Raw genomic sequence first — 71,621 nt, forward strand, 5'->3', positions numbered from 1 at the left:
ATTAATGCCTACAATACTATAATAAATTCCAGGCAACATTGATTTTGGGGAGAGGGATTACATCTCTCTGTTAGTGGTCAGATCAGCTGCATTGTGGTTGTTTGTGATAGTTGTCAGTTTTTGTCCTGTTGTGCCCTTGGAGTTCCTAAAGTTGCAGTCAGACATAGAGATCCACAGTGTGTACAGCCATGAGCTGAACATTAACTTTTTATCTCTTTTCTGCATTTACAGGTGCAAGGGTTTGTACTGAATTCTGACCAAATTAACAACAACAAAAAAATCAATCATTTTCATTTTCTTAAATAGAGGCTTTTTATTTCATAAATGCCAAGAAGTTGAGATGCATAATATCATCAGCCATTTTTGACCATTTAAGCAGAAATACACTTGCAGATGTTGTCCTATTAAAAGTGACTGAAGTTAAACAGTCCATTTAGGTAAATATTAGAAAGATACACGTAGGGAGCAACTCGATGGTTCCTGTCTTTCCATGCACTGGAAATTGTGAAGGACCAGGAATCAGAATGGGGAAAATCTCAGAAGTGGAAAAAGATGTACAGCAATTGAACCCGGCCTGTTCACCTCCCTGCTCCTCTGTTTCTCTGCCGATTGGCTGGAGAAGCTGCAGAGAGGGGACAGCCTCCATTCGCCCCTTCTCCCCCCGGTTTCTCCCACGTTCCTCCCTCTTTTGCCCGTGTCCCTATCCTGGTTTGTCCACCCGCTTGTCTGTCTCATGCTCCGCCCTATGTTCTGGCCCTTTCCCGTCCCGAGCTGATAAAAGACCGGGTGCACGTGTGAATAAAGCATTCTACCTGCATCCCACCCTCGTGTCCTGAGTTCGTGCTGTGCCACGATCCACCCCCCCACCCCCCCTTTTTCGGAGCGCGGCAGGAAATGTCAGGCTCGGCTAACTCCACTCAGGGCATGGCTCTCTGGAACAAGGCTTCATTTTTTCTCAGTGCACCAGTACATAGTATGTAACCAGTCCTCATTACTGTAAGAAACGACATGAGCAGACAAAGCCCTGCAGAGGAATAGGTGAGCCCTGGAAGTCTTTAAATCACTATTTCACGTGAAGGAAATGAATGCAGAACAGTATTGACACAGGAAACTTGCCTGAATGGCTTTGAAGTGATGCAGTATGCCATCAGATCCTGCTCCAGTGAGAGTCACTAAACCCTGTCTAATTCATCAAACTTCACTGCAAGATTCATGTTGGTGTGTCTGACAACAAAATCTCATGGCCATCCGAAATCAGTAAAATCCCTGCAGCCAGTGTGTGAGCAGTGCCTGGTTTTGAGCTTCTGATGTCAAGCCTCTGTGCCCTCCTCACAAGACATGAACTCGTGGCCCTTGGGATTTGCTTACTGGTTTTGTTAATGTTTGCACAAATTTCTCTATGGCCAAAAAAAGTTCAAACATAGAATAAAACAGCCAACTTGGAATAAGACAGCCATGCAGTGTAATAAACTGTAACTTCGTAATACTCTCTGGGATACTTTTTGAACCTAGCATTTGATTAATCAATTTTATTTATTCACTTATTATATGGAATTAGACTATAATGGGAATCATGACAAAGCATAAATCAGTCAATTATCATGTTTTGTGAGAGCGAAAGATGAATTATCTTTCTGAAGCAAAATGGATATCAACACAATGTTCATTTCTACAGAGTGTGCAGCACTAACACACAGTCAGTTTTCTTTTCAAATGTCATGTACCTTATAACATACAGCTAGATTAATTTTCCTTGGATTCATTCAGGTGTGGCTGTATGGCATAACCAGTCTTTTTGTATTTCTCATTTCTAGATGAGAATTAGGGCTTGGTCATACAGGGAGTGTACTCTGAAAAAACACACTTTGAAATTAAGACAAATTAAGTTGAACAGGATTATTTAAGACTGAGACAAAAAACTACAGTGAGTCTTTATTGAATATCAATTGCTTCATATTGGCGCAAACTTGCCTTCACAGCATTTTTGTAAGTTGAATAAAAGACCTCTCCTCTATCATGATCTGGGTGAACTCATCTAGTTTCAACAACCTTTATCCTAAAAATCTTCCTTCTTTTCACAGCTACGTAGCCAGAACGTATCCTTCTGAAAGCTGCTGTAAACAAGGATTTGAACAGAAACCCTGCCTCTGAGGAGCCCCTAGGAGGCTATGCCTTTATGTTGCCATGTTGCTATAGATAATAACAACCAAAAGGACTACATACCCTTGTCATCTCCACCTTCTGAGAAAGCAACAGACTTCCCCAATACCCCTTGAAACATCTCCATTTCAGTCTCTGGACCCAGACCCACGGGACTGTTAGGGTCCTGTTGCTGTGGGACACTCCTGGGGGTTGGTTTTCTTGTCAGGAAAGCCAGTTCCCATGTTCAGAGATCACTTCGTGTCATGAGTGGAGATGATCTAGATTTTCTACAGGAACGTCTTTCCAACCAAAACATCATTCCTGTGTCCATGGCTTGCAAAAATAACAAGTGAAATCCAGAACACTGGCATCAGAAGAAACCAAAGGCCCTTTTGTAGGAAGTAAGAGGAGCAAGGCTTTGGGAAGCTGAGTCTGGAAGAGGACACAATGCATGGAATCACAGACTCACTAGGCTGCCACTGTCAGGTTTTAAGCATTTTGTGCTCATTCCTTTCAAAAGTAGGTGTGTACTGACATTTTTATCATCTACCAAATGTATCCTGCTCTGCTCAGAGCATTCTGACTTTACTGTAATCTGCTCTTCTATGTTTCTGACTTTGCAGCTGTAGTTCATAGCCAACTCCTTGGCAGTGGTTTTACACCACTGCAGTAACAACGCACATGTTGGGTCTCTGCATGTCTATCTCCACTCCCCTATGCAGTCATGGCCTTACAATCATGTGTATCAGTTATGACCTGCCCTGCCAGGCAGGAGTAACTTTTGTTTTATTAATAAATCCCTTGGTGTGAATTAAAATAAATCGGTACTAGATGATCAGTATTTATATACATATGTATATACATATATATATATATGTGGTTTATGTTAGAACAATTTGGTTGCAAAAGAAAACAAGTATGTAGCCCTTTTGGTTGTTATTATCTATAGTAACATGGCAGTATAAAGGCATAAAGGTATTTTAAGGGAAAACAGGTATTTAGCCATTTTGGTTGTAATATAGCACCCAAGAAAATGTGTAAGGGAAAGGGGAGAGAGAGAGAGAGAGAAAAAGAGAGAAAGAGAGAGAGAGAGAGAAGAAGAGAGAGAAAGAGAGGGGAGTAGTGGGGGAGAAAAGCCCATGAAACCCAGTGTGATGGGTTTATACACCCTGAGAAACCCTCCTAGTGCTTCCCTATGTGTGTGTTGGTGGGGGGAGGCTGGTTTTGCAGAGGCTGTAAGTGCTGGTTTTTGCAAAGTCGCTTAGGCTCTGGAGGGGGTGCCTAAGGCACCCCTGCCAAGAGGCCTTCTCCGGGGTAGTGGTGGGTGTGTGCATGCAGGGCCCTTTTTGACACAGCCTGGCTCACAGAGATGAGCATCACATGCCCAGAGAGTGCCACTGGTCTCCTTTAGATAAACAGAACTCACCTAGAGAAGCATCACACACCCGAAAAGTCATCCCAGGTCTACACAGACTACGTATTCCTCCTTCAACCTTTATCTTTACTCTACTGGCAGGAGGCTTGCACACCTCACTGCAGTAACAATGTTTTAAGGCATTTAAAAAAAGTCTAGTTCTTTGCAGTATCCCTGCTCATTCACTTTTCCCTCTGAAATATAGGAATTGTAACATGTTTGGAGAATGTAAAAACATTATTTCCAAATTTTTTTGATAGTGGTGAATTAATTCATGAGAAGCACCCCTTAAGAGTGCATTAAATTATCAACAAGATCACTTTCTTGATTAACTGCCTTGTTACCTTATCTATTTTTGCACAGATCAAATAATGCTAATGAAGTTAGAAAGAAAAGACAGAATTTAAATAACTAAATACTTCCCAGTAATATTAACACTATTTTCAGCACAAATCCAAAATATAGTTCCATAATAGGTACTATGAAGAAAATTAACTCTATCCCAGCCCAAACCAGCACACATACGGAACTAGATTCTGTCCCAACATTCATAACCTGGAGATGAAGCATTGCCCTGGATTTTGCATCTGCCTTGCAGGAATTTCTGTTTCACATAACTCATCTGTTGTTTGCATCAGAAATTGAAAAATAAATTAATTAATAATGACACTAATGGTACTGTGTTCTCAGTCTGTGATGATTTCTGTTTGGTAGTAAACTACTGTGAGAAAATTGTTGTACCAGAAGGCAAGTTTAAAGAAAGGTCCTCCTGAACCCCTTCATTCGTGCTGAAGTTCTTAGCATGGGTCAGGAGCGGCAGATGCATCATTCTCTCTCCTGACAAAGACAGTGGTCTGATGTCACGGGGCCAACGGGAGACTGGCTGCATTCATCTCATCTTCATTCAGATATTTAAAACAGGACTAAAGCAAGACAAAGGTCTCAGGAATAGATCTCCCAATTCACTAGCATGAAAAGTGGTTTGATGATTTATGGAGAGATGACAGATGAAGACTAAAGTTTAGACATAAGAAATACTTGTACCTTAAAAAAATTGGGCAAACTGTAAGTGCAAAACTGTAGAAAGGCTTAACAATATGGGGGTAAAAAGGGAGAAAATGTGTTTGCCTGTGTATTTAAGATATTATCACATCTTCATTAAATCTGTTTGCTTATATGTTCACTAGACAGTAATCACATTCAAATTTTAAAGTAAAATCTACCTTGTACTGTGAGACCAAAGTTTCTATTTGATCTGATGAAATGTGGCCTGAGACACCCATGCCAAAGTGCCAAAATTGTGTGGTTGAAGGGAAAAACAGTATGAAATATCTAAGTCAGTTTTTAACCATCTGTGTTGTGACTTCAGTAATTGCTGTCTTCCAAAGACAATGGTAATGTAATGAAAGGATGCTCTGCTTATCTGGACAGCTTTGGATGCCTGATTAGATACATTTGTTTTGATATTCTTCTTTTGTTCTGACTTAAATTAACCAATTAGTGCACGGAAATTTGATAAACAAAAGTGATTGAACTCTCAATCACTTAAGTAAACATTAAATCCAGCTCATGGTGGTGAATTATGTTTAAAATAAAGACTGAAGCTAAAATCCAATTCCCAGCACTTTAGATTAATTCATTTCAGGAGTGAGAAGCTGGAAAAGTTAATTACTGGTGAGCATTGCATTTTATTCAGCACAGGGTATGTTTTCTGCTCTTCTTGCTGAGCTGCAGTAGGAACCTCTGCATGAATGTGACATGTGGCAATAACCTGGGTGTGTTGGTCACAGGAGCACCAGGAGCTTGTTTAGAGTAGTCTGTCTTGAAATCTTTGCTTAGTTTCAGTTAGAATCAAATCTTGTTTTTTTCATTAAGGGGCCTCTTCTGAGTTCAGTGTGACTGTAGATGAGAATAACAATAACAGGCCTCAGCCTCCTGCTTGGCTTTGTCCTGTGGTGCAGAGGGAGACATTGCTTTGCTCACAGTGTCATCCCTCATACATCTGGGGTTCGATTCACAAGCAACTTAATTTAAGCTGAATTTCTGAATTTCTGATTTCAGTGGTGATATGCTTCCTACTGTGAATTAAGCCAATTATATTCAGTTCTGTAGGCACTTTATCTCTCTTTTTTTTTCAGCCCTTACAGAACAGAGAACTCAGAATGTGTAAATGCAGGTTGGTTTTAAGGATGATGACAAGACAAGAAGCGTCAAGAGCTATATAAGATGAGACTACTAGTGTGGTTCAAATAATTTTTCAGGCAGAAGGGTAGCTACTCTTCCAGCCTCTCTTGTTGGAATCCTGAGCCTAAAGTTCACTGTTTCTGCTGCTCCTCCTGAACAAGAGGCAGGATGATGTCCAAAGACGTTTCTTCATATATCTTCCAGCTCCGTGTAAGGCTTTATTTTAGGGAAGGTATCACGGTTCTGCCTCTTGACACATTTTAATCAGTGACCTTGTTCCTCACAAAGAGTGTAATGCAGTTATGATAGATTGCTTAAAAATATTCACATTCTTTTCCATTCTTTCCAAACAGACTCCTGAAAGTGGTCTTTTTCCAGAGCTAACTTTTCACATCTTACCCCACAACTACAGTCAGGACTGGAGAATATTTGTTGGAGTAAACCAGAGTCAGTGTTTCCAGCTGTAAGTATTTGATGTATGTTGACCAAGCATTTGCTATCCCCTATATTGGAATCGTCATGGCCAGTCTTCACGAACGAAGATTTGGGAAAGGTCTCTACCAACATTTGTTACAAGCGCGCTGGTGATACAGGGCTTTGCAAATGCGGGTAAGGCCTTCGAGCCTGCGCAATGGATTTTTTAGGTGAGACACGGTGTGTGCTGAACTGAGCCCACCCTATAATCTTAAGGTTCAACTGCCGGGGCCGAGCGAGCTTGGACGGTGGCAGCGAGGTCCTCAGGATGCAGGTTTGTTAAGAGTGACCTTCTCTTAGATGGATGGCCTTACAGGGCTGAACGAGCTCCATCTGCCCGGGTTTAGAGTTGTCCTTCTCTTCTGTGTGTTCTGGGGCTCCCCTCTCATCTCCCACGATGGCACTGTCCACACAGGCAAAGTTTGAATTCTCTCACACGCGTTCTGGGGCCCTAAAACTTGTAGTACACACCTGAAAGGGCTGCCCTGGGCTGGTACAACCCAGAGCTCGATTTTGTACCTGCCCACAACAGCTGCAGAACCAGGACACAGCCGGCGACACCCCCCACGATTTTGGAGCATGATGCTCTGTCCCTGTCTGGAGTTTAGAGGAAAACACTAATTTTGCTCAGTAAAAGCATGCCTAAAGCACAAAATGTTGGGGAGCTGGGGGTTGCTTTTTACCCACTTATCTTTGCGTTCCTGCTGCTATTTCAAGTTTAAAATGTGTGAGTAGCCGCAGGAACAGCACGCTGGAAGTCTCACTCTGGCAGCTTCACCCCAGCAGCAGACCGGCGCTGACCCAAGATGCACTCCGCTCCGCCCCCCAAAGGGCTGTCATTGGGGAGGACCTGAGAGTCACCTGGACCTGCGGAACACCTTCGGGAGCCAGGAGCAGTCCTAGCTCCGGAGCGAATCCCACCACCACTTCCTGCCCCGACATCCCTGGACAGGAGCCGGGCAGAGCTTTCCATATTGGAATAACTGGCTTAAAATGATATGATTTTGCTCTATTTTTTAGTAGAATTTTCTTGCTATAATTTCTATTTTTATTTTTCCATCATGTTAAATTATTTTGTTGTATGGCACAGTGTCACCTCATTTGAAGAATGTATTTTTTCACCCATTATTCTCTTGACAGGTTCAAACTCTCAAAGGAGATGGGAGATTACTTGCTAAATACTACTCATACCTGCTGTTAATTTGTAGAAATAAGGTCAGCTCCTGAACACTCTAGGTAGATAACACTGTTGAAAAACTTTTTTGACCCTGTGCTTCACCTGTCTTGTTTTATTTTCTCTTTCCTTCTAAATGTGTAATATATTTCTCAGGTCTGGAGCTCCTGTGACATAGGAAGCTGGAATTATTGCTATTTTTTCCCCTCTTCATCTCTCTCTTGTATTTCTTTAGCTACTATAATTATTTTCAGCCTTTCTGTGACAGGCTTTTTCTAAATTTTATGAAAAATTGCTTCCTGAATTGTTTGGATGGCCATGGATTACATCTTTATGTGCTTCCCTAACTTTTTGCTTACGCCTACAGGTGTATGATGCATATATCTGTGTATGCATGTAGAATGGGTTATCAACAAACACAGCTGTTTACAAAATTCACATAGCTAAGCTGTAAGAAAAACTTATAAAAAGACTTAAAAAACTGACCACAAAAGCTTTGCCTCCTGAGGCTCAGAGGAAGGCAATTCTTAGAGTGTAATGGGTTCCCCTCCTCACAACCCCACCACACTCACACACTCAACTCTACATATTTCAAGGTGTGAAGTTCCATTTTCTGAAATTCTTGGGTGTGCTGACTCCTGTTTGTTTCTTTGGTTTGCTGTAAAACACAGTGAAACCTGACAGCACTTCTTTGGACCCGGATGGGCAGGAGCTCCAGTTTGGAGACATGAACCAGATATTGTGGAAAATAAAACCAGAGAAATATTGCAACACCGTGGATGGACAGGTTGCAAAGATTCCATAAAAGTATTCTGAATGTATGTAACCGTACCTTAAAAATAAGCAGGTGCTTTTACACAGGGCTCAGAAAAAGCTGTTTTTCTTCCAGTGCCACCAGCTTCCTTTGTGCTCCTTTTCCCTCCCCTATGCAAGATGGCATTTATGATACAGCAAGTAACCTCTGTGATACAGCAGAATTCTTCCCTATGAAACTGTCTGCCCTGCAAATTTCCTTAAATTTGCAAATGAAGATAATGCTTTCTGTTTCAAATACTTCTGGGTCAGGTCATTTGGGAGCTATGCCTGGTTGTGGGCCTCTGAGACTCTCTGCAGACTGAAGATCAGCCTCCAGAACCCACAAGGGGCCGCTCACCTGTTCACTTGCACTTGTTAAACCCCTGTACCTGTGAGTGAGGACATCAAGCTAAGGGAGAATCTCAGTGAATTCCTTCATCCCCTGTGTCTACTTAATTTACCTTTTTTTCTGTGTTCAATTCTTACCTCTGGCACTTAGAATGTAAGGCTTTTTTGTTGTTGTTGTTTGGTTTTGTTTTTTGTTTGTTTGTGTGTTTTGGTTTGTTGTTTTTTTAAAAAATTTTTATTTTCCTTGCACCATTTGTCAGATCTTAATTCAGTGACTTGCATATCAGGCTGCTATTAATCTCTGGCTTTTGGCTTTGTGTGTCTGTTTTACATGTTTTATACGTGTACATTCAGTCTAAATGTCAGTCTGAGCTTCTAAAACCCCAGAGGCAAAGTTTTACTCCATGGTGGTGTGTAGATATATGATGGTTAAACAAGGTACAAAGCAAATTCTCAGGAAATTGGCACTTCCCCATGCTGAATGTACACAAAGGAAATTAATTGTATCTGCTAAGGGAATCAGTACAGGGAGTTTTCAGACATTTATAGTTTCATTTATAAATTACCACACACAATTTGCATAGGTTTCTAAGCTAGACATATTCTGAAGTATTTTTCTGGCCTACTGACCTTTAAATATAATTTGTAAAGGCAGGAGATATTTGATATGGTTATTTTCCTCCTAGAAATATACCAAACTTCTTTTCTCAGTTGCCATGACTGCACTTTACTTGGAGGACTAAATGTGAGTTTCAGTGCTCAGTTTAACACAAAAACAACCTTCAGAGGTACTTGTACTTTGGAATAATTTTTCCAGGAGTCAGGAAGTGCATCACAACATGAATATATCATGTTATATATATATATATGTACATGTTTGATCTGTTAAAGACAGATTACCCCGTTTTTGTTTTGCACCCAAAGTGGAAATTTTGCCTCTCTTGAAACTAAAGTATAATAAATAAAACATTACATGTGTCAAAAAAAAAAAAAAAAAAGCTCCACATTTCTGCCTAAATATTTTCCTAGTTGAAATTTCTTCTATGGAGAGCAGATCTTCCCACCCATTTTTATGGAAAAGTAACATACAAGTACTTAACAGAGAACATTTCCTATATGAGTAAAATCCACCACAAGTGGCAAAATTGGAAAGGGTCTTGGATTTGAATAGAAAACATTGCTTTTATAGTATTTAACCATCTTTGCTATTCTAAGAGAAGCATACGGAATCTGCTATTTATTTATAATTGCAGACATGGTGTAAGAAACGTCTAAACGTATTTATTAGATGGCTTTTCATAAATTGTATAATTATTTGTTCTTTTTAATCCTGAAAATTATAAAGTATGTACCTCTCTAGAGTGCTCATGACACATAGAAATGGTGCATTAGGCTTAAGAGTTGAGCACATTAATTACGATATTACAAATATCATAATAAATGACAAATCTTGAAAATAAAATTTTTATTGAATTTCTCTGAGAGTTTCAACATCTCCCTTCATAAAGAATTGTAAACCAGTCTTTTTTCTACTGAATTTTGCAAACTTTTCTATTTCTATTCCCAGCAGATGCTTCAGATTTCCCTGGGATAAAGAAAACATTGTCTTTTTTTGGTTGTTTTTTGCAGTCTTCAAATAAATTTTCAAAATATTTCTATTGAGATTGAAGACTGTGTTTCCATTTCTATCACAAAGGAAACAAAACAACTCAGCATGCATGGAGCACTTTACTTGAATTTAAATATTCCATTTTTCAGGATAATAACAAACTAGATTCATTTTTAAGAGATGTAGAAATGAGCAGATTGGTTTTGGACATCATTTCTAAAAGCAATTGGGCAACAGAAGGGGAAAGAGGAAGAATATCCACTTTGGACATTGCAAATCCATTATTCGTACTATTATTTCCTGTCCCTGGAGACACTTTACACCAGATCCTTTTGGGTGGCTCAGAACATCATGTTTAGTCTATTTTAATGAGGTTCAAGAATTAAAGGCACATTTGAGTTGTAAAGGATTGATTGCCTCAGGTTTGGCGTTGCTCATGCTCTTCAGTCAGAGTTGGTGCAGCATTTGAATGCAACAGCAAGTTATTGTGAGAAAGATCTAAAAATTGAGCAGCTCTGCAGATTGGCAGCTTCTGTGTAACTCAGTCTTCTCCTTTTGGCCTATTGAACATAAAATGCATGCACAGAACAGTGGATTTCCATTGCCTTTTCTCTTGATGTTGCTGAACTGTTCCTGCACCCCTGAAGAAGAGGGTGATTTTATTGACAAGATGCCTGACATATTTGCTGGGCCAGCGAGCTCAGCCTGTGCTGCCTTCTGCTTTCAAGATAAAGAACCCCGTGAACCCTATGAGAAGGATATTTTAGAGGTCCCAGTTGCTTAATCTTATGCATAAACTGCTTTTATTTTTCTTTTCTTCTTCTTCATGCTTAATGCAACATTACTGGAATACACTCCCCATGCCACAAAGACTACACATGATCACAGCTGCTCCTTTCAGTGTGTGCCAGCTCTGAGTGAAAGATTAGCAGATTTTGTACACATTTTAGTTAAATCAGCATGTTAGGTGGCTTTGAAATGTGTTTGATGCTGGATTTGCTATACCTCTGGGTTTTACCAACCAAAGCCTGGCTGAGACCTGTGTTGTCAGGCTTCCTGAGAGTGATGGTTTGGTGGCATTCGGAAGTTCTTGGTCTCTGAATACAGTCACAATCACAAAGAAATTTACAGATATTTCAAAGAGACAGAAAAATAGATTGGTGCATGCAGGACAAGGACAATGCTTTTACTTTTGCGATGCAGCTGTTAAAGGAATAGTCATTGCCTTCTGTAGGATCAAAAAAACATTTTAAAGAAATATGTGTTTTGCTTCTCTGGAGTAATTGGATATTCAGCAACCTGTCCAGATACAGCCATGGACACAAACCCAGTAGTTCTGAGCCATGGGAACCATGCTTGTATCTCTAACTTGGGGCAAATATGAAGCAGTTTGGCTGTATGATGGGCAGTGGGTGACGGGAAGAGACAGCTCTTTCATCCTTACCTGGCTTATGCCTTGGTTTCCTCCTGCAGCACGTGATTTGGCCTTCAAAAAAAGGGTTAGGCTTTACAAACATGCTGGGATGCCTCCTTCCTAGGGAAAACATTTGAATAATCTTTTAATGAGCTGTAATGGATTCCTGCTTGAACTGCCCTGTTACTGGAGTTTTGTTTGTTGCTTAATTCCTCTTTTATAAAGAATGAAACTTACACCAGTTGACTGCTGATGTTGCACACATCTTGCTTTGGCAGTGTGTTTGCTACTGCAGTTTGTTTGACCACATGGCTTCACTGAGGACTTCTCTGGTTTTGTTTTGGGTGGCATCTCTTCTTTTCTGCACAGCCTGGAGCAGGCCTCCTTGTTTCACTCCTCAAAAGAAAGGCAATTTTTTTTCCTTAACAGAATTAATGCTGACTTATTTTTATCAGGCCATGATGGCATTAAGCATTAAGCAGGCTCCTGAAGCATTTCTACAGGGACTTATAGGGCAGTGATTCATTTTCTGCATCTGCTAAGGCTGTCAGCAGCAGGATCACCTGTGGTTTTGCATTGACTTTTCTTCTCACAGCACTTCTGATCTCATTAAGTGTGATAAGACATAAATATAATTTGTCATGTTGATTTACCATGAATATCACTCTTTCTGGATTTAAAAAAACAAAACAAAACAAAACAAAGCAAACCCCAACCATTTTCTTGTACCTTTTCAGAAGATTTTACCGCTCAGTTTTCATTAACTGTGCCCTTTCTGGGAGAATTAAAAACATCTCTCTCTCTCTTTTTTTTTTTTTTGTTGTTAAATTTCCCTTTCAGTCACATTAAGACCTTTCTTAATCATTTTCAGACCTGAGGGAAATCTTGTCTGTCCATAAACTCATTTATTTCCCTACACAGCCATCAAAGTCAAAATGCTACTTGGGCAGAGAAAGGTGACTGAGAGACTCTAAGACAGTTTATTACTGAAAAGCTTCTGAAAAAGTATTATGGTTAATATAGGATAATAATATCTGTGGCTTTTAATTAAATCTTTGCATCCTGAACAAGGTACCTTTTACATTTATATATTCTCCTTTGTGTATAGCTTTACTGTGTGAGCAGCCTATAGTGCTGTAGTGTCTCTTTGCTATCATCTAATAGTTTTAATTATATCCCATTTTAATTATACTGGCATGTGCTTTACAACTATATGGCTTTTGTGTTTCAGTTGTAATAGGTGTGCAAATCACCCTCTGTGTCAGGCAGACAGACAGATCATCGTTTCCTTTATCTGGAAGAAGCAGTAAAACATGTAGACTGCACAGAAACACAACCCCACCTGCCTCTTCCCTTTGATTCCAGCCAAAAGGCTGAAGCATGGTTCAATGCTCAGACAAATAATTGAAAACCAGCAAATACAATGTCTCTGTACACATTTTTTTAGCTATACTGTGTGAGGGGAGAGAGACAGGTGAGATTATTGCTGCAAGCTCCTATCCAAATGTCCCCAAATTTAAGGAAGATTTATGTCTATAGGTTTTGGATTTGTGACCAAATCAAGTCCTATACAAGTTACTGTGGACTGCTAAAATTACTCTGAGGGTGGTTCAAAACCAATTGGTAGGAAAAGAAGTTTATATTCTTTCCTTCCTTTTATGATTCGTAACTCTTGCCTCTGAGGAAAAGGGGAATAGCAGAAAAGATGCTACTGCAACTCCCCTGAAGTGTCCAGGACACTGCAAGGAGTAGTTACTCTGACCTGTAAGGGGTTCAGTGGTACAAGCACCTCACCTTTCATAGATATTGACACGTAAACTAACGCGTAGGACATCTCATTTGGTTCATATGAATTTAAGCTCATCTTTTAAGGGGACTTCACGCACCTAAGTGCCCTAGGTTTATTGTCTTTTCAATCATAGGAGGGCTTAGCAGTACAGAAGTCTGAGACTTTCAGATGTACTCTATTCAATGGGGTTTTTTGAGGCAAAAAAGGAGGTTTTTTTGACTAGACCAGTGTTAAGAAGCTGACTGCCAGTGTGCTCTGCTGGAAGTATTTCTGGTTGGTTTATTGGTTTGCTCAACCTTACACTGTGGGCAATGAATGATCTCTTCCTATTTCACATCTGCTGTGTGCTGTTTGCCATATTGTGTCTATACTGACAACTACATTCATGTCACTGGTGCTGCTGAGAAGCTCCTTCCAGTCCTTCCAGTCCCTTTCCTCCTGCAGGAGATAGATACCTTTTGGAAAGTACAGGAATGTGATTAGCAGCAGAAAGAATAATCTGGGTACAATTAATTTTCAAGACAATTTTATTTTAAGAACCCTTACACCTAGGTCTGTGAGGAGAGTAATAAATGTGACTCTTATGTCAGAAACTAAAGGTTCATGTGTTTTTCTCACCTAATCTGACACTTAGGAATTCCCATCATTAAGTGTTGATAATCTCAACTTTGGGTCTCACCAGTCATCCTGTGAAATTGCTCCTGCTGCCAGCAGGCACTGTCCACTCAGTCAACTGCACGGAAAACAAGACAATGTTCTCATCACTTTCCAAGGACAGAAGGTATCATCTCAATGAAATGGACAGATCTTGTGCTGGTGAAACCTCCAGAGTGACTTTAAGAGCCTTGCTCGAGATGGCACCAGTGTGTGCACATGAACCATCTGGCAGAGGAGCTGCAGCTACTGAGTGACCCATATAATTATGACCCACTGATCTGGTGATGTGAAACATGCCTGTCTGAATCCATATCTTGGCTCTGGTGCAGCAGGGGATTTAATCAGACTCCAAATACTTCACAAGGTGCGTGCATCTGTGTCAAGTGATGCAAATGCTAATTCCTCAGCCTAGAAGAGACTCAATTTGCCTTCTAGTAAAATAAAGTAATTTCCAGTTTTTCAGGAAAAGAGAAGCTGTTCTGCTAGTCAGGAAATCTCTTCAAAATCATCTGAAAGCACAAGGCAAACTGAAGCCAGAGTCTTTGAAAACAAGTTCTTACAGTATATCACTTAAAAAGCATCAAATATTGGAGTTTGACCTTGACTCTTCCCATCTCCCTGCTGTATCCAGCTTCATGCCCAGCACAGACGTTGGGCACAGGTGGCTCAGCCTGCAAAATGTTATTTGAGGTGGGAATCTGAGATATTTTTAGGCGGGCAAAGGAAGACATTTACAAATATTACCTTATTCCCCAGTCCCATCTGGAGGGATAAAGCCTGAGATATCTCTAAACATCTGTCTGCTGCATCCAAAGCACAAGAGAGCACTATTATGAGTTGGGCATTTAAACCAGCCCCAGTGGGGCTCCCTGTGCCTTTCATGAGACCAGGGTCACAAAGTGCTGTTCTGCACAAAATACACTGAGAGGGGTTTCCATTACAGAACAACAGAACATTTATTTAGAAGCTTGAGAGGACATCTTTTCTGGAGTAAAAGTCAAGCTGAAAATGTAGCTTATTCTTTTTTTGAGAGATATTCCCTCTTCTCTCACCCCTCCTTTCTTCTCTGCATTCAGTACCTGAGAAGCTGAAGCCCACCTTGCCACAGAATGTGCGCCAGCCCATCTGCACAACCTCAAAACTTTGTCCTGATGTAAGACCCAGTCTAGAGATCAGAGAACACTCAGTGGCCAAACCACGTCTGTTGATACACTGTTGTATCCTTGCTCAACTCACTTGCATGCAAACTCCACTCCTGCTTCACTACCAAGCCAGTCATTGAACTTTTTCTACAATGCCTGGCACTGGGTTTTTAATTCCCAGCTCTGGAGTCTGAGCACATTACTGAACAATTTAAACAAAGAACTTGAAGGTGCTGTCTAAAACTGTGTGGGACTTTGTGAAACACAATAGGATTATATTCTCAGCCTCTGCTTTCCTAGCTGTCTGCCATGCCAGGACTGGAGGCAGAGGCAGGAGGAAAAGGTTTGCTGGCAGATAGCAGGAAGGACGCAGTCAGGAAAGCATGTTTTTTGTCAGGTGATCACAGTTTGTTCACACAGAACATACTTTCATACAGTTCCGCTGGAGTAAAAGCTGTTTCTGGCTCGGGTGGCATCACAACCTCTTCCTGTTTTCTGTCATTATTTGCCATATCAGCATTGGGTAAGGCACCACTACTGTGATGGTATCTCAGCTCTGAGGAGGCTGAGGCTCAGCAGTACCAAAATCACAGTGACTTATCTGCAGTACTGTAATTTCTTCCTTTTTTTCGTTGTTTGGCCTTGTCTTGGTCCATCTAGCTCTGTAACATCCTTATACCTGCTCCTCTTTCCCGGAGCAATATTATGTAATCTTCTAAATTATATCCACTTCCATGGAAACGGGATTTACAAAGATATATATAAACATGTGTGCTTGTTTTACAGAAAAGAAATATCTTTGGTATTTGTACTGTGGAATTTGTAGGCAGAAAATAATTGCAGAGGTAACTAACTCTACAAGGCTGGAGGCAGATTTACTCCTGAGCCCTTTCACTCCTGAAAAGGAACTTGTCTGCTTAGTTCAAATAAAAAGTTCCCCAGTGGGGAGGGGGAGAAAAGATTCTCTATGGCTCAGTAATCTTCATTGATTTTGCTTGAAGAAACTTTCTGAAAGAAGAGCAATTGCCTTGTGCTATGGCATAAGCTTACAATCAGGAGGTACCTGCTTCTGCTGGGCCTCTTCTCTCCCCCAGCACATGGGGGCTGTGTGGACCATTCAAATACACAAGATCACTGAAAAATTGAAACCCCAGACAAACACCATGGATCTCAGAGCAAAACACATACCTATGATGCATTAGAAATCCAATAGTTAGGGTATAATATGTGGATGCCCCACAGAGATCCCTTTCAGGGAGGAAAGGGCCCAGGAGTAACAGATAGGCAAGTAAAATCTGGGATTCAGTTCATTAGGAACTGTAGTGATATGACAAGAAGTAATGGGTTTAAATTGAAAGAGGGGAAATTTAGGTTAGGTATACAGAAGAAATTCTTCCCTGTGAGGGTGGTAAGGTTCTGGCACAGGTTGCCCAGAGAAGCTGTAGCTACCCCATCCCTGGAAGTGTTCAAAGCCAGGTTTGATGGGCCTTGGAGCAACCTAGTCTAGTGAAAGATGTCCCTGCCCTTGTCAGGGGGCTGAAACAGGATGAGTTTTAAGGTCTCTTCCAACCCAAACCATTCCATGACTATGATTCTATGTGCCATGTCCTGCACCCTCCCGTTGCTGTCACCACCATATCCTTTGTAAAAAACAAATAAAACCAACAATGAGATTCACACCCTTTGCTTTGTATTTCTGTGACCAAAACTGTACTTCTGCTTTCACACAAGACTCTCAGTGGAAACTTAGCATGGCCTGGCAACCAAACCTAGTGTATGGTCTTGAAAACAAGAATTAAAATGTTGGCACCTACAGCCAAAAGTAAAAAACAAAAAACCCAAAAAAAACCCCAACCCAAACAACAAAACAAAACAAGAATTTTTGTTTGTTTTAATTGAAAGTATTTCCTCAGACTGCTGATTCTGAGAAAGAACTGCATTGTGTTTTTGATGTGTAGAAACAACTGGCTTCATATTTGAGATGAAGAGGTTTTCCCCCTGGAAAACTGCTGATGGGTATTTGGATTGAACAGGTAGCAAAACACCACATGGAATATGCATATGCTACTCAGTTTTGGTTTTAGGGAATTTTCTTCTTCTTTTTTTTTTTTTTTTAAATAAGGATTTTAATTTATTCTCCTAATGCTTTTAATTCCCCAAGAGACTTGGGCATCTCTTGTGACCATGTGATGAAAATACTACTTGAAACAGAATAAATTATCTAAGAGTTAGCGACCAACCCCTGTGTGTCGGTGGAGCTTTTCTCCATTAAAACACAAAAAAGGATTAAACACATTCATTTCAGAGGAAAACATGAAATATTGATCAACCTTTGATTTATTGCAATTGATCTCTTACAACACAACAGCCTAAAAATACTTCTGAGACATCCTTTCCATTCAAAGTTTTCCAGGGCTATTTACCATGGTAAATAGGCGAATGAAAATCTTTAAATACTTAAAAAAATTAGGGGAGGGAAAAAAAAAAAAGAAATCAGACCACTAGCATGTTTTCAGGATAAAAACCCGTTCACATATAGAGCTCACAGTGACGCTGACCAGAACTCTCATTGCAAAATGTGACCATGTTAATTCTTGTCTTAAAAGATAAATTAAAAAGCCTTTTTTAGTTGTTGTGTCTAAAAAGATCAAACAAGAAACCAACACAACAATAATGATTGAATATTCCTTGAATATAGAAATATTTTAGTAGCTTAAATAATATTTGAAACATGTCAGCTGAGTTTTCTCTCCCTCTCTGTCCCTCCGCAAGCCCTTCTCCCACTTTGGGTCAGCCCAAAACCCCACAAACCACTCCCTTGCCTTAGGGCACCCTGTTATAGGTTATAAATCTGAGAGGTGAATTTTTCTTTCCCTGCTTCACTGTAAGAAAAACGGAGTTGGAATGGGAAGGGGGAAGGGGAGGTTGTTAGCTTTACAGAGGGGATAGCCAGTCAAGCTGCATTCCTAGCTAATGGCCCATTGGAAGGCTGGAGTTTGAGATTTTGGGGGTAGCTGGCTACTCTTAGGGAGGAGAGCTCAGACGGCTAAGGTCTCTCGCCGAGATGGAGACAGGGACTGTGTCTGGGCATTTCTGGAGGAAAAACCTGGGAGCCAGTCTTTCTGGTTCTTTCTTCCTGGTGAGGCCTGACCACCAGCCTTGCGCTGCCACTGCCTTGTGACTCCAGCTGGGATCTACTGGGTTTTTCATTGGAGAGGTCTGTGCTTGCTGGGAGAGAAGGGAAGAGCCTTGGAACACCGTCATCTCAGAACAACAAGCCCCTCCTCGCATGGTGACCGCCAGAGCGCCCCCTGCAAGCAACGACAGAGAACTGCAGGTTCTGCACCTCCAGCGACCCAACAGAACCCCCTGCAGGCCACGATTAGGACTGCGCTAAAGGACAGGGAAGTATTAATTCAGACTTTTTTTTGTTTTGTTTTTTTTTCCTTTGGTTTGAAGGGGACTTTTGGGTACAGGACTACTGTCTAGGTTTTTTTTGTGTTCTGTTACTGTTTTTGCCAACATACATTTATCTTTTAATAAAGAGTTGTTATTTCTTATGTTTTTTTCCACACTTCCTCAATTAAAACCCCTTAATTTTGAATTTACAATTACTGAGAGAGAGAAGTTTGGTCTACCTCACAACTCATCCTCTTTAGCAAACATTTCAGTCCCTTCAGACTGAGACACCCCCCAATCCTCCCCCCTCCGCGAAACCCCTCCCCAGCCCTGTGAACCCATCCTTGAAAACGATTCTCACACCAGCTTTTCCACTTTTGCCCCAAAAAATGGATCCACCACCCACAAAATTCAAGATTTTGAGGTAAAAAAAAAAAAAAGGCAAAAAATGGTTAAAAATCAGCTTCTTGCGGCACTTTTTTTTTCCGGAGAATTCCAAGTTCTCTTGGCAAGACCCAAATTGTTGCAGAAATACCTGGGAATGTCGCCAGGTCCTCCTGGATTTCTGGGAATTTTGGATCACACTGCCAAGGTTTTAGTATTTGTCATTATTTTTGAGGTGAGAATGAGGAAACCTGAGAACTTCCAAGGCGGGGTGGGAGACGTCTGATATCCCGCTCCCATGGAGGTAAATGAGAGGGAATTGGGGGTCCCCACCCCACAGTCTGAGTGGCCAAGAATCCAGGTGGGAATAGAGCAGGAATGGGGAAAAATGGGGTAAGAGGAAGAGGGGTGATTCAGCACTGAGAGGGCAGATGGGGGCGCAGGGGTTGGTGTGGGGTGTGGTGCCCCACACTTTAGTGTCATAGTGCCCCAAACTTTGGGGTCAAAATACCCCACATTCTGGGGTCAAAACATCCCACAGTTGGGGGTCACAACGCACCACACTTGGGGGTTGCAGTGCCCCACATTTGTAGGTCACATTGCCCCATATGTGAAGGGCATGGTGCCCCACAATTGTGGGTTGCATTGCCCTACACTTGGAGGTCACAGTGCCCCACAGTTGTGGGTCAAAAGGACCAAAACTTGGAGTGTCACGATGTCCCACACTTGGAGGTCAGTGCCCAGTACTTTGGGGTAAGACCCCCCCACTCTTTGGGTTGCAGTGTCCCATATGGGGATTGCAGTGGTCCACACTTAGGGTTATATGGATTACATTGTCCCTTACATAGGAGTTACATTGTCCCACATTTTGGAGTCATGGTGCCCCCCTACTTTCGAGTCAAAATGCCCCACATTTGGGAGTCACATTGCCTCTCTCTTTGGAGATTCATTGCCCCACACTTAAGGATCACATTGCCACACATTTTGGGGTCACAATGTCCCTCACTTGGGGGTTACAGTGCCCTACATTTTGGGATCAAAATATCCCAACCTTCAGGGTCATAGTGCCTCACACTTGGGGTCACGATGCCTCGTGCTTGGGTTAATGGTGCTGCACACTTTGGGGCCACAGCACCACACACTTCGGGTCACATTGTCCCACTTTGATGTCAAGTCGCCCTGCACCTGGTGGTCATATGTGCACACTTTGAGGGTCAAATATCCCAGATTTGGTGTCACAATGACCCACATTTTGGGGTCTCAATATCGCACACTTAGGGGTCACAGTGCCCCACATTTTGGATTTGCAATGCCCCACACTTTGGCCTAAAAACACCCCGCACTTTGTGAGTCACAGTGCTCTATACCTTGGTGCCGCGGTCCGAATGGGGGATAGGACCATGGCACCGCATAGGTCTGGGACACGAGGAAGGATGCAAGTAGAATCCTTTATTAACGCATGCATGTGGTCTTTTATCAGCTCAGGAGGGGAAAGGGCCAGAACATAGGGCGGAGCATGAGACAGACAAGCCGGAGGACAAACCAGGATAGGAACACGGGCAAAAGGGGGAGGAGTGGAGGAAGCAGGCAGCAGGCAAACTCATGGCAAGCCTGGGCATGTCCAGGCTGTGCACTGTGTAGTGTGAATACAATGAAACCACATAATAACAGTAAAGTCCATATAATAACTGTAAGGTCCATATAATAAAATCCTGTCAATTACTGTATGTTTTTCTCCACGCCTAGAACTGTTCCCATCACACCTTGGGGTCAGAATGCCCCAGACTTTGGGGTTGCAATTTGAATCACATGAGGATCACAATGCCCAACACTTGGGGTCACAGTCCTCCCCCCCTCATTGAGAATAACATTGCCCCACAATGGGGGGTCAGCAAAGTGCCTCATGCTTGGGAGTTGTACTCCCACACACTTTGGAATCGTTACCTCCCACTTTTCAAAATTAACAAATAAACCTCAAATCCACCCTCAAAAAAACCCTTTAAAAGCATTTATTGATTGTTGTCCAATGGAAGTATAATTTTTATAGGAGAAAAAGCAGGGGGATTCAGGTCTTTTTGACCTGAATTTGGTATTTTTTGAAGGTTCCAGAGGTCAGATGGGACACTGTGGCATCTGGATCCACACGGAGATGATCCTTTTGGGGAAAATCCAGGAAAATTTCATGGATTTGAGGCAAAATCCAAAATTTTCCTAAATCTGGGGCAATTAGAGCTGGATCTGCCTATGGGACAGGATAGATGGGAGCATCAACTTCCTGACGGATCTGGTGGGAGATGTGGCTGGAACAGAGAGAAAACTGCATCATTTTGGGCAGAAAAAAATCGTTGGCAAAAACGGGAATTATTATGCAAAATGGAATATTAATATATAAATAATAAGTAATTACTATGCAGAAGTGGGTCAATATTATGCAAAATGGCTTGATTTGGGGAAAAATGACTCATTCTTGGGCAAAAATGGCTCATTTGGGGGCAGAAATGGTAATTATTGTGCAACATGGCTCATTGTCAGGAAAAATATCTCATTATTGGGGAAAAAGAGGCCCATTATTATGAAAAATGGCTCATTTTTGGGCAAAAAGTTTGCTTACCAGGCTCGTTCCTGCAGGATCCCTCCTCAGTCGCTGCGGATGAAACCAGAGAAACTGGAAAATTTCTTCCAGAATCTGCCCATCCCCTCCCTCATCAACATTATTCCCAAATATCTGGATGAAAAAAACATGGATCTGGGGGTAAAAAAATTAGGACTTACTCACCATCCAGCAAAATCCCGGGATTTCCACATGTCCACCACCTCGCCAACACTTTGGGCATCACGTCCATCTGGAAGCTTCAGATCATCTCTAGGATTTCCATTGAAATTGCCACAGGGGGCACACAGACGGGCAGCCAGGTTCGAAGCCACGGTGATGGTTGCCTCTCCATCACGAGTGACCGTGACAGACATCCCTGAACGATGGGTGACTGTGACATTCCCAGGGGATGAGGTCACAGAGACGGAGTTGGAGATAGTGGCGGGGGGGTGGGTGAAGAGGCCATTGACCTGGAAAATTCCAGACAATCCCAAAAAACATGGTAAACCCCTAGTTTTTCTTGGGCAAAAGGGCTTTAAATTGGGCAAAATCACTCCATATTATCCATAATCACCCTTTTTGTTTGCGAAAATGGTTAATTATTGAGCATAACCACATTATTTTGGGTGAAGTAGTTCAGTAAGAGGCAAAATCTAATAAGATTTTTGCCCAGATCTCTCTAGAATGACCCAAACCACCCCGACATGCTTGCCCCTTGCCTCGCCCACTCACCCACACCTCCATGTTGCCATTGATGCTGACAACGCCCTCGCGGACAAAGACGATGGCAGCCGTGGCCGCTGGGACATTCATGTTCTGACAGTCGCTGACCTCCACCACTACCTTGAACCAGTCAGGTGCCTCCTCATCGCAGAGGGCCGACACCTTGTAAGTGCCACTGGCCAACAGAAGCCCAGGGACGCCATCAAAGGTGGTCAGGGTGGCTCCAGGTGTGAGCTGGCAGTGACCTTCACTCTTGGCGCACACTTGTGACCCGTCATGGGTGACACACACCTGATCCAGGTGACATTGCATATCCCGGCACACCAGTCCCCGTGATGGGTGACAATGGCATTCCTTGGAGCAGTTGTTGAAGGTGACAGTCTCTCCTGCCTGAAACAGGAAATCTTGGAGGTTATGACCTATCTCCCACATTTTGGAGAGTAATTCCCAAAGTCCAAGGGGGGTAAATGTCAGAGAGTGAGAAATGCAGGTGGATTTGGTGGAGTTTGGGAAACTCAACCAGTTAATGGTAATGTTTTCCCTGTTGGTTATAATTTTTTCCTGTTGTCTTTTTTTCCCCACTAGCTGTCCATTTTCTCCATTAATTTTCTTTTTTTCTTTTCCTGGCTAATCCCCTATAATTTCTCCTTTTTTTTCACCATCAGTTACTCTTTTTTCCCCAAAATCCTCTGGATCCTCTCAGATGGGTCAGCCCAACCCCCAGATGGGTCAGCCCAACCCCCAGTCTGGCTCCCAGCAAACAAACCCCACCAATCCTCAGTCTCAATGGTCACTTGCCCCATTCACTGACCTTGAGGTAACGTCCCATGTGGAAGCAGCCACAGTGCTCAGGTGACACACAGGTGTCTCCATCGAAGACAAACCCCTCGTCGCACTGACACCCCTCAAAGCACCCCCAGGTGCAGGGGGCGGGGCCCACAAGGGCAGCACAGGTGACATCGCAGGTGCGGGTGCAGAGCTCGTAGTGGCTGTTGGGGGGGCAGGACAGGGCTGGGGAAAAGGGGGAAAAGCAACACTGTTGGCACGATTCCAAAATTGTGGTTGTTTTATTTGTCAAAATTTGTGGGTATTCAGAAAAATATCAGTTTTGTGGTTTTTGGGTTTTGTTGAGTTGTTTTTTTTTCCAGAATTAGAGGGGTCTTTCCCCAAAATTCGACCATTTCCATCAAAACTTTTTCTTTCCAGAATTGGATTTCTTTTTAAACTTGAGGGTATCATTCAAATGTGGCATTTTTACCCCATATTGGAGGGTTTTCAGTAAAATTGGATGTATTTACCAAAATTGGAGGGTTTTCTTCAAAATTTCCGTTTGGTTTTGTTTTTTCAAATTGGAGGGTTTTTTTACAAATCCAAATGTTTTTTACCAAAAATAAAAAACTTTCTGCAATATTTTTCGAAAAATTGAAGTTCATTTTTTCAAAATTGGAGGAAAAAAATTTAAGACTAGAGGGAATTTTTCAAAATTTGAGAGGCTGAGGGAGCTGGCATTGTTTAGCCTGAAGAAGAGGAGGCTCAGGGGAGACGTCATCACTCTCTACAACTACCTGAAAGGAGATTGTAGACAGGTGGAGGTTGGTGTCTTCTCCCAGGCAACCAAGAGGGCTGTACCAGGGGAGATTTAGGTTGAATATTAGGAAACAAATTTTTACAGCAAGAGTAATCAGACATTGGAATGGGCTGCCCAGGGAAGTGGTGGATTCACCATCCCTGGAGGTTTTTAGGATGAGACTGGATGTGGCACTGAGTGCCATGGTCTAGAAACCACGGCAGTGTTGGATCAAGGGTTGGACTTGATGATCTCAGAGGTCTTTTCCAACCCAGTTGATTCTATGATTCTATGATTTTTCAAGATATGTTTCAAATTATTTTTCAAAATGGGATTTGTTTTGGAATTTGAGCCTTTTTTTTATGACTGGAAAGTTTTTAACAGAATGGTGGGTGATTTTTCAAAATGAAAGGAATTTTTGGATAATGGGAGGATTTTTTTTTTCCAAAATGGAAGGTAATCTTTCTAAAATTTAAATTAGTTCTTTCAAAAATGGAGGACTCATTTTGAAATTTGATTTCTTCAAATTTTTAGGATTTTTTCAGAATAGGAGGGGTTTTTTTCAAACTTTGAAGGAATGTTTGCACAATTGGAGCCTTTGTTGTTTTTTTTTAATTGAGGGGAATTTTCCCAAAATTTGAGGGAATATTTTCCAAAATGAACAAGGGAAATTTTCCAAAATTGGAGAAATTTTTTTCAAAAAAAAATTTTTTTTTTTCAAAATTGTAGGGAATTTTTCCAGAATTTGAGGAGTTTTTTTCCAAAATTTTACATTTTTTTTACAGGAGAAAATGTGGCTTTTGAGGAAAATAGGACTGAATTGGCGAAATCCCGCCTGACTTACGGCAGAACTCCTTCGTCCTCCATGGTTTAACCACAGCACCAGCAGCCTGACAGGCAGCGACATATGCCTGCAGCGCATGACACAAGGCACCACGGTCCCCTCCAGCAGCACAGAGATCGTGGACACAGTGAGTGAAATACTCCATAGGGCTGACGCGTGGGTGACATGCCTGGAATGGTCCCTCTGCATCACGGATGATTCCACAGGATCCATTCCTGCTGTAGGATGCTCTATTGGTGGCATCACACTCGCCGCACATGCCATCCTCACAGCCATCACTGCACGCTCCATCCTGCTCTGGAATCTTCCAGGAGGTGATGAATTCCTGAGTGTTTCCCGCGAGTGCCCCTGTGGGCAGCTGGAAGTCATCACTGGGGTCCCCGTCATAGTCACCGCCCAACCCACAGAGCCGACCACGATAGATGTCGGGGACAGTAATGAGCAGGAAGGTAGCAACATTGTAGAGGACACGGACTCCCGCAGTGGTATGGAGCACAATGTTATTCCCTTCTTGGCCAATGCGGAGTTTGTTGTCCTCCATCACTAGTGGGAGGGTGTAGCGCTCTGAGTCCACCTGGGTTGGGGACAGGGTGACACATTTGTGAAATGCGGTATAAGGTCACCATACCCCACTCCTCGGTGATGCTGTACCCATGGAGGGAGACCCCCATGCTCCTAACCATTCCCATGTCACCATGGGAGTCACTGGTTCCCACTCCACAGTGACAGTGTATCCAAGGATGAACACCATCACTCCATTGTCACCACGTCACTGTGGGGGTCTCCAGACCCTGCTGCACAGTAACAGTTCTCTGTCCACATGGACAACTGCTCTTTATTGCCACCTTCTTTATTGCCACCAAGTCATTGTGGGGGTCTCCAGATCCCGCTCCACAATATTGATGTACCCAGGGTTGATACCACCACCCTCTTCATAAATATGTCTCTGTGAGGGTCTTCAGACCCTGCTCCACAGTGATGGTGTACTCAAGGATGAACATCTCCACCCTCCTTATCACCACTGCATCACCATGGGTGTCGCTGGATCCCCCTCCACAGGGACAATGTACCCATGGATGGACACTATTACCCTCTTCGTTGTCACTGTGTCACCATGGGGCTCTACAAACTTACCTTCACCTCCCACCTCCGTCCCCGCTCCATAGTGACGGTGTACCCATGGATGGACACCATCACCCTCTTCATCATCACTAGGTCACCATGACTGCCTGCCTCATGCTCCACCAACACTGTGAAGTTGACCAACCGTGGTGCCGGCTTGCACAGGCGTGCCAGGATGTAGGTGCAGGATCCTGGGATATTGAAGGTTCGTCCATCGAAGGTGACATAGTGGGGGTCTCCCGATACAACCAACCGGCCGTAACCAGTGGGGTGGCACCCCAACACCCCATCTTCCACCCGACACTCTTCATGAGCACCACAATATGCTTCCTGGCAGGTCACTGCACCATCGGCTCCACAGCGGCAGCGTTCTCGGCACGAGGGGTAAAACTCTATGTCCTTCTGGTAGTAGCGACCATGGTACTCACAGCCACACTCAGAGCGGGGGACACAGTCAGAGCCACTGAGGACATAACCATGGTCACAGAAACAGCCTTCAGAGCAAGGTGAGTCGGGACAGGCAGCAGGGACGGAGGGGGTGAGGCAGGTGGGCTGGCAGGGGCTCCCACAAAGCTCATAGTGGGAGTGGGGAGGGCAGGAAAGATCTGGGGATAAAAAGAAGTACATAACCAGTGAGGAGAATATCAAGAGGGAAGAGGAGTCCCTCTAAGAAGAAAGGAAAGAAGGGAGGAAGGAGAAAGGGAGGAAAGTAGGGAGGAAGGAAGGAAGGAAGGAGGGAAGGAAGGAAGGATGGAGAGAAGGAAGGAAGGAAAGAAAGAAGGAAGGAAGGAAAGAAAAAAGGAAGGAAGGAAGGAAGGATCCTGTTTGCCCCCACCCCACCCACACTCACCGCAGAACTCTACTGTCCTCCACGTCTCCACATCCACCCCGTGACTCTGGCACGCGGTGACATAGGCGGCAACACCCTGACACACAGTGTCGCGGTGTCCCCTGTAGTGACAGGCATCGAAGGCACAGTCTTGCAGGAATGGCTTCGGGTCAATGACACCATGACACTTCCGGAAGGGCCCCCCTGCTTGGACAATCACCCCACAGTACCTGTCACCATGGTACGGCTGCACCCGTGATGTGTCACACACTGGGCACTGGTCGCCACAACCAGCTGAGCACCCAGGGACATCCCCCACCTTCCAGCTCTCACCCAACCGGGTCTCGTCGGGGGCGTGGTGGCCACCTGGGGTGACAAAGTCATCCTCGGGGTCACCGTTGGCGTTGCCGCAGAGGCCACAGACTGCGCCAGAGTAGGCTCTGGGGAGGATGGCACGAGCATAGCTGTACCAGTCAAATGTGACAGTGAGGCCGAAGTCAGTGACGACAAAGCCATGGACACCGCGGTGAAACACGGAAAAGTGGGGGTGGGTGAAGGGTAGGGACACGAAGGTGCCGTCCACCTGGAGGAAGGGGGAGGGAGACAAGGGGTGAAAGCCAAAAGGAACTGTTTTGAAATCATAGGTTTCTGATTTTATTTTATTATTGTATTTCTTATTTTAATTTTTTTTTATTTCTATATTTTTGTTTTATTTTGATTTGTAATTTTATTTGAAGGTTTATTTGTTTTAATTTTTTAAATATATTTTTCTTTTGTTGATTATTTTTATTATTAAGTTTTTATTTTGTTTAATTTTTATATTTGTGTTTATTTTTATTTTCATTTTCATTTATTTTTATATCTTAATTTTATTTTAAATAATTTATTTTTCTTTTTATTTATTTTAATTGTATTTTATCTTTTTGAGTTGTTCTTATAATTCATTTTCAATTTTCGTTCAATTTACTTTTTTATTTTCTGTTTATATCTATTTATCTATTTTTATTTTTGTCTCATTTAATTGTACAGTTTATTTTCTATTTTATTTTCTCTTCTTTTTATTTTTTACTTCTATTTTTTTATTTAATTGTTATTTTTAATTTTTATTTTATTATTTGATTGCAGTATTTTTCCTATTTATTTTTTAGACAAACTTCTAAACATATCAAAAATGTGAGGTTTAACCTCAAACTCCCTTCTCAGGGCTTCAACCTAGAGCTGCTGGGCAGAAATTAAATTTGAATTTTGGGGGATACAAAGGAGGAATTTTAGGAGGGGGAAATGGGGACTTACAGGATAAAAAAAAAAGAATTTGGAGGAAAAATTGGAAAGTTTTGGGGGGAAATGAGGAATTTGCAGTAAAAAAGGGTACTTTGGGGGGGGAAATTAGGAATTTGCAGAAAAAAAAGGGCTTTTTGGAGGGAAAAAGGTAATTAGAAGGGGAAAAAGGGGAATTAGGGGGAAAAAAAGAGAGGGAATTCAGGGGTGAAAATGATTTTTTAGTGTCCGCCCACCTTGACCTTGCGTGGGTGCTCCTGGCTCATGCTGATGATGCTTCCATAGACCTCCAGGGTGACAGTCTTGGTGAAGCTTACGGCACGGCTGCCGCGGTGGTTGTTCTCCACAGTGACATTGAAGGGGACCAGCATGGGTTTGGGGATGCAGAGGGCAGCAAACTGGTAGATGCAGGAGCCTTGGAAGTCAAACCTCTTCCCATCAAAAGTTGTGTAGTGTGGGTCACCTGTCCCGATGCAGGTGTAGTGCTGGTTGGGTTCACACTTGGAAACGCCGTTAACTGTGACACATTTCTCCTGAGATTTACACTTTCCTGGATTACATTTCACCATCCCTGTGCCCTCACACCGACACCGCTTATGGCAGCTACTGTCTTCCCAAAATTCCTCATGGAGCTTGTAGAAGCGATTGTTGTGGAAACAAGAAGAGGTGGTGCTGGAGGTGCTGGAGCTGCTGGAGGTGCTGGAGGTGTTGGAAGTGCTGGAGCTGCTGGTTGTGTTGATACCTGTAAGGGATTTAGAGTCTGTGAGACACGCAAGACGAGTGGACCTCAGGAAATCGCCAGTGTAATTCCATGTGTTATTGACATCCAGAGTCAGATCAGTGGGACTTTGGGGGGTTTTAGGGTGAAAAGACCAATGCAAACTTTCCCCATAATGGAGGTGTTGGTCACATTGACACTTAAAAGGAATTGGTGTTCATGGGACATCCCAGAGGGACACTCTCAGGAAAATCCCACCATAATTCCATCGATTTTGGGCACCTGGCCCAGATCAGGTGGGTTTTGGGGTATTTTAGGATGAAAAGACCATCACAACCCTTCCATGTGCTGAAGATGTTGATTACGTCGACACCTAGAAACACCACCATTGCTCTAGGCAGATCCCTGAAACTGAATTCCCACATACATCCTCTTCTCCCTTTCCCAAGATCCTTGGAAGCCCCACATGAACTCACCACATCCCTCTGTGTCCCATGGAGTCTCCTGGTCTCCACAGTCTTTCTGGCATGAAGGGTCTCTCCAACTTTCTGCCCAACCTTCATCACCTTCACCAGGAATACCGTTGGGAACCATGGCCTCATCCTCTGTATCCTCATTGAAGTTGCCACACAGGCCACAGGTGGCCCCAAAATAGCTGCTGGGCACTGCCACCATGATGACCTGGTCCTCATCATAGGTCACCTGCAGCCCAAAATCTGTCTGGAGAATGGTCCGACCCTCATTTTGGAAAATCCGGATTTTTCCAGCTTCCAGGGTGACTGGAAGGTCAGTCGATTTGTTGTTGACCTGGTAGAGTGGAAAGAGGGGGAGGAGGAGGAGAAGGGTTAAAACTCAGTGGATGGTTCACAAAACAGAAGGAGAAGTGACTTTCAGAATAATCAATTTTCATTAAAATCAGAATTTTTGCCCCAATTCCACAAAATCCAAACCAAGAAAAGCTTTTCTACACTTCCTGAGCTTAAGATCTTGTTTGTGTTGAGGCCATGTTTGGAAGTAATGACATCCCACCCAGAAAAATTGAGAGTTGTGTCACCTAGACTTCATTTTTGACAGATTTCTTTCTATTTCATGAATCTTATGGAGAAATCTGACCTTAATATTGGTTCATATCCTTAAAAATTTCCTTTTTTTCTGGGATTTAACCCCAACATGAAGATAGGTTGGTTGGAGAAACCTGGAGCCAGGGATGAAACACCTCTTCCTTGTTTGTGATTTGATTGGGAATGGAAAAATTCCCAAAATTCTGTGGGCTTGGTGGTTTCAAACTTTAAAATTGCCTTTTTTTTCCCCAGAATTTAACCAGAAGTGGATTTAACCTGGAGTGGGTTGGAGGCACCTCAAGCTGGGGATAAAAGACCTTCTCCTTGGTCTTTTGGGTTGTTTGGGATGGAAAACCAAAAATCAAAATTCCATGTGTTTGATAGTTGTACTTATTTTTTTAAGGCCCACATCAACACTGCAGTGATTTATACGCTTCCATTTTTTTGTGTGTTTTTCCTAATTTTTTAAGGTCAAACTCACCTGGAAAGTTTTATCCACTGAGAATAAATGGTTTTATCAGGAATGATGGATCCAACACCTTGGGAAACTCACCTGGATGGTCCTGCCCCCCCCAGCATGGATGGAGACATTGTAGGCATAGACATAGATGTTGGCCAACGGTGCCTCAGAGCGATCCTGGCTCCACCCTTCTTCCACGGAGAAGGGCTCCAGGGTGGGGTCGTCCCCGCAGTACCTGGTCAAGGTGTACCTGCAGCCTCCATGGATGGACACAGGGGCCCCGTCAAAGGTGTGGTACTGCAGGGATGGGGAGCCAGTGCAGGTGCCCAGATAATCGTGACGGCAGATGGGTGCGCCCTTGTCCAGGTGACAGGTCTCCTTGGGGCGGCACTGCACCTTTCGGCAGGGGTCTGGAGATTTATTAATGATGAGTGATTAATTGGTATTAATTAATTCTATTACTGATATGCTTAATGATCCATTTCAGAGATTTCACAGAATATTTGGAGTTCAAAGGGAACCCAAGGATCATCAAGTCCAAGGCTTAAGTGAATGGTCCTTTATTTATATATAATGCTTTATTTATTGATTGCAGTTATTTATATTTATGTTTTATTTTTTCTAAATTATTTATATATCTCTATATATTCTTTATACATTCATTTATATATTAATTATCTACTCACATTTACTTACATATTTCTATTATAGTATAGCATTATTAAAAATATCATACTTTTATATAATTCTAGTGAATTTAAAAATATACATGTATCACTGGAATGTATTTTTATTATATATACTTAATATATTGTATATTAAAATTATTAAATTTAATATTTATTATATTTATCTCTAATATTATATATTCTTTCTATATTATTTATTTACATTTAGAGACAATAATTTTTATGTATTATTTATATATTTATGTCTCTGTTGATCCTTATTTATTTAAATATATTACAAGTAGTTCTTTTACCATTATTCTTATAAAGTAATATATTAATTTGTATGTAATGAATGCTGTCATTTATATAATTGCATAATTATATATGTTTATAATTAGATTTAATTAACCATAATTGCTATAGCTGTTATTTATATCCATATAATTATAGATTATTTATTGATATCAAAGTCCCCCTCCACTCACCACTGTCACAGGCTCCCTCTGCTCCATAGCGTTTCCCCTCCCCTGTCCCGACGCTCCATGCCCCAAATGCCGCTGTCTCATGCTCCACCCGATGGATTCCAAATCCGCTTCCCAAATTTATCCCAATCCACGAATATTCTGTCCCAGGGACTGGTTCCCATGCTGTGCTCCCTAATGGCCTCTGATTCAGCAGTATTCTGGAAGTTTCCGCTGTCTTGGCTACCAGCAGGACACGGTTGTCATATCCCTCCAGCGTGACAATGCCATAGGAGTTGCAGTAACTAGTGACATCGGGAACGGTGACAAAAAATGGCATAAAGGTGACCTCACCACTATTTCTGCCATTCCCCAAAAGAAAAACCTGGATCCCGGCATCGGAAGTGAGGAACAAGCCCTTTCCTGACTGGGCACCATAGAGCACTGCGTGGTTGGGTTGTAATTCTCGTGTGGTCTCGGTGACCTCACCGTGACCCTTGACCCACGTTGGTTGTGCAGCAGAGATGTAGACTACATTGGATTGTCCCCGGAAGGGCACCGGTGGCACGATGAAGGTTGTCCCCCACTGGGTGATGGGGCGGAGCTGTTCCACCACATGATCACAACGGCTCAACCTGCCCACACACGTGTGGCCGCTGAAGATAGCAACGGGTCTCTGAGCTACAACCCGTGTTCCAGAAAGATCTGCTGCGCTCTGGATCTGTGCCGCTTGAAATGGCTCCAGCAGGATGGTGATGGTGGAACCACGTGGGTGCAGCTTGCCACGGAAGGTGACGTCGGCACTGAGGTGAACATTGACTGTGGTGGGTTGATCCCAAGCGGCCACTACGAATTGGGAATAGCGGGCGGGGCCAGGGCTGGGGGTGACCACGTGGTATTCCGTCCCCCATCTGTGGACTGGGATAATGACAGCAGAGTCAGCCGCAGAGGGTTTGTCGTTTATCATCACTGTGGTGACAGCGGCAGTGGTCTTCACCACCACAGCATTTTCAAAAAGTTGGCTTCCCACCATCTCAGCTTGGGGTGGGATCTTCACCAGGATTGGTTGGTTAGCAGCTGCCTGTACTGTCATCCGTAATCCAGGTCTTTTCATGGAAATGGTGGCGGTGGTGGATGGGGAGGGGCCAGTGAGGAGGAGGAGGCGGAAGTCGCTGCGGAGGGTGCGTTGGTCCCCATTCTGCTGGAAGGCCACCAGGAACTCCTCTCCCAGGTGAGGTGGTGACACGACAGAGGTGACATGGAAGGCATGGAGGAGAGCTGTTGGGAGGGGAGGAAGAGAAGGAATTGGATGAAGGGGAGGAAGACTAGGGGTGGTTAATTTGATAGATTATTGATTTGATGGATTATTATTTTGATGGATCATGGATTTGATGGATTATTGATTTGATGGGATTTTGGTTCAATGGATTATTAATTTGATGAACTATTGATTTGATAGGCTTGATTGATTTGATGGACTGTTGATTTGATGAACCTTTTATTGATGGAGTTTTGATTGGTTTGACGGATTGTTGATGGACTACTGATTTTATGGATCATTGATTGATGGACTATGAATTTGACAAACTATTAATTTCATAACTTGATCGATTTGGTGGATTATTGATTAATGGATTATTAGTTTGATGGGTTATTGATTTGGTTGACTTTGAATTTGATGGAGCTTTGATTTGATAGACCATTGATCTGGTGGGTCATTGATTTCATGGATTATTTATTCAGATTATTGAGCCAATGGATTTTTGGACTAGTGGATTATTAAATTGATGGATTTTTTATTGGACAGACTACTGACTGATGGGCTATTAATTTGATGGGTCATTGGCTTATTTAGTCTTTGATTTGCAGGATTATTGATTTTATGGACTGTTGATTTAATTTTATTTGATTTGATGGGATATTATTTTGGAGAAATAAAAATTTGAATCAACATTTATCTGATGACTTGATGAATTATGGATTTGATAGACTTGATTGATTTGATAGACTGTTAGATCATTGATTTTATGGACTGTTAGTCTGATGGACTACTGATTTGATGTATTACTAATTTGGTGGAATATTGATAAAATAGATTGAATATACAGTTTGCTGATTATTTATTTGACAAACTGTTAATTTGATTGATTATTAATGTAATTGACTATTAATTTGATGAAGTATTGATTTGCTAGATCATTAATTGGATGGACTTTCAATACACTGCATTTTCCAAATGAGAGAATAAACTCCATTGATCTGAACAAGTATTTAACTGATTAGATTAATCTGCTAGATCATCATTAACAGAAACAAACAATTTGGACAATTACAAATTTGACAAAACCCCAATTAATTTCTTGGGCAAACGATGGCCATTTGGAGCTAGGAAACCCTTCTTTGGGACTGGAAAACCCTGATTTTGAGGCAAATTCATTATCTGAGGAGAATCTTGCAGCTTCTGGGGCATTTCTCCACCCAGCTGGAACTTACCCCAGAACATGACAATCCAGAACCAGTGTGGTACATCTGTTTTTCCCAGGCTGCCATCCATGATGCTCTGGGTGCAAAAGGCAAGAAAACAGTCAAATTCTCAGATTTCTTGAAATCTCACTAGAATTTGCACCAAACTCACTCATATTTTGACCTAAAACTCACAAATCCCCAAAATCTGTGGTTTTCACCTTTGCACTCATCCCAAAAAGGGGTGTTCTGTTGAATGTGCCCCTAAAAATCTGATTTTGTCACTCATGTAATCCCCCAAAGCCACTATTTTTACTGCACATATTTAGACATCTACACTTTAGTGCACCTAACTCCAAAACAAGTTTTTTGGGGGACATTTCCTTATGCCCTCTCCCAGCGTTCAAGATCCCTTTGCTTCTTTTTCCCCTTTCCTCCCTTTTCATTTTGACCATTTCTAATTTTTTCCTGTTTTCCTTTTCCCCCTATTATCTTCATTCTCTTGTTTCTTTTGCTCCATTTTCCCCTTCCCCCTTTTTTCCTCAATCTCCTTTTGCACTCTAATCCCATTTTTCTGCTTCCCTCCCCTTTTTTGCTTTTCCATTTGTTTATCTTTTTTCCCTTTCCTCTCCCTTTTTCTTCTTTTCACTCATTTCCTCTGCTTTTTTTCCCTTTCCTCCACTTGTTTCCTTTCCCCCCGCTTTTTCTCTTTTCCTCCACTTTCCCTATTTCCCCCTCTTTTTCTTCACTGTTTTCCTTTTCCTCCTCCTTTTCCCTTTCCTCTCTTTTTTGTGTTACTTGCTCTTTTACGCCTTTTCCTCCCTTCTTTCCCTTGTTTCCCTTTCTGCTCTTTTTCCTTTTCTCCCTTCCCCCCCCCCCTTTTTCCCTTTCCTCCATCTTTCCTACCCTTTTTTTCCCCAAATCCCCTCACACATCTTCCAATCTCACTGTTCTAAGGACCAGAACCAGAGCTGAGGAGGGTGAGGGGAAGAGTTTCAGGAATTTCCAGGTGGATTTTCCCAATTTGGAGGTTCCCTGCCAAAAAGAAATTATCAATTTTTAGATGTAGTTTTGCCCTTACCTGCCTCTGGCCCCGTTATATTCCCAAATTAGCTTCGTATCCCCAAAGAGCTCCGTTTTATCCCCAAATCTGTGATGAAAACACAATCCCAGGGCAGCAGCTCTGGCTCCTCCCTCAATTATTTTTTAACTTTGGCAGAAGAAGAGGGAAAAAAATGACTAATCCAGGCACCCTTGGGGGACCACCCCACCCAATGCCTTGACATAATTTTTGGCCAGAAAAGGTGAACAGAGGAGAAAAACAGGAGTTTTTATTGAAACTAATGGAAACAATTGGCATTACAAATATAAAGTTGTGGTTTTTTTGGAAGATGAGGTTGAAATTTTCCCAAAACAACAAGTAGAAATCAGGGGGAGGGCAAAAATAGGGAAGGTTAGGTATTTTTTGCAGAAATGGCAGGGGATGATTGGTGAAAAAAGGGGGGGGGGGGGGGAAAAAAAAAATCATTTTGAGGAATCAAAAGGATTGATTGGCCAAGACCAATGGTATGAGGTACAAGGGGAAGTGCTGGGTCCCATCCTTGGGTCACAAAACCCCCCTGCAATGCTATGAGCTGGGGGCAGAGTGGCTGGGAAATTGCCAGGTGGAAATGGACCTGGGGGTCAACAGGGGCTGAATATGAGCCAGCAGTGCCCAGGTGGCCAAGAAGGCCCATGGCATCCTGCCTTGGATCAGGAATAGTAAGGCCAGCAAGAAACAGCGCAGTGACTGTCCCCCTGTGCTGGGCAAAAATGAGACCACACCTCAAATCCTTGGGTCAATTCTGGGCCCCTCATGGCAAGAAAGACATTGAGCAGTTGGACCATGTCCAGAAAAGGCCAAGGGACCTGGGGAAGGGTCTGGAGCACAAGTCTGGTGAGAAGCAGCCGAGGGAGCTGGGGGTGTTTGGCTTGGAGGACACTCAGGAGAGACCTTCTCATGCTCTGAACTACCTGACAGGAGGTTGTAGCCAAGTGGGGGTCAGAGTGTTCTCCCAGGTAACCAGCAATAGGACAAGAGGAAATGGTCTCAAGCTATGCTAGGGGAGAATCAGGCTGGGTATCAGGAAGAATTTCTTTGCAGTAAGGGTGGTCAGGCACTGGAAGTGGCTGTCCAGGGAGGTGGTGGAGTGACCAAGTTTGGAAGTGTTCAAGAAATGGTGGGATGTGGCACTCAGTGCTCTGGTCTAGTTGACCAGGTGGTGTTTGGTCAAAGGTTGGGCTTGATGATCTTGGAGTTCTCTTGCAATATTAATTATTCTGTGATACTGTGAATGGGAGTGAAGGGGTAAAGTTTTGTCTTGTGTGTCTTGTGTTATGTCAGAGTGTGTTGTAGGAGCAACAGTTTTGGCGTATTGTCCTAGTTTTTGTGTTGTTTGTGTTGTGTGGCATGTGGAGTGTTGGGCGTGTGTGGTTTCACGTTGGAGCATGTTGTGGGTGCAACATTTTCGGGGGGGGTGCCATATTTTGTGTTATGCACAGGTACTGCATGAACTTGATTTCATACAGTGCAAAAACTCATTAATTAACACCAAAAAAGGCACAAATGAATGAACTCCAGCACATTTCACCCAAAGCCCCTCAGATCCCCTGGAACTGTGGGAACAGTGATGGTGACATGGCTGTGATGATGTCACCATGGATGCCATGGCTGTGATAATGACATGGACACTACAATCAATGTCTTGGATGTGATTTTATTGCTCTGGTAGAGGAGGACATAACCTTGACCTTCCAATTGACTTCACTGAGGACAGTGGTGACAATGGGGATATCCCTCTGTCCCAGCCCCCTAGATTCACCTACAGGAGACATCAAGAGCCCAAGAGGAAGAATCGCTTCCCCCCCCCAAAAAAAAATACCCATTTCCTCAAAAAATTCCCAGTTTCCCCCCAAATTTCCCAATTTTCTCCCAAATTCCCAGTTTTAAAAAAATTCCCCCCAGAATTCACAATTTTGCCCCAAATTCTAAAATTATTCCGTAAAATCCCCACCTTTTCCCCAAAATTCCCAATTTTCATCCAAAATTCTCAATATTCCATGTCCAAATACCCACTTTTCACTCCAAATTCCCAATTTCCCTGAACAAATTCACCATCTTTTCCCAAAATCCCCAATTTTTCTCCCAAAATCAAAAATTATCCCCCAAAATCCCCACTTTTTCTCTCTAACTCCCAAATTATCCCCCCAAGTTCCCACTTTTCCTCGAAATTCCCGGTTTTCCTCCCCAGAATTCCAACTTACAACCAGCAGTCATTGTCCTCGTTCACCTTGGGAGGGTCCACACCCATCAACTGGAAGTTGTCCACCCGGAAGGCCCAGCGCCCTGGGACATTGACATTGGAGGTGGCAGTGATGTTGATGATGGCATCTGTTTGGGATCCGGGAATGTTGTAGAAGTTGGTGTCATCACCGCTGTTGAATCCTGCCTGGAAAATTTGGAGGGAATTTGTGGGGACTGACCCCACCCAAAGGGGTGTTGGGACCCCAAAATTATGTTAGGAGGTGAGCACTGACCGTTGGTGGCCCCCAAAAATGTTATGGACCAAATCCATGACCTTCACCATCATGATGAGCCTCTTCAGAAGATGGGTGGGACAACCTCAATCTCCCCCCAAATCACTCTGGACCAATCTCTGACATTCATCATAACTATCTCTGGACAATGGACTGGACCAATCTCTGACCTTCATCATCCTCCTCCCCAGAAGATAGGATGGGCCAACTTCTGACCTTCATCATCATCTCCAGAAGATGGGACAGGACATCCTAGACTTCCTCTTAAAAATATTTTGGGTCAATCCCTAGTCTTCATCATCACCGTCATCCATCATCATCATCATCATCATCATCATCATCATCATCCCCAGAAGATGGGATAGGCCAATCCCTAGCCTTCATCATCATGCCCAGAAGATGGAGTGGGACAACGTTTTCCTTCCTCCTCCCCTCCCCACCTACATGTGCTGCAATCCCTCCGAGCCCCGTTTCAGCATCCCCGTCACTCGCCGCTCCTGTGGTCCACTGGATGTCCCAGTAGTTTAGGATGATGAAGAATGTCTTGGAATCAGTAGTCAGGACAGCCTGGAAGGTGTTGCCCTATGGAAAAGGTCACAGAGGTCAAGGATTGGTCATGGAGGTAAGAATTGGCTGTGGAAGTAAAGGGTGGGTCATGGATATCAAAGATAGGTTGGTCACCAAGGCCACCAACTGAGTCACAAGAGCCAATGAGCGACCTCCATGCCCCAGCCACAGACTCACCTTTGTGGAGGTGGAGCCATAGTAGGCCACGTGGTCCCAGGTGGCCACAAAGGCCCAGGTGGCAGTGAAGAGGGTTTCGGGGAAGTACTGGTTGATGTCCCGGCTGATGTCCCCCAGCAGCACTGCATTGGTGGTCTGGCGGTAGAAGATATCCCCACCCAGCACGTTGTCCACATCTGCCCAGTAAGGGGCCACAAAGGAGCGCCCATCCACCAGTGGGAAGGGATCGGGGGTGTATTCTCTGACAGGTTCATCAAAGGAGATCACCCCATTGTTGTTCACCTGCAGGTGACACCGGGAGGGGGTGGGAACAGGGGTTGGGGGTGCATCACCTTGACTTGGGGTGTGGACATGGGCAATACAAGGCCCCAAGACTCACCACCCACAGGACCTCTGAACACCTACCAACCCCCTAAGGCCTCCCCCCCAAGACCCACCAGCCATAGAAATGCTCTCTCACAGGACCCCCAAATGCCCCTAGAACCCCCCAAAACCCACCAACCACAAAAGCCCCCAACACCCCCCAACCCCATCAAGACCCACCCCTCCAGGACCCTCTCAAAACCTGCCACTCATAGGACTCTACAACATTCACCAACACCCCAAGACCTACTACCCATAAGATCTCTCACCACCCATCACCCACAGGACCACCAAGGACCACCCGCCCAACACCCACGATCCACAGGACCCTCCAAACCCCTCCAAACCCTCCAGTACTCCCCAACCCCCTCAAGACCCACCTGAAGACTTTTCAATGCCCCCAAACAAACTCCTCTATGAACTCAAATGGGGTTGAATTTGGAGAAGGGAGTTTGGGGGTAGGGACACAGACAAGTGAAAAATGAAGCAGAAACAGAGGGAAAATTGGGAAAAATTGAGGAAATTCCCCAAAATCTTGAATTTTCAGTGACCTACAAAGAGGGCTTCATGGGTTTTGCCATAGAAGGTGAAGGGAATGAAGAGGGTGATCCTCTCAGATGTCCCATCATCATGTTTGGGATTCGTCTGGTCCCCCTGGTCTGGTCCATAGGGATAGAGCAGGGACCCTGTGGCAAAATCAGGATTTGGGAACTCTCCCCTCAAAAAACACCTAACTATATGGATACTGGAGTGAAACATGCCAAATTTGGGGTTTCTGTGTTCTTGGATACCTAAAAATGGTTTTGTCTGCTACCATGTGATCAAGGTGAAACTGGGGTGTTAGGGAATTACCCCATGGAGATTACATAAGGAACATATAGATTTGGGGAGAAATAATGGGAAAATGGTATAATGGGGGTTAGAGAAAGCTTGGTTTAGGTGGAAATAGTGGTTTTTAAGGCAAAACCTGTCAAATTCACCTTTTCCAGATGAGGAATTGGTGCCCACAATGGATCCTGGAGAAGAAAAGGGGGGAAGGGAGTGGGGAGAAATGAGTCAATCCATCATTCCCCAACAGGGATGAAAATTATAACTATTTTTCAGAATTTACCCAAAATCAGGAGGAGGAAAACACCAGAGGGTAACATCCTCGACCCTAAAAAAATATGAAAATTGGGGAAAATTTAAAAAACATAAACCAACAAAAAATCCCCAAACCACAGTCCCCCCAAAAAAGTCCCAGGAAGTGATGAGGGTCTGGAGGCAAAACAAAGCAAGAATGAGGGTCTGGAGGCAAAAAATCCCACTTTAAAACACTATCCAGGCTCTTTACCCAGGAATGTTTTGTGGGAGGCAGGGAGAATGTGTTATTCTAAACACTTCTTTAACTAAGTGAAGTATTTGAAAAGTTGGCATTTTAATTTTATTATCTTTAATTTATTTTCCAGTATTCATGTAATTTAATTTTGGTGGTTTCTTAATTTAATTTTTTTATTTTTAATTTAATATAATTGAACTTTAATTGAAGTTTTCAATTTAATTTTGTTTCATTTAATTTTAAATTTTTAATTCTAATTTAATTGACTATTTATTTGGCTTTTTAATTTAATTTGATTTTTATGTATTTTCTATTTATTTTGATTTTTAATAAATTTTTATTTAATTGAATCTTAAGCGTTTGCCCTTTGTGTGCACAAATTGAGGATTTTTGCCATTTCTGTGCACAAATACATGATTGTTTGCCCTTTTTTTAATGCATAAAATCAGGGTGGTTTTATCCTTTTTCATGCATTTTTAAGTAATTTAAAGAGAGAAAGCTTTCTTAATCCATGAAATATAAGGAATTTAAAGAGAGAAGATTCCAGGGAATGACTGAAATCCTCATCAGAATAAAAGTTCCCTCACCTGGATTCCGATGAATAGAAGAACCGGGGCCCGAAAATGAGCTCAAACACCCAAAAATGCTGGGGTTTACCTCATTCAGCTCCTTCTTTTATCAAAAAAGCACGGAAATAGGGAATTTGCCAACTTCCCGCCCACCCAAGCTCTCTGAGCTCTCCCAGGATTTTTTAGAAAGGGGTATTTGAGTTCACGGATTGTGGATTTTTGGCTCCTCCAGATTCTTTCTTTCTTTTTTTTTCTTATGCACAGACAAGCCTCTTTATGAATAATTTTGGGGTTCTGGAGACACCTCTGGATCCCTCATCACTTCACAGGGGTTTTTGTACTCCCAAAATTAGTAAATTTCAGGAAATTCAGGATGGGGGATTCTGGGTTTCTTCTCTGCTGAGCAACAGCCCCCCCTCTGCCAAAAAAACCAAACCACCAAAAAACAAACCCTCCACGACTTCCCTTAGTTTTGGGGTTATTTTATGGCATTTACTGCGGAGCGAAGAAAAAACTCTCAATCCCTGCCTGTTAGGACTTTCAAGAAATTCTCCCTTATTTTCTCATTTCTCCTCATTTCCTGCTTTTTTTCAGGGGAACTCCCATCCCCTGATTTAATTTTCCTAAATGAAAAAGTCCTTTTAAAGTTAATTATTTGTTTATTATTTTGAGACTAAAAAATAAATCTTTCTTATGTATTTTGGTTTTTTTTCCAGGATAGGGGGAGAGAAGAGAAAAGCTCTTATACACTGGAATTCTATATTTTGGGAAGGAAAAAAACCCTTTAAAAAAATCTGTATTTTATGGGTGTTTTTTAAGGAAAAACCTCCTTTTATTCTCTTCACTTTAAGGAAAAGTCCTTCTATATTTACCTAGAGTTTTAAAAGTATTATCTTAATAACTCTCCATTTTTTTTATTTTTTTTTTAAGGTGGGGGGATGTGGGTTTTTTTTTGTTTGGTTTGGTTTGGTTTGATCTTTTCTAAAAGAAAAACCCATTTTATTTGCTTTTATTTTAAGAAATGTCATTTGTCCAAGTTCAAGATGGGTGTTTTCAAGCTTTTTAAAAACTTTTTTTGGCCAGGAGCCGGACTGAGACTTCTCCAGAATTCTCAGTTGGGACTTTTCTCATTAGTTTTTGGAAAAAAAACAGACAGATTTGGGTTCACCCCCCTGGAGACACTGGTTTGGGGTTGAGGAGGAGGCAGTGATTCTGAGGAATTGTGCCTGTGTTTCACACACATTGCAACGACCCCATAGAGTCCCTCATGTGTTGTCAGGTCCCCAAGTTTCTCACATCTATCGCGACATCCGTTGTGGGTCCCATACCCGTTGTGACATCACCTGTGGGTCCTCACTTACTGTGACACTCCTGTGGGTCCCACAGCCATGGTAACATCCCTGTAGGTCCCACAAGTGTTGAGACATCCCCATGGGTGACAGGATCCAGCATCCCATTCCCGAATTCTCCAGAATTCTAGGTTCAATTTCACAATCCATTCCACTCTGGCCAGGTGTGGTAAATGGTCAGGGTTTAATGTTCACCCCCTACACCTCCCTCCTTCCTTCCCTCCTAAACATCCCAGGCTAAAGGGGAAACCCATCTCCTCTCTTCCCTCTGTGCTGGCTTCTGCTGACATCATAACATACCTTCATGAGGTACTAGGGGTTGTCCCACATCAAGAGGGGTGTCCCACATCAAGGAGGGTCCCTGAGCCACTTCCCAGCAAGGGCTGGGGTCTGTGGGGTCTCCCCTGTGTGTAGCTGTTCGGAGCCAGGTGAGGGATATCTGCAAATCAACATGAATAAATTGCTGTGTGACTTTGCTGGATTGAGCAAGGCTGGAGTGCAGGTAGAAACTCTGCAAGGGTCTTGCAGGGACAAGCAGCAGAAAGGTTAATGCTGGGAGTCATCTTCTGCCACTGCTTTAAATCTCTGCTGACAAGTGTGGTGAAAACCAGATTGCTTAAAAATTCTTACTGTTAGTAACTTAGTGTGTTCTGGAGAGGTCTATTTGGTTTGCATCTGATGTGTTGCTTTTTTCCTCTCTGATTTAAGGCTTTGGCATAATGCATGGCTTTTGTTTGCACTGTTAATGCTGGGATGAACAGCAAAATTGCACTTCTGCTAGTCAGAAATCATGCTAAATGCTGATTTCAAAGCTTGTTTTCATTAGCATCTTCGTGTCTGGGGACATGAATACTGAAAAGATCATGCCGATTCCAATTAGCATTAATTGATAGCTCTGGATTGGACCAAACTTTAAGCTGAACTAAGAGATTTACATATGTAGTATGTAATATGTAGTTTGAATTAAAGGAGCTGTTTCCTTCTGAGATTCAGTTTGTTCTTTCTATCTACTATGAAAAGCAGCATTTTTGGCCTGCTATCCACTGGTGCTCCAGAAAGATACAATCTGGGAAGTCAAGTCTTTCAAGCCCACCCATAACTTTGGATGGATTCCCTGCTGAATATCCAACTTTCAGCCCCTGAAGGAAGAACAGTCAATTGGCACAAAATCTGCCTGCTTAGAAAACCAGTTGTTTAAACACCTGAAATCAGGCATTTGGATTCCCACTAGTTTTAAAATCTTGGCCTTAGAACATGGTGCTATGAATGTTTATTGCTGCATTTGGGCTCGTGAGAAAACTGATGTTGTAATTCATACAACTGGAACCTGCAAGAGTTACAGTGGAGAAACACAGAACGCAAACTACATAATGGGCGCCCAAGCCAACCACTTGTGATTCTATGTGTCTCCAGGACTAAATAAGTGCTGGAATTTCAAAACAAATTCTATGTTTGTAGGGAAGGGGGAACAGTTAGAGTTAACAAGAGTTTTACTATGCATCCAGGAAGAAATGTTAACTTTCTTTATGACATGGAGAAAATACCTCTCAATATCTTCTGTGAAGTGCTTTGAGATCTGGTATTTATTTTCTTTATTTTTCCTAATGGTAAAAATGTTTGCAAACTTGAACATCTTTTAGAATTTTATTCTTATCTCACTCCTCTGAGGAGGAAAAATATCACTGATCACATGCAACAAGCAGAGAAAATAGATGGTGAGACCAAGGAAGGACATTCACAATGCCTAATTTAAGCACCTGTGATGGGTAGGTGAGGTAGTGTCCAAACTCCTCCCTTCCCTGCCTTCTGCTTCAGCAGTTGGGACCCTAAACACTAGAGCTGCATTCCTTAGTTTTCAGGTTGAGAGAGGGAGTTGACATGTTGACATACCAACCATATTTTCCTTCTGGAAGGCCTACATCACAGCATTTCAACAGTGTGGTTTCTCTCACCTTCCTCTGAAGCCTGTGGAATGGGCTGTGGGCAGGGCTGTGATGCAGGACTTAGTGAAACACTAGTCTGATCCGATGTGGCAGTTCCTGTATTCTGGTTTTTGTTGTGCTAATGATTTCTGTCATCCAGCTGGCAAAAGCATGGCTTGAATGATTCCTGTAGTGCCCAAGGGCAGCCTTAGTTGGGTGAGGAAAGCAAGCCTGGTATTTTTTAATCAGTCTCCAAACTGTGGTGAGGACAGTCTGAACCCATTATGGGTGACATGGCATCTCCAGCATGCTGGAATGCCACCATCAATCACTGCTGCAGACACCTGCCTGATGATGGACCAAGCCAGGTTACCTGGCTGCTCACTGGGTGTTGCTTATCTCCCTTTGACTTCTTTGGGTAACCTGCTAGCCCCAGGGATGCAGCACAGCTGCCACTCACTGCTCTGCAGCAGCAGGAGAGCAGTGGTGGTTTAGTGTTGCACAGTTATTGCAGAAATATCTATCAGTGCAAGCTTGTAGTGAAAGTGCCGGTGTCTGCTCTCTGCTCTCTAGTGGTTTCTCTGTTTGCTTTTCAATCCCTGTGCTCAAATTTCTTATGCCCCCTAATTAGAAGCAAGAGAAAGAGACACCAGGGAGGTCCCTGGTTGACATTTGGGGTTTATTTGTATTTATCATTAGCAGCATTATTCTTTTTGCAATGAGCCTTTGAAAAGAGAAAGTACAAGGAGATACAAAAAGAAGCTAATTTAAAACTTTGCAATAAAAATCTTGGCACAGATTATTGAATTTGTGATTAAACTGACTTGTCATACTACAGAAAATTAAAAAGAAAAACAAGGATTTAAAATGGGCTTGTCTGTGACTCTGTTCCATCAAAACTAGCAAATGTTTTATTAGCAAAGGTTCATTAAAAAAAATCCTACCTATAAAATGAGGCAGGTTACATTGTTACTGCTAAAAATATGCTAGAGCTAAAAGCTTGGATTTTAAAAAAAAATGTAATTTTCATAAAGTTCACTTTCATCCCCTTATTTATGTCAAGAAATTACAATGTTTAATGTGTAAGATAGTTAAAAAAGGACAGCAATTTCTTTTTATTTTTTTTTTACTGAAAACTTATAATTTAGAATAACTCAGTTTACTTTAAAATATATTTGATTTTAAAGCTTTTAAGATTTTAAACTACAGCTTTCTTGGCAAAAACAATTCAGAATTGGCCAAGGGATTTCAAAGGTGCAAAAACATCTTAGTCACCACTCAGTTCTATGTTATCTAGAACAGATGGGCTTCATGTTGAAAGGCTTAAAGTTTGGGCACATCATGTTATGCCAAGAGCTCTATTTTCCGGAACAAATGTGGTTTTACATGCAAGCATTTCAGTCCTTTATCCAGTAATAAGAAACATATGAACCACATGTGCAAACTGGTCGAGAACTAAAGCCAGTCTACTGAAAGAACAAAATATTTTAGGATTCAATTTCATCTATTTACCAGGCATTTATTTGTGACTGAATTATATTTGTGTTGGATGCATCCGTGCATCATGGTGTGAATCAATAATCTGCCAAGACAACATCTGCCTTATGCTGTGAAAAGTTGACCAGCACTACATTAGAAAATAATTTTATTTGTTGACAGCAGTTTCCAGCTACAATCGACACTAAAAAGCTCAAATTACACAACTAACTTGTTCTTAGGAACTATTTATTTTGATCAAACTGTAGCTTCTTTTTGTGATGACACTGAACACTGCACAACACACTCAGGCTTTCAACTCAGGAAAGCCTGGGAGCAGTAAGGTAGAGTAGATTTTATTTAAAAAATCACATCAACGATTGATCATTTAATATTCACAGTGTGCTAAAAATAACATTTTTGGAAACACTAACATTTTTTTTAATTCTAAGAAGCAATGAGATCAGGTTGAAAAAAGCTTCCCACTGAAAAATTTTTGTGGGACAGAACTGCAACATTCTCCATGAAAGAGACGAAGAAGATAACATATCCTCTTTCCTCTTTTTTTCTTTTTCCTTCCTCACAGGTAGTCAGATCTGCTAGACTGTAACTCTCACAACCCTCTTGTTGCTGCTTTATACATTGTTTATGCTAATGGTTCACTTCTCACATTTAGCCTGTCAGAATTTTTCTACCTGTGTACAATTAATAGGGACAAGCTGATTCACACTTCTTTTGAGGGAAGGGCTTTATGTAGTAGCCATCATTCCTGGCCACTAATATCTCTAGTTAAATCAACCCTGATATTCAATAACTCAAGATTTAGGAAGCTAGCTTTCACAAGATTTGTGCAGATGGTCTGCAGGATTTAGTAAACATTCTTAGTTGATCTTGTTGAGTGTGTGGTTTTGGCCTTGAACTTTTTTCTGACTGTCTGGCACTAACACGAATGTTCTAATTAAAATTGGTATAGAAAACTTCTTGAGAAGTGGAAAAGTTTCTCAGTTCTCTTTATGTAGCTCATAAAAATGAGGAGAGAAGGCAAAAATAGGCTTAAAACTTTGTGCTGTCTTGAGTGACAAGAACACCTATGAAAATGATTACGTGCCACCTTATGTCTCCGTGAGGGATGTAAGGAAGCAGTCACTGTCTATCGTGCAGTGGCAGGAACTCAGTTACAAAAGCATACATGGCTTTGTCCTCTATGAAATGTTAAAGACCAGCTCTAATTTTAACATCAACATGACAGATATCTCATGTATCATTTATAATATACCCTTTTACATCTGGTGTCATCCTTTACTCTTACTGACAGATTCTCGTGTTCAACACAGTCAACTTTGACTTATGACATGGTAAAATGCTTCCAGAAGGGTGCTGCTGTTTTCTTCCCTCAAAATAGGCTCTGCCTTCCCCAGGTGATTGTTGTCATCTTCTTCTGAAATTCCTTGAAAGTTCAGGTGCCTGAGAACTCCTGGGGTCAGCAAACTCTCAGAGTGAGTTTCTGTATTGACAGAAGTGGTCTGTCTGTGTATGGCAAAGCCAAAGGGAACAAAGGTGAGTCAAAGATGCAAATGGCACTCTCACTGAGGCATTAAAATTCTGGGAAAATTTTAAAAACACCTGGTTGAAAACTTCTCTGCCACTCGAGAGTGTTAAATAAAACAAAAAATAATGTAATTCTTGTACTACACTGGGCTGGGGTGGATCTTGCTTTCTAACAGTCTGTATCAGGCTATGTTTCAGATCTGGAACCAAAACACCACAGAAAACATACTGGTGACCTACTGTTGCTGAACAGTGTTTGTACAGCATCACCACCTTCTTTCCTTCTCTTTACTCTCTCAGTGAGCAACTGGAGTGCGGCAACATGATGGGATTTGGCACAGCTGGGAAAACCAGCCCAAAGTGAGCAAAACTGTATTTCCTATTATTTCCATATGATATCATATTCCATATCAAACTGTATCATGCTCCACACTGAAACTGCAGGAAGCGGAAAAGAGTTTTTTCCAAAGTGGGCACTGCTTGGAGACTGACTGGGCACCAGTTTGCTGGTGGGAGGTCATAGGTTATTGCCTTTGCATCAGTTTTCTTTTTCCTCTTTTATCTCCCCTTCATTTATTAGATGGTTTTTATGAGTGAACTTGCTTTTCTTGCTTTTGCCCTTGTGATTCTCTTCCCCATTCCTCTGGCAGAGACTGAGAAAGCGACTGAGGTGGAGGCTTAGTTGCTGCCTGGGGTCAACTCAGTATAGTCCCCAATAGGCTGTTTAAAATACAAGGGACTGACTTACTCTAAAGCTGAAACAAAACCGAAAAAGACCCTCTTTCATTAAAAAGGCTTGGGAATAAAAAGTCCAATAGAGGAATACTGGAGTGAGTACAGAAACATTTTTCAGCTGTGCCTGATGTTGGTAGTCTTGTCAAGAATCTTTGGAATCTGCTTTCTGTAGTACTGGGCATCAGAATTATGGCCTGATTGTAGCAGCACTACTTTGCTGCTAATCTTGACAGGCAATAAAATCAGACACTTTTCTATAGTTATTGACCATCTATAGGCAGAATAGTACTGTCTGATGTGGGGTGAAGTCACAGCCCCACAACTGAAGTTTGAGGGTTTTGGAATGTTATAAAGCGTTGGGTCATTTTCCATGGGAGCAGTGGAGCTAATAAGATAGTTCCCATGGACAAAGCCTTGAGCTGAGTGCAGGTGCAGCATTCCTCGGTGTTTCTGTGGGAATATGTTTGTGTTTTGTGTGTGGGAAAGTAGAGCTTAATAAAAAGCTGCCTGCTGCGCTGAGCAGGCAGACATCTCTCTGGCTCTTCATCCTAGTGTGTGTCTCTTCATCCTAGTGTGTGTGTTTCGCGTGTCTTTCTTCCCCCCCAAGGACCAAGGCCTCTGACAGGTACCCAATGACAGTCTGACAATCTGTGTTTTGCAGAACTGTGGATATGGCTCAAGCCAAGCCAAGATTACACTGACCAGAAGTAACACAAGGATATATATATTACCATGAACTGTAGAGCCAAAAGAGTAGATCTGCACAGCAGAACATTTAGGGCTGACATTCACATTACACAGAGTCAAGGTATTTTATTTAGATAAACCCTAGGTGGTCCTCTGGACTGAAAGGCTGTAGGAGGTGAAGCATATTAGGAGACCCTGTGGATGGTCGGTTTTGGTTAAGGTGTTTCCAGAATAAAACTCAGAGTCACGCTCTGAAAGGGCTCCATGAAATGAGTGAGTCATACATGGATATGACTGAGAAATTCACTCTCCAGACATACTCTTGAACTCAGATGAAGTGGTAATACACTTGTATTATCCATTTATAGATATGCAGTTTCAGAAATTGTGTTGGTCTCTCTTGAAGCCACAACTAATACTGAACCCTGTCATTACATTGTGAATTAAGGCTTACAAAATGTAAACTGTAAAGTATTCAAATTAATGTTAATAATTCACATGCATGTATGGTAATGGATAAGTAACTTTTTGTCTGGGGTGAGACATGTCTTTTTATGTGGTCTTTAAGCAGGTCCTGCCTTCCTAACATCTGACATTTACGAGATGCTACTTTCAAGAGGACTAACAGGCTGTCCAGATTTACCAAACTCATTTGTCCTTATTTATCTCCTGTTATTGTTTTTTTGTGTCCCTGATGAGGAAAGGGATGTTGGAGATCAATGAACTGATCCTCTGTCTGGACAAGAGTGCTATAGAAGTGGGACAGAAAACAGTGGTTTTAACCAAAATTTCCAGGTGACTGAAGGAGCTAAGCCTCCTTGGATCTGCTGTCCAGATGTTTGGCCGGTTCACTGAGCTTCCATGCTGTGGCAGATCCACTAATCAGAGTGAAGGACTGTATGGAAAACAGGCATTCCCAGTCCTTGCCTGAAGGCTCCTGGAACAGACTGGCACAGGCTGACCAGCAGCTCTGTTCCCATGATGACTGTGGACTGCATTAACTAGGTTCTCTAACTAACTTTAATTTGGAGTTAAGAGAAATCTGAAGCTGGATGTGATTTCTAGGTGATCCAGCTGGACACTTCTCTTAAGCAAACAGAAGGATCCAGCTGGGCAAGCCCAACTTACAGTCACTAAGCCTTACTTTAGTGAGATGAAATATTTGTGATCACTGGGAGACTTAGCTGGGAATTGCTGGCAGAACACATCTGAGGTTAATATCTCAAAAACCCAAGAAAGTGCACAGGAATTTCTATTTTCTCTCCCCCCCCTCCCCCATTTACTTGTGTGGAATGTCTGAGAGACAGTGATGTCTTCTTGACTTCTTCTCTATCAAATCTATTTATTTCCTGCTGATGAGAAGTAACTCTGGAGAGGGCCCTGTCCCAGAGCTCTCTGATTGTCACAGGCCAGATGTAAGGGAATTCAGTCCTCAAGTTCCTCTTATTAGGACACCAACATAAAGATGACAACAGCTCTTTTGGTCAGTAAAACAATGTTTTCAATACAATTTGGACCAGAGAAATGATTTTGTCATGTCTGTGCAAGAAGAGGCAGATTTTGACCATGAGTATGCAACATGAAAAGGCAACTAGAGGCAATTCCAGAGTCTATGGAAGTGGCACTAGACTGTGTAAATGTGAGTGTCCATCTAGGATTGGCAGACACCTCAGGGGACCTACAGAAGTCCTCCAATGTTCAACTGCTGCAGGGTGGGATATCTCACTCTACTGGAATGGCAGTAGGGCCTTTCACAGCTGTGCTGTGCTCCCTGTGCACACCCACAGGCAGTCTCAGCACCTGCTGATGTTTGCATATTTTCAGTGTGACTTGTCTAATAAGTATTAATTATTTCTGTGTATTGTTCTTTTAATAGTTACCACAGACTTTTTCCATTTTACACATGGACGAGGAGGTTAATGATCTGGAATCTCACAAGCACTGTATCATAATTATGTCAGTCATTAAACCTCTAATGATGTGTTTGAAATATGGAAGAGACAAAAGCCTGTCTCGCTCTTCGCTCATGCTCCAACCTGTCCTGTACATTTTCATATTTGCTGAACTCAGTAGGCCAAGGATGTTAAACTTCACTTAGAAATGAGGCTGGCAGACCACTGGTGTGTTTCATCTAATATCCCACCCCTGAAATTAGCCACAGTTGGAGGGAGAATTACTGTGATATCTAAAGAGTGGCCTGGCTAGCAAGCGAGGACATTCTGGCTCCATTCTTCCCAGTCAGTGGTTAGTTTTATACCTGTGGACATGCCACTTCAGCCTTTTTTGTCTCTATTTCTTTTGCCATGTACCTTCCTTAATTACTGAAGGGGAATGAATTTCATCACAAAAGCTGTATGATGGGGACAATGAGACCCAGGCTTGCTGTAACTGTATAGAAAAACCCTGCTACGCCTCAGAGGCCACTGTCTATTGACCACTTGGAGTGTTTCTGGTAGGGCAAAACTGCTGTGCTGTGGGCATCTCTGGATATATTTTTCATTTTATCTTCATTATAAGACTACTACAGACATATGTAAGTTTTGCCTGAATTTTATGTCCAATGGCAGTTCAAATTACTTCTTCCACCACAGAAATTGAAAGCTACTGAGGAAACAGTAGAGTGTTTTTGACGTTTTTGTCAGTCAGCTAAACGTTTCAGGCTCATCATAAATTTTAATTTTGAAACATCGGTTTAAGAAAACCAAAACTCAAGTAATACACATTTGCTTTGAAACCTATTCTTTCAGTTTTAAACTTCAGAAATATAAAGAGAAAAATCTTGGAAACTTGTATTGTTTGACAACATATGGGATGATGCTTAGCTGGAAAAGAATTATGATCTGATATTTAAAAAAATCAGCCTTTCTCATTTATTTTTAAGATTGTGATTTTTTTTTTTTATTAATTTTGTACTGAAAATTCTTTTAAAATGAGAACCTTTCCCCTCCCCTCTTGTCCCACAGTTCCTCAGAGAAAACTCCCGTATTTCTATTTCTGTACTTGCCCATTAATTCCATAGTGAAAGTTCACCCTTTCTGAGGAAAGGGCAGGTTTTGCATTGTAGTTTAACACCTATCTTTTTCCCCAGCCCTTTGGCTTTTGCTGACCTGGAAAAACTGTATACAATCTACTTGTATTGAGACAAACTGGTGTCTCTACCTCGTGAAGTTTCTTTGGACCATTGCAGGGCCACAGCGTCAGCCAGGGACCTCCCTCAGCTGGGGAGGCAAGGGCAGAGGGCATGGATCCTTTGGAGGACTTGGGAGAGAGAGAGAGAGAGAGAGCGCCTTACGAAGTACAGTAGGAAAACAAAACAGCTGAAAATGTCCTGGTAATTTCTTTTCTCTGATTGAAAGAAAAACACACCTTTTTGAAAGTGCTGATAACTAAAAAAATCAAAATCCCATAAAACGGAATTAAACGTGGTTGAAACACTGGGAGGGTGACAGATATCAAAATCCTTATCATAAACCGTATATCCCGCACATAAGCCATATTTTTGTAGATGAAAAACCAAAATACTTCTAGTGATGAAATCTACTGATCTAAATTAACATTATACTAAATATTTTATTTAGTATAAATATTATTCATAATATTATTTAAATAAATATTCAATTCTTAAACAATTTTAAGCACAAGTTTCTTTTATCAGTGTGCTTTTGACATTCTGACATTATAATTAAAAAATCATTCTTGTAACTAGAAAAAACCACATATTTATCATCCAGAATAACTTTATTATTAGCCATTGTTGGAAAGTTAAAACGGATCAGAAGTTTCTGAGAACTTTTGGGATAAAACATCAAAGTACACTTACATGAAGAGGAAGGCTAAAAAAAGGATTTTTCAGGGGAATTTATAAAGGAAAATCTAAAGAACTGAATGCAAGCAATAAGCAACAGGGGTGAAACGTTGAAAATTATTATGTTAAAAGATTCCTTGATAACAAGACAACTTGTAATATTACAAATATATTTTAAGTGGCTTCTCAGTATTTCCACTAGTTGTAGATATCACAAGTAAAAAAAAAAAAAAAAAGCCAAAAATAAAATTATTTTGAAGGGTAATTTTTTTTTTAATGTTACAGATTATTTTATGTAAAATTTTAATTTGCTGTCTTGATTTTTTTAATGTCATGTCACAGTCTATTGTTGTTTTTTCTTGGGAAAACATAACTTTTAAGACAAACCCTCGAAACTGAGTCTGTCAGAAAAACTTCGTAACTTTCCCATTTCATTCCTTTCTCAAACCATTACCCACTCTGTAAAAAAAAAAAAAAAGCTTGGAGAAAATTAGCATAACACTCTTCAGCCATGTTTATTCATTGGTTTTTACAAAGAGTTCCATGACCTATTTTCTGTGCACTCAAATATTTGCTGACTGCTGGTGTTAAAGAAAAAACTTGACCATTTGCTAGTTTGGGGGTTTATTGTCAGGTATTCTTAGTGTTTAATTTTGACAATGTTAATCTGGATATTAAGTAGCAGAGGCATAATGGTGGCATAGTGAGACCAGATAAATACACTAACTAATACTTGAATAATCCTCTGACAGATTTTATTATGTTTGGGGTTGGTTAGTTTTCCAGTGTTTTTTTTCCATTTATATAAATTACTTAGGAAATGCATTTGAGTAAGGAGAAAAGTAAAATGATCTGCTGTGAAATGGCAACCTTTGCTTTGGTGAAAATCCCATCAGAGATGGTCAGAGATGTAGTCTCAGCTCTTGTTTCGCCTGTCTTGGGATTCCTATATAATTATGAAAGATTATTTTCCATTTTCCTTCAGTAATCATTCTGTAGTAAGCACATGTCACTGCATTGGCACTGGTATTTATGCTGCATCTAAATCTGTATAAATACAATGTTAAATCACATCTTCTTTATCCGGGTAACAGTGATGTAATCTTGCTACTTAAATTTCACTGGACAGAAACATCCTTCCCTTGAGTTGTTCCCTGAATAGTGTAATCGACAAAAGTGGGTCCTTTTGGAAAGTAATTGGGCAAAAATCTGCAGCTTTCAGCACATAATGAACGGTTCATTCCTTGAATGGGATGTGCTCTGTGCTTTTGAAATTTTAGATTACAAGCATTTAACCAATACTATGACAATGAGCAGTGTGTTGCTATTCCTCTTAATTTTTATATTTTGATATTTTTATTATTTGTACACTTTTCTGCTACATCTGGTGCTGCCCCCTTGCCCATCACCTAGTAATGATGGCAGCAACAGGAGTTGATCTCACCTCCTCACTTTTCTCCCAAAAGTATATATATATACATAAAAAGAGGATGAGAACAAGGCCTCACTTTGCAAGCTTGCTCTTTCCTGCCTGCCCTCCTGGAGCCATATTTCTTCTATCCCTAAGAAGTCTTTTTTGTCTGACAACTTTTATTTTCCTTTATTTTCTCTTCAGTATTTCTAGCTAGTCCTCTAAGACAATTTCATCTGTATTTTTCTCCTCCTTCTGCTTCCGTAAGTGTAGTTATGATTCAAAATTATAATTAAAAAAAAAAACAAAACAAAAAACTAGACTATGTTTTTCCAAGCACTAAAGGAGCCCTCAGGATTTTTAAGTACTTTCATGAAGAGTATTGTAGCTGATTTGACAGCACAACTGGAACTACGGCATGGCTTGATCAGAAAGCAAAAAATGTAAGATCTTCTAGAAATACTAGAGTGGCGTTTCTTCCCCAAGATTTCTTATTTCTTTCAGAAATGAGTAGGATATACTTTGCAGAGGGAAGACACCCCTGAGATTTCTGGCAACTCCATTTTTTATGAGTAGTGGGTGTTTTAGACCTGTTTGCGGAAAATCTGCTGTTTTTCTCAAAGACATTCTTCTCTTGGCCTGTGAAATTACAAGGAATTCAACTCCTTGAGGACATGGATATGCAAGTTGCAATTAATAATTTTTTGATGAGTGATGATTGGCTTAATTTGATGCTTATAAAAAAATGTCTGAGCTTTCAATAATATTTTAACCCTCATTTTTCTTTTGGTGTATAACTGCCTCTGAAGTTTATTGGTAAAACTCTAATTGCAAATATTTGGCAATGGGCAATTTTCATTGCATAAGTTAATTACTTTCACTGTGTTATTTACACTCATTAATGAGATATTTCTAAAACTAATTAGATGTATTTGCTTAGTTGCAAAAATCTTTCAAAGGCAATTCTAATTCCGTGTTCAGTGCTTTAACTATGTCATCCAGCACGACAGAGAAGCCAAATCCTCCATTTCTGTGACCTTTAACTCAGGCAGAACTATTTCCATTTTCTGTTCCACACATTGGTTGAGTTACTGAGCTTCAGGTAACTTGTTTGAACTTAAATTTGGCATCAATAAAGAGGTTTCTACTAAAGGAACTTGTAAAAAGAAGAGCGCATTCAGTTGTTTTTTGCCATTGACTGTGAAGAAAACCCAATAAAGCTAGCACTGCTCTGTGTGAAGCAGGTGTTTTATGTCTTTGAGGATCAGAACTGAGAAACCACATGATGTTCCCACAACAGTATTGGCTCATATCGACCCAAAACAGAAACCAGGAGAAGAAACAATCCCCTGTACTTGATGTGTGTTAAAAAGAGTCTCTGGTGAGCTCTGGATCACAGCTGGGATCTGAACACACTGTTCCACAGGGCAGAGCAGCTCTGGTGTCACACAGCAGGGAAAGGAGAAGGAAATGTCCCTTTTGGAAGTGAGCAAGGAAGAGAGGAAAACAGAATTCCTATGCACAGATGGCAGCTTTCAAATGCAGCCTGGTCTGGTTTCAGAGAGCAGAAAGAACGACCTCTAATGCACTGTGTAAGTATCCTAATTGACTTCCATTCCTAAACTAAGCTTGTGTAATTTCTCATATATTTTTCCTTGTGGAAAAGCATTTTTCCACTCAGTCTCATCAGCAGAAGACTAATTACTTTCTGTACTTTCATATTTTGGTGGCAGATCCAGTCTAAATATTAGGTTTTCTTCTTAGATTTAATAATTTCACATGCTTTTGATACCAGGGTCATTTTGCTACATATTTAATTACAGTACCTCCTAGAGGGCTATTTGCATTTAATTCTGTGGTTAGTGTTTATTCTTCTCTGTTTTATGCCAGACTTACAATACAACATTTATACTGCCTAGAATTTAACTAAATAATTTACCTGATAAGCCTCCCTCTCTCCTTTTATGCCTTTGTTTTCAACCAAGCTAGTAAAATCTAGAGACACTGACAACAAGCTCAGCAAAACTGAAATACTCTGAAAGTTGTATCAGTGCTCCAAGGTGGGTGTGACAACACATCTTCTCTGTGATGTCTGATGAATGGCAATGCATTACTGATGCTCCACAAAGTTTAACTGTTTGCAGAGAAAGTGTTAACCTTAACCATCAGTACAGAAATGAGTTCTAGGCTTGAATCATTCATATCCTTTAAAAAAGCTTAGGGAATATGATCTGGACTTACTGACCCTTGGACCTCAGCTGGCAGGGTCAGTCTTACATTGCCACATTCCTTGGGCCTCTCAAAGTCTTGCAGCCTTGGTCAAAAGAGGAGCTGTGTCAGACTGGGCTGCTCCAGCAGGAAACAAAGTCAGAGACACAGTGAAGAGGAAATGCAGGGAAATACCTCAATCCATATAAAAGCAAAACACAACAACAACAACAAAATAAAAAACCAAACCAAAACAAACAAAAAACTCCCCACAAAAAACAACAACAACAAAGCTCAAAAAAACCAAACCAAAACAAAACCCCAAACCACAAACAAACAAACAAACCACCAAACACCAAAACCCAAAAAACTCGGTACCTTTCCTTTTTTTTTACCTCCTCGTTATTTAAATAACGAGATTCATAACAGCTTATTGTCTGTCCTCCCTTTGATACAAAGGCTGATGCAGTTTTTGTTTATCACGCAAGGCTATTTTAAACTACTTTCATGACAAACTCTTTTCCCTTCAGTCATTTGCTGCAGGGCAGGTTCCAGACTTTGAGAGAACAGCAGAAGAGGACACTTGAATAAAATTCTGAGTGCAGGTTCAGCCTTTTCATAGCAATCTTTCCTGTCTAACTCTTGCTTCCAGCTCTCTGCTGGCTCATCCTGCTGAAAATGTATTTTGGGCCTCATTGTCCAGTGGAAAGGACAGTTTATGTGAAAAATGGGTGCACTGGAGGACTGCGAGGGCAAGAACATTTGTTTCAAAGGGATTTCCCACTCTGGTTGATGTTCAGCTTCCCTCTCAAAGGACTTTGCAGTTTCTATCTGTGAACGTCAGAAGAAAAACACTTCTTCCCAGAAGAACTGAGGAGAAAGGAAATCTGGGCACCAACAATCAATCAGTTGTTTTCACAAGGCTGCAAAGGGAACTGGCATCTGCATAAGCACTTTCCAGTAAATAGCTGCCTCATTTTACATTGGAAGTCAGCAAGCATTGTGGCACATAGAACTGTGAACAACAGAGGGAAACAACAAAAATAATAATTACTTACCCAGACAGAAAACAACCGCTTGGTTGAGTTGCCAAGTGGTCAAAGTGTTTCTATTGGGGGAAAATGGGGAGTTTTACATCTTTCAGCCGATTTAGAATATATGTTACGAATATGTTTGAAAAGGAAAGCAGGAGACTGATGAAATCTACCCCTGAGCTGGGCAGCTTTACCAGTGTGGGCATTTTTTCCATTATGTTCGAACTGGGGCAGAAGCTGTTGGGTGGATGGGGTTATAACTGCTGCTTTTCACTAACTTCAGTGGGAAAATTCTCTAAAACATTGGTTCCACAGGGTGCAAATGCTGAGTCAATGAAATGCACTTAACACCTTGAAGAAATATTATTCACTGATTTAGAAAAGGAAACAGGAAATTAACCTCATATTCTAATCATTAAACCATTGAAGTTGGGTAGAAAAGAGTTTGCTCCTGATCCTCAATTCACATGTTTATTTATTTCTTAATTATTTTAAGCGTTAGCAATGGCTTGTGGCGTAAAATGCATTGTGCAGAGTTGTGTGATGAGATAATACAGCAGGGTGGTGTGGTCTCATCAAGACTGATGACATCATGGCAAGGGAGGGACAGTCAATATGTCCAAGGGCAGGGCCACCATGAACCTGAAAGTGTGATGGAAATTGAATTTTATGAGAGGTTCAGATGCCATCCAGCGAATAGCAACAAAATTCTCAGTAAGAAAAAATGAACAACAAAGCAGGGAAGTAAAGAGCTGCTATTGGGAGATCCTTTTGGGAGGAAGGAACTTCTGACTCCTGCAAAAGATAAGTTGTGTATTCTGATCATGAAAAGGTAAGTTTAATGTGGAAAGTTGCCAGGTGAATTCAAAGGAGGTTAGATTTGACAAAGGACGAGTGCAGCATTTCAAGTCCCGTAGTGATCAACTATTGTATTTCCTGAGTTGTATTACCAGAAAATTTTACTGAGTTTAGATCAAGAACATATCACTATGCCAGGGAAGAGCTTTAGTGTTCCCAAAATGTTGCTGCAAAGGCTCTGTTTCAACTAGTCAATATCTTTTGAGAAAAAAGAATAGACAGGCAGGAATTCAGAAAGATTCCTGACAAAGTCTTGCTGCACAGTCAAAATTAAAAGAGATTGACTACATCCAATTGCAAAAATACAGTGTTGTTAAATGTATCATCTAAACAAAATGTAGATTTAAAGTAAATATATGATTCTCAATCTCTTTGGAAAAACATGCCTCTTTCTGTCCCTGCTCTGCACTGTTTAATATCAATGGGAAAACTAAAAAAAAGCAGCACTAAGCTGTTCTATGAAGAAATTTTATTAAGGGATGCAGAAGGAAAAACTTTCTGCTCAGCTAAATATGAGTATTTTTGAACATATACAAAGAAATGACTAAATTATTCCTGAGAGGTATTCATGTGTTTTATGAAGGGAATCAAATTCTGCAATGTGTTGACAGCAGCTTATTTGTTGTTAATACATTTAAAAGGGCATTTGAGAGACAGTTGACTACATTGACTGCAGAGGAAAACTTTATTACCTGTAGCACAAGATGGGGAGGATTGCAGGTAGTTGAAATATTGGCTATTTTGAATGGACTCACAGTCCGTCTTTTTAAGCTGTTACTGATGGGAATTTAGGTTGCAGCTGTGTGTGAAATGAATCTATTGGCCTTCTTTCTGCAATATCCCAGCTCTGTGCTAACTGGGTAATGGTTTCTTACTAAAGCTGAATCTTCAAGGTTGCAGCTGTGTGTGAAATGAATCTACTGGCCTTCTTTCTGCAATATCCCAGCTCTGTGCTAACTGGGTAATGGTTTCTTACTAAAGCTGAATCTTCAACAGGGATATGCGAGGTGCTGGAGAAAGTGTCTGAATTCCAGCATGGTGCAGCTGCAGGAACTGGTGTGCCCAAGGCCCTCTTTGCTGTCAAGACAGTTAACCAGGTTAGACCAACCAGAAACATAAACCTTTGTATATGTATTTTTCAGTCTAAAGTGTGGTCTTCCATGAGGAACTCTTGTTTTTATAAATCTCCCTCTTTGGAGACTGCTATGCACATAATTCTTTCTTTAGTCTGTCAAAATCCTGCCAAACAACCAGGTTTTTTTTTCTCTCTCTTGTTTTCTCCATCTACCCCCATCCCCACATGCTTTTCTTCATTATTCTTTTGTCATTTCAGACAACATTAATGATACTGGTGGGCCTGGAGTACCCTTGAAAAAAATGGCTTCTCCTATTGTCCCATTTTAAACATCATTTTGGATTTTAATCACTTGCTTCTCATCCACCTCTGACAAAAACATCCCTCCTAGAAGTACAGCACAGTGAGATTTGTGGTATGGGTGAATCTGCAAGTCATTTCACTGCTGTTTCCCACTACTCATCAATAAAATAAAAAATAAATTAAAAAATCATCCAAGAAAGATTTTCTGTTGCTGTGATGAATGCTCAGAAGCTTCTCTGTGTAAAATCAGACTTGGTGTAAATGTTAAGATTTTTTTTATATATAAAGGGAGGAAAAGATCCTGCTTGTGCAGGACTAGGTGACCTCCAGCAGTCCTTATCAACATTGTTGACTTTTTGTGATTCCATGTGGAGGTTTTACCCCACTAAAAATCCAATCTCCAAGCTTCTCCCACCTCCCCACAATTTACCTCAACACCAAAGAGAAATTTTCAGGCAGGGACACCTCTGTATGGGGGAAAGGAATATATATACATTTATTCCTATACAAAATAAATACTATACAAACTAAAAGCAATTATATATATACAATATTAACACACTTCTATCACCCCTCAGACCCCTCCCACAATCAGTTCAGGAGAAGCCCTCAGGCTGATATGTTAGCAGTCTTTCTCTCATTGGGGTATCAGGGAAATTAGTTCCTCTGATCACCCCCCACCACCAGTCTCAGCTCCGTGCTGAAGTTTCCTCTTCATCACAAGGTCCAAGGAGATAGCTCTGAGTCCTTCCTCCTTGGTTTCGTGAAGGTTTCCTCCCGGGGTAAGATGCTGTTTTGAGTTCTTACCCGGAACACGCCTGCTGGTAGTTGACTCTCTCACTCTTCTCCAGCTGCTGCAGCTCTCAGTTTCGGCAGTCCACGTCCAAAGTCGACGCAGAGCACCGCCAAGCCTGCTTGGCCCGTCTCCAATTTCACCTGGAGTTATTTTTCTTCTGGCACTGAGCTTCTTTCAGCCCCTCCTCTTTGGCTCAGCTTCAAATACTAAGCCTTACATTCACCTCCACCTACAGTGGGGGGAAAGCCGTCCCCCGCCTCCCCAGCTTAAGCTACAGGCGTTCGGGTCCATTTATAACTGTCCCAAACGCCCCGCAGTCTGGCTGGGAGCAGGGGAAGAGGGCCTAGCAGAAGGCTTGCCTCCCTTCCTCTTACCTCAGTGGTTGTGAGTCTGTCAGAACACACACAAACTCCTACACACTGCCTTCAGCCCCGCCTTGGCCAGGGCCACCGGGCATGGGGGCCCCCGGGTTGGGGGCCCCATCCACCCCTCGGCTTCTCTCTCTCTCTCTCTCTCTCACACTCTCACACACACAGACTGACTGCCAACAATTTCCAGTTGTTGTGTATATCTAATTTTTACAGGAGCGAATGAGAAGAACTGCAATTGGCTCCTTAGGGAGAACTCTCCTGGGACCCAATCACCTCTAGGCCACTAGGCCCCCTGGCTCCCGGGGGAGGGCAACTCAAACCAAGACATTCCATGAGAAGAAAAGTTTTAGCATGATATTGTTAGAACTTTTGGGAGAAGAACCCGTTAAAAATTTTTCAGAAAAGTTAACAGAGAAAGCTCCCAGGAAACCCAGTGCATAAAGCACAGACTGACTCTCTTAGATGTGACCAAGCCGACAAACCTGCAAAAGCACCTGAGCTGTGCTAAAAAGGTATCCATAAAGGGAAAAGATGAATTTCTGTGCCATCATCACTGTGTCCCTGTGTTATGATAATTACAGGTTTGTTTGGAGAATGATATGACAGACACAGTGTGAGGCACAACTGCCTTGGAGATGTGGACAAAGAAACTCCCTCAAGAAGGTGCATTCTCTGGTCAACAGGTAATTGCTGTCTGGCCTGAATTTTCACAGGGACCTCTGTAAATTAACCAAGGCTGCCATGCTGTCCCCTATTGTTCAGCACCCAACTCTCTAGGGTACTGCAGCAGCTGAAATAAAGAAATAAATCATATTACACTAGAGGCCAGTGAAGGGCTATTCTCTCAGAGTAAGCAGCAAAAGTGAAATTTAACCTTAATACTCCTGCCTGAAATATTTCTTAACATTGACTTCATCATATAACTCTAGGCACTAGTTTAGTAGGAGAACAAATAAACACTATAAAGAGACATTTGAAATTTTTTTTTGTTTAGTGGGGTTTTTTTGTTTTGATTTGTTTTGGGTTTTGTTTGTTTGTTTTTTCTTTTTCTTTTTTTTCTTATTTTCCTTTTCAAACAAGAATAAAATCGAAGCCATTTAAATTCGTTTGCATAAAATAAAATAAATTAACACATTGAATTGAAACATAGAGGGAGGCTCCATTTTATTGCATGCAAAGTGTTCAAAAAAATGTGTCAGTGAAATCTGATAAAGTGCAAGATAAGAAATATAGATTCATGATTTTACTTTTATTTAGTCTGAGCTCATTAGTTCATCACAGAGTAACTGAAATTAGAACCCAGTTTCCTCACTCCTAGGGACCAGGTTTAGCCCAACATGCAGCAGATAGGGAATATCTTCTTTTTTTTTGTTTCCAGTGTAACAGAAGTCCCCAGTGAAACTGCAGGTTGCCCCAAATAGTCTGATCATCTCTAATTAGGGTTTATTCTTTGTCAGCACTTCACCTGGCTGGAAGTCAGTGTTGCAGGTAGATGGATGTTTCAGTATCTTGTGAGTATCAGATCACCTTACTCTCTGTCACTCTGCCTTTCAAATGGAGGACATGCTGATTGATGTCATTTTAGTCACAAAGTCAAGTGATCAGATGTTCCTGCTAATACCAAACTTTTTATCTGACTTCTATATGGTAGAACATGGAGATAAAGCTCAAGGATCACGACTTTAATTTTAAAAATGGGCTTTATGCCAGACATACAATAACAGAAAATTGTTCTTATTGTTAAGAAAACAAGAAAAGATATCTGTGTTTCTTTTTCTTAATCATTTTGACAAAATTGTCAAAATTTCTCTTCCAAGTAAACAAAAGATAGCTTGTGACAAGCAGAAATAAGGTAACATGAGGCACAGAAGAAAAGGAAAAGATAAGTCTGTGAATGAAGAAAATCTGGATCACATTCAAAGTTACTGGGTAGATATAGAACATATGTTGTATAGTCCACCTGCAAGAAAGAAAGAAAGGAGAATAGAAGACAGATTTTTTAAATCTAAAATACAGACTGAGATTTAAGCAATCTTGTCAAGCAAAGTAGTTCTAAGGAGTCTTTTTCCTATATCGTATTGAGATAAACTGCAAAGGTCAGGGAGAATACAGAGAGAAAGTCACCTGAAAAATCAAGAGATAAATGTGAAAACCATCCTAAATGTTCTCCAGACACACCCAGTGATCAAGGTTCCTCCCTCCCTTCTATCTCCCTCTGATTCCTCATAATGCCATGTGTTATCTCTTCTTTACTTGTTCATTGTCATGAAGTGTAAAAGTCATCTGTTGGTACCTCACCAACAGGCTGAGGACACCAAACCCCAAGACCTCTCCTGGTTCTCATGTGACATCAACAGCCAGGGGTGCCAAGGCACTGGTGTGCTCTTCTTTGCTCACCAAAAAAGGGAAAAAAACCCTAATTAGTCTCCTTTTAGTGATTAATCATGTTAGAAGGGATAGCAGGTATAACTTCACATCTTTATATTTTTTTGCAATATAAAGCTGTTATCATTTTCACAAATCAGTCAAAGTCCACTGTCAGTTTCCTTGTGATCTGCTGAAGGAATGCTGTCTGCTATTCCCTGGCAAGGACACTCCTGTACAGTATGTGGTGACCAAAGGCAGGCATCCTGTGTACCCCAGAGGTGAGCTGGAAGACATCTCACCGGCTTCCCAGTACATCACCAACAAAGGGATACCTAGCCATACAGAAGGCTTAATATTCTCAAGAGGAAAAGCAAACGACCCCACTCTTTCTGCTTTTCCACAAATGATTTCTCTTGTGACAAGTCCTCTGCAGATAGAATCATAGAATTATAGAATCAGCCAGGTTGGAAGGGACCTCTGAGATCATTAAGTCCAACACTTGATCAATTACCACCATGGTTACTAGACCGTGGCACTAAGTGCCACATCCAGTCTCATCTTAAAAACCTCCGGGGACGGGGAATCTACCACTTCCCTGGGCTGCCCATTCCAATGCTTGCTTACTCTCTCTGTAAAGAATTTCTTGCTAATATCTAACCTAAACCTCCCCTGGCACAGCTTAAGACCATGCCCTCTTGTCTTACTAATAGTTGCCTGGGAGAAGAGACCAACTCCCACCTCATTACAGCCTCCTCTCAGGGAGTTGTAGAGAGTGATGAGGTCTCCCCTGAGCCTCCTCTTCTCCAGGCTGAACAGCCCCAGCTCCCTCAGCCTCTTCTCATAGGACTTGTGCTCAAGTCCCTTCACCAGCCTCGTTGCTCTTCTCTGGACCTGCTCCAGCACCTCAATATCGTTCCTGAACTGAGGGCCCCAGAGCTGGACACAGTACTCCAGGTGTGGCCTTCACTAGTGCTGAGTACAGGGGCAGAATCACTTCCCTGGTCCTGTTGGCCACACTGTTCCTGATCCAGGCCAGGATGCCATTGGCCTTCTTGGCCACCTGGGCACACTGCTGGCTCTTGTTCAGCTTCCTGTCAGTCCAAACTCCCAGGTCCCTCTCTGCTTGGCTGCTCTCCAGCCACTCTGTCCCCAGCCTGTAGCGCTGCAGGGGATTGTTGTGGCCTAAGTGCAGGACCCAGCACTTGGCCTTGTTGAACCTCATCTTGTTGGAATCAGCCCAACTCTCTAGCCTGTCCAGGTCCTCTGCAGAGCCCTCCTGCCTTCCAGCAGGTCAACACTCCCCCCCAACTTAGTGTCATCTGCAAATTTGCTGCTGGTGGACTCAGTTCCTTCATCTAAATCATCAATAAAGATATTAAACAGGACTGGCCCAACACTGATCCCTGGGGGACACCACTACTGACTGGTGCCAACTGGATGCAGCATCTTTCACCACCACTCTCTGGGCTCAGCCCTCCAGCCAGTTCTTAACCCAGCAGAGAGTGCCCCTGTCCAAGCCATGGGCTGCCAGGTTTTTCAGGAGTATGCTGTGGGAGATGGTGTCAAAGGCCTTGCTGAAGTCTAGGTAGACACATCCACAGCCTTCCCCTCATCCAGCAGGCAGGTCACCTGATCGTAAAAGGAGATCAGGTTGGTCAGACAGGACCTGCCCTTCCTAAACCTGTACTGGCTGAGTCTGATCCCTTGTCCCTGTAGGTGGTGTGTGATTGCACCCAGGATGACCTGCTCCATAACCTTGCCAGGCACTGAGGTCAGGCTGATCAGCCTGTAGTTTCCCGGGTCCTCCTTCTGGCCCTTTTTGTGGATGGGCATGACATTTGCCAACTTCCAGTCATGATGAACCCTTCAGAGTGTGTGTTTTGCAAACTGATTTTGCCCCTTATTTTACCGGGAGCTCTGAAGATGCAGTCCAGCTTGCCTGTTGTGGGTGTGGTGGAGGGAGTCATTCCAATCCTCCTGCAGCCCAAGGAGCAGCATCTCAGGAAGGAGCAGGTCAAAAGCAATTTGGATCAAGCTGCTCCAGCCTTAACTGCTGCATTCATCTCCATGAGTGTGAGCAGTGTCCTGATCTGAGCTGCCAGGACAGTTCTACTACTTTTTGAGTTTGGGGATTTTATATTTCTAAGAAGAAGTGAAGGCAAAACCATTCTACCTGAGAAAAAATAGTATTTGTCGTTTCTGGGACATGAAGCAACAAACGTAAATGAAAAATATACCTGGAGAGGAAAATAAAATGCTTTTCACTGTGAGGACAGTCAAGCATTGGAGCAGCCTGTGCAGGAGGTTAAGAGATGATTGTTGCTGGAGTTCCTTCCAGAGCTGGACATAATCCTGAGTAACCTGGTTTGAGGCCAGAGATGGTGTTGTTTTGAGCAAGAGGTTGACCTCCAATCCAAATTATTCTTCCACTTCTTTTTTTTTTTTTTAATTTCTTTTGAGACCTGTAGAGAAAAATCTTTTTTATATATCTATATCTATAGATATATATCTTTTATATGTTTGCCTTTTGCAAAACAAAGAGATGTTTAATATTCAAATATTTAAATATTTAATAGTCAATATTTAATATTCAAAAGGCCAAGGATATTTCTCTACTGGGTATTACAGCTCTCAGAGGTGGGTAGAAAAAGTTCAGCATTTTCCAGTGTTTCAAAGTACCCAAACACACATACGATCTCAACACCTGCCCACATAAGGTATTTGGGAGAAAGTCCATTTTCTACACTGCCTAAGAAGACAAAACTTTAGAAATTGGGATTTTTGGTACCTGAGGTAGCTGACACAAATCTTCAAGGAAGGACCTAAACACTAAATTTTGAACTCATAGTGAAAATGCAAGTGGAAAAATTGACTTGAAATTAAAATCAAACTCAGATTAATATCTAGTTCTAAAGGCAGAACTCACCAGTCCTCAAAATAGAACAGAAATGTCAAGTGTAAAATGTTTTAATATATCAGAGAGAAGACAGAGATTTTGTCTGGGTTTTGTTCTTGTATTTTGGAGGAATGTCACATTAAAAAATTACTTGCTGCCACATAGCAGTAACTGTGGATTTTTCTAGGTAAAGTGCTGTGTTTCTGCTGAATATTTTCCTCCCAGGCACCATCGTGACCAGTTTCACTCTTCAGTGAGGAGCAGTGGGGGAGCCTCGGATGCAACCTTCCCTATGCCACTGTGCCAACACCATACGAGCCAACATCACCAGTATGTCCCTGGCACAAGGGACACCTCTGTGGCACAGAGGTGAAAAAGAGAGCGTGGGAAGGACTGTAACCTAATAACTACACTGTTCTCGTACTCAATATTTGAAGGAACAAACACCTTCCAATAGGTACCTTCATATAAACAAAAAAACAAACAAAACTGTCCAGAACTGTTTACTGTCCTTTCCCTTTTTCCTTGTCAATGTAGATATTTATCATAACAGTATGAACTCTTTCCACAGCCTGTCAGCACAGCTTGGAGCCATCAAAGCAGCAGGGATACCCTAGGTAAGGAATAGGCTGGAACGCAGGATATTGTCTCAAACATTGGAACTGGACAGTATGACACACAGGACACTGGTTTCTGGTGGCTAACACTGGCAGAGACAATGAAGGAATACACTGAGTTTTGGTCTCCTTTGAAATCTGATATTTCTTCTGCCAAGGAAGACCCATGTGTTGTCTCCATGTAGCCTTTCAGAAAGCTGAACTCCTGGTCCATGCTCAGTGCTAACAGAAGAGACAAGAAGCACATTCCTTAAGGGATCCATCTGACTTTAAGGTAAGTTGGTGCATGCAGTGAAAATACCCATATATTCCTCTGAAAATGAGGGCACACTCATTGTCAGGATGAAAGAATACCACTGCAGATAAAGTAGGATAAAGAAGGAGTATGTATACTAGAGTCACTAGAACTGACACATAAAATATGCAGCAAATCTGAACTCTACTTTTATTCTCTAACATGCTGATATTTTTGTTCTGTAAGGCACCCCAGAGGAAAAAAAAATAGAAGAAAGAGTGAAAAAAATTCTATAAAAGGATAATCATTCTTTAAAAACAGTAAAATGGAGGAAATCTTCTCTAGAAGGAATGAAGCTTTCATAGTATCTGGTGTCAGACACTGAACATCCATTAGCCACAGAGTGACAGCTGTCATTTCTGGTCTATCCTCACTCTGAAGATGGAAGGGAAGGTATGCTGAAGAAAAATGAGAATCAGGTCCCATGTGGCTATTAACAGACAGAAAACTAGTCAAGCTTGAGCTCAGTCAATGAATTTCATTGGTAACAGGTAGGACCGGAGCTCTGCAGGCACTGGGGGTACCGAGAAGAAGGAAACATGTCCCTGAAGGGGTTGGCCACTGTGCAGAGACGCAACTTGCTCTGTGATATGATTTCCCATCCCTGCTGGTAGTTGTAATGTCAGGGGAGTCGTAAGAAAGCAGAAGGCCCCGCTGAGAGGAGCATCTGGGAAACGCCTCTACTTGTGTCTCCATGACAGCTGCTGTCTTGTCTGACATACTGTGGGCTGAACCAAGACACCCTTGTCACTTAGGCTAAATAAAGACATAAAAACCAGAGCTTCTGAGGTCTCAGTCAAGGAATCAAGGATGCCTGCTGAGAGTTGAACAATCTCTTACCATCTCTGGAGCAGGTTCGTCATATGCACTGTTGGGAAAGAAATCTGTCGAAGACTTGCATATCAACCCTGCTTCAGCCCAGCTCTTCCTGTTGCTGTTCTCCTTGGAATTTATTGGCTGAGTGAGACCTCATATCACAGGTGGTGTATTTTAAAACGCTTTTGCAAGTCCCTGGTTGATGAAGGGAAAAGTCTGGATTTAAGGATATATCCATGTTGGTTTTTCATGCCATGTTTACCCCTGTGATGTTTTTCACCACCTGTTGCTTTGTCTGGAGTATGAGTTTCATATACTTAGCAGAAATGAAACTGACTCCCTAATTTTGCCTGATACATCTGTACACTTGTCTGTAGTTGAGGGAATTAAGCCTGAGATGACTTTCTCATGAACTGACCTGTTTTAACATTCCACCGCAGCAATAAATGCCATGTGTACCCCATAATCCCATAGGGCTGTTTCTGTCTGAGGCTGATGGCCATCCAAGGGAAATGTCCCATCCCCTGTTCTTTGCTCTGTTTCCCTGTCATGGAAGTTGCACAGTCCAGTTTCTTCTGGGTTTTGTTTTCAGGAAAATCCAGTCTGTGGTGTGCATAGCTGGGCATGCTGGGGATTGCATTTCTTCTGGAGTCTTGGTTTTCTTGCTATCCATGCCAGTTCAGCCTTTCTGAAATGCAGCAGTAGCACTTTCATTCCTCCCAAGGCCACTTCATAGACTCTAATAGAGAAAATTTGTGTCACAGTGGTCCATATTAATCACTCCCAAATACCTCTAAGGGAACAGTTCCACTCAACAGTCTTCTCTTGCAGATTAGGTGTGCCTCTTTGTAAGACTCTGCAGAACAGCTACAGCAATTCAGATTCACAACCTGTCTAAATGTTTAAGTAAAGACAAGTCATTCCATATGTTTTCTCATATGCTTTCTTGTACAAAACATTAGTTGCAATGTGGTTTAGACTTTCTGAACAGACAGCTAACACAAAATTGTCTCTGTAGTAATACCACTGAAAAAAATACTCCAAATTTATTGTTTCCCTATGATCTTATTTCATATTCAGTGAAATTAGGTCTGAAATCTAAGTCTTTTGCACCTCTAGGGGACTGCAAACAACAAATTCACTTCAAAAAAATAATAATCCAGTCAGACTGAGAAAATACAAGACTGGGCTCTGAGCTAGTATAAATCATGGCAGATATATGGAAATTGAACTCTGATGATTTACATCGGGTAATGAGTCTGATTTATGTAATACAGCTACCTAAATCTCTTTACTGCAGACTCCTTCTAGATATTCACCAAGTACTGTATCAACTCAAAGAGCAATTAGGTGTTCAACAGCCTCACAGAAGCTTTCTAAGATGTTCCTTCAGCTTCAAAACAGTGCCACTTCTTTTGCAAAATGCACCCATAAATACCCATTTAAACTGTAATTCAGCCTGCTGTGCTCAAGAGAAAACAATCACTAGTAGGGCTCCTTATTGCAGACAAAAATAAGACAAATAGTCAGTCCAGTAACAGCAGACTTGTCTAGACTGAGAAAAATTACATGGACAAAAACAAAAAAAAATATTCAGGGTTATCAGGGTTATCCTGTCATGCCCTGTTGCTTAATCCATTGAGCACATACAGTCATAAATGAACTTGTGCTCACCTCGGCAGCCTGATTTACTCTTCAGTGTGGTTTAACAATAATGCTTTGATAGCCTCAAGGATATAAAATAGAGAAAAACATAATTCTCACTCCAACCAAAGCAATTCCTCTTATAGTTTAGAGCTCTTGCTGTCACAAACCCAGGTCTCTCAAGGAAGGTGGCAGGTTCATCGTGATTAAACCCAGGCTGCACTCTGAGCACCTGGTGGACAGAAACAAGTTTTTATGAGCTACTAGTTATTGCTTACTTATACAGTAATATATTACCTTTGCCCATGTTTCTGACTTATTTCTCACCTTTTCTTTCTCAAATTTGAAACAAATACCAGTTGGCCCCACAACCCTTCCTCTGTGACACACAGTTTCAGTTTGGCTCTGCAGTTGTCTTGCTTCTCCTATAATTTGACCCCAAAGCTTTAATCTCTGGCATGTGGTATTGTGATAAACAAAGTCTTGAGTTTCTATAAGTTTTTGAATAGGAGTTTATTATATGGTAAAAGCAAGCAGCCGGCTGGGTGACAGAAATGGGGACAAATTTCCCAAATCTGCACACACACTACAGTGTATATTTGGCATTTATCTCAGCTACTTCATGCATATTAATTATATCATATACATATACATTTTACAGTTTTTTGCTAAGCATTTAGTATGTGGGTTTTCTTACAGCTAAAGCTAAATGGTTATCTCTTCAACCAGTCATAATTCATGCATTCTTGGACGAACAGGCGCCTAAAGATTTAAAGTTCTATCATATTTTATTCTTAGGATAGTAGGGAGGTTTTAGGGCCCCTTGACCTTGTAAGGGTCTGTTTTATTTCGTGGGGGGGGGGGGGGTGATTAAGTTTTACAATCCGTTTGTTTTATTTTGATGTAATCATCCATTTGTTTCACAAATCTCAATTATTTATCACAGTATGATGGAACAAGTGAGAGGTAAAATATTTTCTGAATTGATCCCCATTATGCTGCTCATTTCTACACTCCTACAGGGAAGCAGGAAATTCCAAACACCCAGGAAGGATGAGATGGAGAGGAAGTGACATTGTCTCTGTCTTTAAGCAGAGGTGGTGTCACATCCACAGCCTCTGGCTGGCAATTGGATGAAGACTGAGAGGGCAGCTACAGGGTTTTGCAGAGTTATTTTCTAAATCTTTGCATAAGGCAAAATGATTTCATGACCTATAATCATGATATGGAAACAACTTTTTTACAAAATTTTTCTTTTTTTTTTTTTTTTTTTAAGCAGGAAAACGGGCAATTTTTATTTCCCATTTAATATAGATCTCATAAACCAGGAAAAAAATAATCTTTCAGGAAAAAAGATGTGTTGTTGTTTTAAAGCCCGGTGACTGGTCAGAATACCAAGATCACTTTTTATTATGAGGACTTTTCTCACTGCTCTCTACTAGGAATATTGAAATACGTCCAGGTGTCTCACAAAGTTTGTCTCATTCATGCTGCTGTTACCAGATGTGACTGGATATTAGGATTGTCTGCTGTAACTACAAAAAACATAAAGGCCAAAACTAAGGAACAAATCTTTGGGAAATTGGCCCTGTTGAATCCACTGCCCTGGGAAAGCGCAAATGCAGAAATACCACAGGATTCAGTCACATCTCCTCCTCCAAGAAAGTTTCCTTTCCTCTGGTGTGATTTCCAGTCTGCTGCTGATCTTTAGTTGGTGCCACAAGTATCCATTACACCTCTTTTCTTTCATACATGATGGACCACTGAGTTTCTTCAGCCCTTCATTCTGGGCTCCCATGCCAGTCACTGCCTAGTCTTACAGACACAAAGTTTTACTGAGTCCTGATTCAGTTATGATTCAACTGCCAAAGAAAAAAGCTGTTTACCCTACCCCCCTCCCCCCCCCCAAAAAAAAATCCCCTGTGTTCAACAGCCTGATATTTTCAGAATAAACAGCAGCAGAGTAGGCTGTTCTTGGCTTTCTCTCCCCTGTGAAATAGATGATGGCTTTTCTTCAAGTGCATTTAATGATCCCATGCTATGTATGAAGAAATACAAATAGTAAGTAAAGTCAGGTGAGCCTTTATTTGGCAGTTAAAAGATGCTTACGATTTAAAAACGAATTTGGTACAAGTTAGCTGTGTAATAAAGTCAATTTATTGAGCAGAAAATGGGTTGCTTTATACAGTAAATCATTTTATGTATTACAACAGTTTTTTTATTTTTGCATTGAGTTGAGCTATTCCACAATGAATACAATTAAATATGAGTTGTGCCTAGAAGGTCACTAGTTCTATCTATTTTTTCAAATATACAGGAGGCAAATATTCAAGTCTCTACTCTCTTTTAGATGTGCTGTATAATAAATGTTTTTCTGTATCATTCCTGTGAGAAATGCATCCACTTAATGCTCATCTTATAGCTTCAACAGAACAACTCTTGTTTCAATTTCCAAATTCAGATTCTTTATCTGCCCTCTACATACAGTGACTGCATCTTTTCTAAAGGTTTTTCAAGGACCACTGAGAACCAATATTTTTGCACTTAATTGAAGACTCTTGTGCTGCTAACATTGACCTGGATCAAGCTGTACACCATTTTCTATTATTATTGTATGTGAGCACCTCTTAATCATCTACTTGGTTTTTACAGTTCTCTTCATTCCATGTTTACCCATGTGACACTGAAGTGGTGCAGCAAGAATGTCCCCTATGAGCTGTTCAGAAGAGAAATGCTTCAGAAAAGACAAACAAACTCTGTAAGTCAACATTGCTGAACATGGCTCTGGTTTCCCAAGCCCTCTCTTCATGTATTAAACATTGTAGGGCTGTTTCTAGTCTTGGCCAACTTATCTTACATTGTGACTAAAATATCAGGCCAGACAGTTCTTCTTCACAGTGTAAACTTTTAAAATAAAAACAAAACACACAAAAAAACCCAAAAAGAAAAACCCCAAAACCTGCAGCAAGACTTTGTTTGAGCTACATATTCAGTCTTTTTTAAAAGAAAAATGGAAAAATATACCTCTTACATTTGTTAACAAAGCATTGTAGATTATTCATGCTTTTTAATAAATATATTTAATAAATGTATTTAATTCCATTTCATTTCTTAAAATTATTT

General features: G+C 41.6%; 2 protein-coding genes and 1 long non-coding RNA gene across 4 annotated transcripts; 1 reads left to right on the forward strand and 2 right to left on the reverse strand.

The window, feature by feature from the left end:
- Positions 1–20,916: 20,916 nt before the first annotated feature.
- LOC113956870 (IgGFc-binding protein-like) lies at positions 20,917–34,909 on the reverse strand. Its single transcript, XM_027663861.1, has 13 exons — positions 34,797–34,909; positions 33,746–33,812; positions 31,277–32,530; positions 30,214–30,530; positions 29,076–29,406; positions 28,118–28,623; positions 26,625–27,186; positions 25,787–26,379; positions 24,653–25,226; positions 23,053–23,252; positions 22,251–22,631; positions 21,702–21,988; positions 20,917–21,225 (listed from the first exon to the last, which is right to left on the reverse strand). Exons 2-13 carry the CDS (start codon positions 33,804–33,806, stop codon positions 21,168–21,170), a joined length of 5,124 nt encoding a protein of 1,707 aa, XP_027519662.1. The 5' UTR covers positions 33,807–33,812; positions 34,797–34,909; the 3' UTR covers positions 20,917–21,167.
- A 1,548-nt stretch (positions 34,910–36,457) lies between these two features.
- On the reverse strand, positions 36,458–41,014 carry LOC113956875 (alpha-tectorin-like). 2 transcript variants are annotated; one of them, XM_027663869.1, is made up of 8 exons: positions 40,304–41,014; positions 39,510–39,554; positions 39,379–39,414; positions 38,954–39,084; positions 38,036–38,317; positions 37,736–37,873; positions 37,045–37,203; positions 36,458–36,576 (listed from the first exon to the last, which is right to left on the reverse strand). In XM_027663869.1, the coding sequence occupies exons 2-8, from the start codon at positions 39,544–39,546 to the stop codon at positions 36,472–36,474; spliced, it is 888 nt and encodes a 295-aa protein (XP_027519670.1). In that variant the 5' UTR covers positions 39,547–39,554; positions 40,304–41,014; the 3' UTR covers positions 36,458–36,471. The 2 variants fall into 2 exon arrangements, with proteins under 2 accessions (XP_027519670.1, XP_027519671.1); XM_027663870.1 differs by having other exon boundaries at positions 36,466–36,576; positions 37,019–37,203; positions 40,304–41,007.
- Positions 41,015–41,561: 547 nt separating this feature from the next.
- LOC113956876 lies at positions 41,562–56,032 on the forward strand. The gene is made up of 3 exons (XR_003530994.1): positions 41,562–42,062; positions 54,645–54,810; positions 55,957–56,032. It is a non-coding gene; the product is annotated as an uncharacterized LOC113956876 (long non-coding RNA).
- The last annotated feature ends 15,589 nt before the right edge of the window (positions 56,033–71,621 follow it).

This window comes from Corapipo altera, unplaced genomic scaffold (genome assembly GCF_003945725.1).
Source record: "Corapipo altera isolate COAL_440 unplaced genomic scaffold, ASM394572v1 61153, whole genome shotgun sequence".
Classification (NCBI taxonomy): Eukaryota; Metazoa; Chordata; class Aves; order Passeriformes; family Pipridae; genus Corapipo; species Corapipo altera.

What these genes read in the sequence shown, in the direction of transcription:
- LOC113956870 (XM_027663861.1), bottom strand. Translation starts at nt 33,806, where the DNA reads ATGGATGGCAGCCTGGGAAAAACAGATGTACCACACTGGTTCTGGATT. An exon ending in GGGGGGGCAGGACCATCCAG is followed by an intron (nt 29,407 to 30,213) that starts GTGAGTTTCCCA and finishes CCACTCTACCAG; the next exon opens with GTCAACAACAAATCGACTGA. An exon ending in GAGGACAGTAGAGTTCTGCG is followed by an intron (nt 26,380 to 26,624) that starts GTGAGTGTGGGT and finishes TTTTATCCCCAG; the next exon opens with ATCTTTCCTGCCCTCCCCAC.
- LOC113956875 (XM_027663869.1), bottom strand. Translation starts at nt 39,546, where the DNA reads ATGTTACCCTCTGGTGTTTTCCTCCTCCTGATTTTGG. An exon ending in ATGGCTCCACCTCCACAAAG is followed by an intron (nt 37,874 to 38,035) that starts GTGAGTCTGTGG and finishes CCTTTTCCATAG; the next exon opens with GGCAACACCTTCCAGGCTGT. An exon ending in TGGGTGTGGACCCTCCCAAG is followed by an intron (nt 36,577 to 37,044) that starts GTGAACGAGGAC and finishes TGTCTCCTGTAG; the next exon opens with GTGAATCTAGGGGGCTGGGA.